Source organism: Trifolium pratense, linkage group LG5, assembly GCF_020283565.1.
Source record: "Trifolium pratense cultivar HEN17-A07 linkage group LG5, ARS_RC_1.1, whole genome shotgun sequence".
Lineage (NCBI taxonomy): Eukaryota > Viridiplantae > Streptophyta > Magnoliopsida > Fabales > Fabaceae > Trifolium > Trifolium pratense.
Window position 1 is genome coordinate 36,547,587 of NC_060063.1, and position 63,574 is coordinate 36,611,160.

The 63,574-nt window shown below is 36.8% G+C and overlaps 4 protein-coding genes across 4 annotated transcripts in view; 3 read left to right on the forward strand and 1 right to left on the reverse strand.

The window, feature by feature from the left end:
• The window catches only part of LOC123886553, a 1,762-nt gene extending 887 nt beyond the window's left edge, over positions 1-875 (forward strand). Inside the window, exon 3 of the mRNA XM_045935860.1 lies at positions 264-875. Coding sequence (XP_045791816.1) covers positions 264-677 — 414 coding nt within the window. The 3' untranslated portion in view covers positions 678-875. The remainder of the gene's footprint in view (positions 1-263) is intronic.
• Positions 876-10,778: 9,903 nt separating this feature from the next.
• On the forward strand, positions 10,779-11,483 carry LOC123886554 (serine/arginine-rich splicing factor SR45a-like). The gene has a single exon (XM_045935861.1). It carries the CDS (start codon positions 10,779-10,781, stop codon positions 11,481-11,483), a length of 705 nt encoding a protein of 234 aa, XP_045791817.1.
• Positions 11,484-28,605: 17,122 nt separating this feature from the next.
• Positions 28,606-29,301, forward strand: LOC123885081 (flowering-promoting factor 1-like protein 1). The gene has a single exon (XM_045934302.1). The coding sequence runs from the start codon at positions 28,702-28,704 to the stop codon at positions 29,035-29,037; it is 336 nt and encodes a 111-aa protein (XP_045790258.1). The 5' UTR covers positions 28,606-28,701; the 3' UTR covers positions 29,038-29,301.
• Positions 29,302-31,645: 2,344 nt separating this feature from the next.
• LOC123885303 (flowering-promoting factor 1-like protein 1) lies at positions 31,646-32,281 on the reverse strand. Its single transcript, XM_045934581.1, has one exon. It carries the CDS (start codon positions 32,179-32,181, stop codon positions 31,840-31,842), a length of 342 nt encoding a protein of 113 aa, XP_045790537.1. The 5' UTR covers positions 32,182-32,281; the 3' UTR covers positions 31,646-31,839.
• Positions 32,282-63,574: the final 31,293 nt, after the last annotated feature.

Here is a 63,574-nt window from a genome sequence, read left to right on the forward strand (position 1 = left end):
TCATTAATAAAATGGATTGCTTTTGGTTCATATTTAGCTAGTAGGGTTCCTCCTTCTTTTAAAGCAGTTTTCCATGTTCTGCCAATCTTATCTGTTTGAATATATATGCAAGTATCTATCCAAATGGTCGATATCACAAGAAATTGACAGTGTTCTGTTTCCTTTAAAAATTAATATGCCACTGTCAATATTTTTGGATTGTTATCTGCAATGATTCTTTAATTGAAATCAGTTGGGCTCACTTCACATATTCTAATTTTCAGAATGAGTATGAAAAAAGGATTGTTGAGAGAGACTCACAGGAGCCACTAGGGGATGATGTTTCCATTCAACAAGCTGACGACATCATCTTCTTGGATGTTGTTGGAGGAGTGGACAAGAAGGGACGCATATATGGTTTGGGTCCAGAAGCAGAGAGGTACAAGCGATCTAGATCTTCCACTTATGACGGTATCTCATCATCTGAATATCAACACATGAGGACTATAATTTCTGATTTGTCTGCTGAAAATATGACTCTTAAAGAGAAATTGAAGACTCATGAGGAGTTGATTCATCAATCCCAGGAAGATTCGCATTTGCTTAGGGAGCAATTATTTCAATTTATGGAGAAGTTATCTTTGAGTCATCTACCTCCACGTTCGGATCCACCTCCGCCTCCACCACCCACTACTTGATACATATATTTAGTTATGGTTGTTTTGAGTGTTTGGTCGTATACACTTAATTTCAAGAACAATGCTTTTTTGATAAAAAAAAACAATGTTAGTAGTATTAGTTTCAAGAACAATGTTATATTAGTTATGGCTTCCATGTATTTTGGTGATTGTGTATAAATACTTATGAACACAATTTAAAAAGTATTTCTTATTAAATATTGTGTATTGATGATTTTAATTTTATTTATTTAATATAGTAAATGCAATTGCTATATCATGAGTGAAATTAGGCAAGAAGTTTGCTATATTAACCATAAATTTAACATAGCAGTTTCCTTCATAATTAGTGAGGGAAACATAAACCTCACAAATGCAATATCAGTGACGGAAATATATTCAGTCACAAATTTGTGATATAATGAATCCCTCAAAATTAGAAAATATTCCCTCATTAATCAGTGATGGAAATAAAATTGGTCTAAGATCCCTCATTAATCAGTGACGGAAAAATTGGTCTATGATTCCCTCATTAATCAGTGACGGAAATAAAATTGGTCATGTTTGTAATTTAGTGACGGAATTTAACTTTAGTAGCGGATATATTCCGTACCAGTTTGTGACGGAATTGAAATTCCCTCGCTAATAATTTGCGACGTTGAAATTGTTTACGGATTTAGGGCCGCAACAAATTCCGTCATTAAATTGCTTTGTGACGGAAATTTAGTGTTTAGTGATGGAATACTTCCCTCGCTAATTAGAATTTTTCTAGTAGTGTGATGAACCTTGTGAAATTTTTATTTATTGTACAACAGTCCTTCGTTTAGTTAATAGTAATTTACAAACTTAGAACTAACTATATATATATTATAATTTTAATAGCAAAGTTACATGGAAGATTCTAGTTTTCCTTTCCCCACCAACAAAATCACAGCATAACCATTCAAGCATTTCTGTAAAAAAAACCAATTCCAGCTCATATGAATGGATCCAAATGTAACGACCCATTTTTTCGTATTCGTATATTTTATTAAATGTATTTTATTTATTAATTGGCTTTTATTATTTTAGTGAGCGACGAATAATTATTTAGCCGATCGTAAGTTATTAGGCGCGAGAACCATTGTTTTGGGCTTATGGGCGTGAGAGGCAATGGGCCTAAGCCATTTGGGCTTGGTTCATGATAATGGGAAGTAGTATAAGTAGCAAGTCAAACATATGAATAGTTTCACAATTCATTTCTTGAGTTTTGAGTGAGTAGAGCAAGAGCAAAACCATAGAGCAAGGGCTAGGGTTTGGATCAAGAGAGAAAGCTTGAGCAAGAGAAGGCTTGGATCATCACCAAACTTAAGGTAAGAGATTAGAATTCATGATTCTTGAGTGACAAGGAGGGGGGAGATTGTCTATGTCTCCGTTCCCGAACTCTCCCACTCAATTTCTTTTAGACTTTTGATTAAGCTTTTGTATGTGAGTGTGATGTTCTTCATCATCACTTTGTATGTGTTAATCACTAGCTTGATTTCATGATAAATATGTATGTGTTTGGATCATTTTTGGAAAGTTTATGAAAGTTACTTAAAACCGAAGAAATTGGCATGATTTTGATTATTAGAGGTATTTGGATGTTTGGAAGGGATGATTAATGTTCCTTGATACCATATATGTTTGGAATGGCTGTTTATATGAATTTATAACATGTTTGGATGAATTTTTGAGTTGATTTAAGGTTAAACCGCCTTAGATAACTCAAGAACAGATATTCTGTTCTGGTGTGGTTCGCTGGAGCTCGCCGAAGCTCGCTATGAGTGGGTGATCCCCTGGTGAGGTTCGCGTAGGCTCGCTAAGCCTTCGCTCAGCGAATAATTCGCTGAAGCTCGCCAATGCTCGCCATGAGCAGGTGACTTCCTGGTGTGGTTCGCCATGTCTCGCTAAGCCCTCGCTTAGCGAAGGCCTCTGTGACAGCAATTCTTGTTGATGTTTGTAAGTGTGATTAGGCACTTGTAACATGGTTTAAGAGTATCCTTACATGATTGTTGATACATGTTGATACTGTTAATGCTTATTGTTAATCGTTATATGATTGATAAACGTGTATGCAATAAGTTGTAGCTTAATGTGAGCAATGTTATGTTTTGGCATTAATTTGCAATGTTAAGTGAATGTGTTAGGATTGTGTTCCCACATTCATAAAAGAATAGCTTCGAGCTAGAGAATATCATATGGTTGATATGTGTATGCATACATGCATTCATGATTGTATGTGAACATTGGAAACTTGGGTTCCAATAACGAAAATGGATTATGTGTCCATAATGAAGCCGAGGATCGGATTAGATGAATCCATGAGTCCAGAGCTGCTATCCAACAGGATATAAAACTGTTTTGGCTTATCCAAGGGAGATAAGATGGTTCGGTAAGTTCCGACATATCCAGCATGATATAAAACTGTTCTTGGTCCACCGTTGGTGAGACATCTTGGTACCACATGCATTTAGTTATGTCTAGGGATGGCATGACAGTGAATTAATTGGCATTAGATACCTTAGGGTAAATGCGCATATGTTTGATAAATGGTATGTGACATTTATTTGGTTGTATTGTGTTGAACTCTATTAATTGATAAATGTTTAGTGCGATGTTTTGACGTGAGTTAGAATATGTATGATAGCTCGAAAGTGTAAGGCCTTTCTTATACTCGTATGATATGCGATTATGTTTTCTAACTCTCTGCTTTGTGTTATTTGCTGGACCTTTGGGGGTTCAGATATTCAGGCTGAGGACTGTGCCGACGTTTAGACTGCGGTATTAGCTGGGTGTTGAAGATACCTTTTGGTGAGGAGACTTAGCATAGATTACTCCTCTTAGTACTAGCTTTTGACTAGAGTTTGTAAATAGTGAATGCTCTGGTAATGTAACATCGAGTCGGGGTTACGCTTGGATTTCATCGTATATCGGTGTTACCTTTTTGATACGCTAGTTCTTGTATAAGTGACATCCTTAGGGATGAATTTGGCTTATGTATATATATATGTATATATATGCATGCTTGGTTTGTTATGATTCCGCTGTTGCTTTTCATGTTAAACTCCATGACGCTCTGTGTGTATGCATTGTGTTTTAATTACCGCGTGGCACTCTGCCTTTACACTTGTTGAAAAGTTTTTAAAATTACGTTTTTAAGGGTAGTATGGGTTAGGGTGTTACAATAGTGGTATCAGAGCAGGTCGGTTCGTGTGAACCAATTAGGACTTTTCTTTTCCCCGTATGAGCATGTGTAGGGAACACTGTTAGTACTTTCTAACGTCTAGTTGTGATTCGTTCAGGAATCATGGCTGCTGCAAGAACGAATGCTCAGATTGCGGAGGCTTTGACCGCACTCACCAACATTGTGGTTAGAGATCATCAACCTGGAAGAGAGGTAGAGATGAGGTTGGAAAGGTTCATGAAGCAGAAACCGCCAACATTTACCGGAGGTTACAACCCGGATGGAGCTCACAAGTGGCTGGAGGAACTTGAAATAATTTTTGAAGCAATGGATTGTTCCGAGGAAGGGAAGACAACCCTTGGAACATATGTGTTGCGTGAGGAAGCGAATGTGTGGTGGAAGAATGCCAAGTTGAGGCTAGGACCCGGTGGTATGGCTATACCATGGGCAATGTTTAAAAGGGAATTTTTGGTTAAGTATTTTCCTGTGGATGTGAAGAATAAGAAAGTGGTGGAATTCATGGAGTTGAAACAGGGAAATATGACGGTAGCTGACTATGCCGTCAAGTTTGAGACTTTGTGTGCGTTTAGCCCGCATTACAACACTTTGGAAGCGGAGAACGACAAGTGTGTGAAGTTTGAAAGTGGTCTACGTCCAGACATCAAGCATATGATTGGATTTTCGCAGATAAGGGATTTTGCGACCCTTGTGAACAAAAGTAGGATTTGTGATGAAGATGGTAGGGCAAAGGTGAACTACTACAAGGCTGTGAATGACCGAAAAGGGAAAGGACAAGAGCGCGGAAAACCTTATGACAACCGCGGTAAGGGGAATACAAGTGGTGGTAAGAAGCCGGTGAATGGAAGTTGTTACAACTGTGGAGAAAGGGGTCATATGTCTTATGATTGCCCGAAGAAAGGAGATAGGTGTAAGAATTGTGGAAAGCTGGGCCACAAGACCGAGGTTTGTAGAGGAAAAGTGGTGTGTTTCAACTGTGGTGAAGAAGGCCACAAGAGTCCGACTTGTAAGAAGCCCAAGAAGGTGATGGGCAAGGTGTTTGCTTTAAGTGGAGAGGATGCTAGCCTTGAGGACAATCTCATTAGAGGTACGTGTTTCATCTATGACACTCCTTTAATTGCGATTATAGATACGGGAGCGACGCATTCTTTTATTTCTTTGGATTGTGCGAAGCGTCTTAGTATTCCTTTAACGGATATGATGGGTAGGATGGAAATAGAAACTCCTGCTAATGGTTCAGTGATTACTCGACAAGTATGTCGTAACTGCCCCGTAACCATTTTTGGTAGGCATTTTGGTATGGATTTAGTGTGTATTCCACTTAGTGGTATGGATGTAATTTTTGGTATGAATTGGTTAATCTTCAACCGAATTCATATCAACTGTCGTGAGAAGGCCGTTGTTTTTCCGAAGCCGGGGGAGAACTTGCATTTGATGAGCGGGAAGGAAGTATCAGAAGCGTTGAAAGAACATGCCGAGATGTTCATGATGTTTGCATCATTGAAACTCGAAGGAGGAGTTAAGATAGAAGAGTTACCGATCGTTTGTGAATTCCCAGATGTGTTTCCGGATGATATATCTGACGTGCCTCCGAAGCGAGAGGTAGAGTTTTCTATCGACCTAGTACCTGGAACTAGTCCGATATCGATGGCGCCGTATCGAATGTCAGCGTCAGAGTTGAATGAATTGAAGAAGCAACTTGAAGAGCTGCTTGAGAAGAGGTTTGTTCGACCGAGTGTTTCGCCATGGGGAGCGCCGGTATTGCTTGTGAAGAAGAAAGATGGAAGCATGAGATTATGTATAGACTATCGTCAGTTGAACAAAGTGACGATCAAGAATAAATATCCACTTCCGAGGATAGATGATTTGATGGATCAACTAGTTGGAGCTTGTGTGTTTAGTAAGATCGATTTGAGATCTGGATACCATCAGATTAGAGTGAAGACGGAAGACATACCTAAGACTGCATTTAGGACGAGGTATGGGCACTACGAGTATTCAGTTATGCCGTTTGGTGTGACCAATGCACCTGGAGTTTTCATGGAGTATATGAACAGAATTTTCCATTCATTTTTGGATAGATTCGTGGTGGTGTTCATCGACGACATTTTGATTTACTCAAAATCCGAGGAAGAGCACGAAGAGCACTTGAGGATTGTTTTGCAAGTCTTGAAGGAGAAGAAGTTGTATGCCAAGTTGTCGAAGTGTGAATTTTGGATGAAAGAGGTGAGTTTCTTAGGGCATATAATTTCAAGTGGAGGAATCGCGGTAGATCCTGCGAAGGTTGACGCTGTGTCACAGTGGGGAACGCCGGAATCTGTTTTAGAGATTAGAAGTTTTCTTGGTTTGGCCGGTTATTATAGAAGATTCATCGAAGGTTTTTCGAAGTTGGCTTTGCCGTTAACCAAGTTGACGAGGAAAGATCAAGCGTTTGTTTGGGATGGTATTTGTGAGAAGAGTTTCCAAGAGCTCAAGAGAAGATTAACTACTGCACCCGTGTTGATTTTACCTGATGCCAAAGAGTCGTTCGTCGTGTATTGCGATGCTTCGAAGTTAGGACTTGGTGGAGTGCTTATGCAAGGGGGTAATGTGGTAGCATATGCTTCAAGGCAACTGAAGGTTCACGAGAGGAACTATCCAACGCATGATTTGGAGTTAGCCGCAGTAGTGTTTGCTTTGAAAGTGTGGAGACACTACTTGTATGGATCGAGGTTCGAAGTGTTTAGTGATCACAAGAGTCTGAGATACTTATTCGACCAGAAGGAGTTGAATATGAGGCAACGAAGATGGCTCGAATTCTTAAAGGACTACGATTTTGAATTGAGTTATCACCCCGGGAAAGCCAATGTGGTGGCCGATGCATTAAGTAGGAAAACTTTGCATATGTCATCATTGATGGTGAGAGAGTTAGAGTTGATTGAAGAATTCCGAGACTTGAGTCTTGTGTGCGAGGTTACTTCTACAAGTGTGAAGCTAGGAATGTTAAAGTTGACGAATCCTTTTCTCGAGGATATTAAAGAACGTCAGAAATCGGATAAGAGATTGATGGAGAAGATGGTACTCATCAATGAAGGTAAGGAGACCAATATCAAGATTGACGAAAGTGGAGTCATGAGATTTCACGGAAGAATTTGTGTACCGGATGTACCCGAATTGAAGAGAATGATCATGGAAGAAGGTCACAGAAGTGGTTTGAGTATTCATCCTGGAGTAACCAAGATGTATCAGGATTTGAGGAAGTTGTTTTGGTGGCCGGGAATGAAGAGGCAAATTTCTGAATTTGTTTATTCCTGCTTAACTTGTCAGAAATCGAAGATCGAACATCAGAAGCCGTTTGGTTTGTTGCAACCAATGTTTATACCCGAATGGAAATGGGATAGCATTGCAATGGATTTTGTGGGAGGTTTACCGAAGACCAAGAAAAGTAACGAGGTGATTTGGGTAGTGGTAGATCGTCTGACGAAGTGTGCTCACTTCATTGCTATCAGGAAAGGTACTTTGGTGCCTAAGTTGGCCGAGATTTATGTGGAGCAGATTGTGAAGCTACATGGTATTCCAACAAGTATTATTTCGGATAGAGATCCGAGATTTACTTCCAGATTTTGGGAAAGCTTGCAAGAAGCTTTAGGAACGAAGTTGAGGTTGAGTTCAGCGTATCACCCTCAGACAGATGGTCAGTCGGAGAGGACGATACAATCCTTAGAGGATTTGTTGAGGGCTTGTGTTTTGGAGCAAAACGTGAGTTGGGATTCTTGTTTGCCGTTGGTAGAGTTTACATACAACAACAGTTACCATTCTAGTATCGGAATGGCACCGTTTGAGGCTTTGTATGGGAGAAGGTGTAGGACACCTCTGTGTTGGTATGAAACTGGAGAAGGTGCAATTCTTGGACCAGAGATTATACAAGAAACAACAGAGAAGATTCGGATGATTCGTGAGAAGATGAAAGCGTCTCAGAGTCGACAGAAGAGTTATCATGATAAGAGGAGGAAGGACATTGAATTCCAAGAGGGGGATCATGTATTCCTACGAGTTAAATCGACTACTGGAGTAGGACGTGCGTTGAAGTCAAGGAAATTGACGTCAAGGTTTATTGGACCGTTTGAGATTTTGAAGCGAGTTGGGAAAGTTGCGTATAGGATTGCATTACCGCCATCATTGGCGAATTTGCACGATGTTTTTCATGTATCACAGTTGCGCAAGTATGTGTCTGATCCGACACACGTGATTGAATCGGACGATGTTCAAGTGAGGGATGACTTGACCATCGAGACTGTGCCTTTGAGAATCGAAGGAAGAGAAGTGAAGAGGTTGAGAAACAAAGAGATTGCATCCGTGAAAGTCGTGTGGGGAGGACCGGCTGGTGAGAATGCAACGTGGGAGTTGGAAAGCAAGATGAGAGATTCTTATCCCGATCTGTTTCTAGGTAATTTCGAGGGCGAAATTCTTTTAAGGGGGGTAGGATTGTAACGACCCATTTTTTCGTATTCGTATATTTTATTAAATGTATTTTATTTATTAATTGGCTTTTATTATTTTAGTGAGCGACGAATAATTATTTAGCCGATCGTAAGTTATTAGGCGCGAGAACCATTGTTTTGGGCTTATGGGCGTGAGAGGCAATGGGCCTAAGCCATTTGGGCTTGGTTCATGATAATGGGAAGTAGTATAAGTAGCAAGTCAAACATATGAATAGTTTCACAATTCATTTCTTGAGTTTTGAGTGAGTAGAGCAAGAGCAAAACCATAGAGCAAGGGCTAGGGTTTGGATCAAGAGAGAAAGCTTGAGCAAGAGAAGGCTTGGATCATCACCAAACTTAAGGTAAGAGATTAGAATTCATGATTCTTGAGTGACAAGGAGGGGGGAGATTGTCTATGTCTCCGTTCCCGAACTCTCCCACTCAATTTCTTTTAGACTTTTGATTAAGCTTTTGTATGTGAGTGTGATGTTCTTCATCATCACTTTGTATGTGTTAATCACTAGCTTGATTTCATGATAAATATGTATGTGTTTGGATCATTTTTGGAAAGTTTATGAAAGTTACTTAAAACCGAAGAAATTGGCATGATTTTGATTATTAGAGGTATTTGGATGTTTGGAAGGGATGATTAATGTTCCTTGATACCATATATGTTTGGAATGGCTGTTTATATGAATTTATAACATGTTTGGATGAATTTTTGAGTTGATTTAAGGTTAAACCGCCTTAGATAACTCAAGAACAGATATTCTGTTCTGGTGTGATTCGCTAAGCGACCAGGAGTTCGCTGTAGCGAACAGGTTCGCTGGAGCTCGCCGAAGCTCGCTATGAGTGGGTGATCCCCTGGTGAGGTTCGCGTAGGCTCGCTAAGCCTTCGCTCAGCGAATAATTCGCTGAAGCTCGCCAATGCTCGCCATGAGCAGGTGACTTCCTGGTGTGGTTCGCCATGTCTCGCTAAGCCCTCGCTTAGCGAAGGCCTCTGTGACAGCAATTCTTGTTGATGTTTGTAAGTGTGATTAGGCACTTGTAACATGGTTTAAGAGTATCCTTACATGATTGTTGATACATGTTGATACTGTTAATGCTTATTGTTAATCGTTATATGATTGATAAACGTGTATGCAATAAGTTGTAGCTTAATGTGAGCAATGTTATGTTTTGGCATTAATTTGCAATGTTAAGTGAATGTGTTAGGATTGTGTTCCCACATTCATAAAAGAATAGCTTCGAGCTAGAGAATATCATATGGTTGATATGTGTATGCATACATGCATTCATGATTGTATGTGAACATTGGAAACTTGGGTTCCAATAACGAAAATGGATTATATGTCCATAATGAAGCCGAGGATCGGATTAGATGAATCCATGAGTCCAGAGCTGCTATCCAACAGGATATAAAACTGTTTTGGCTTATCCAAGGGAGATAAGATGGTTCGGTAAGTTCCGACATATCCAGCATGATATAAAACTGTTCTTGGTCCACCGTTGGTGAGACATCTTGGTACCACATGCATTTAGTTATGTCTAGGGATGGCATGACAGTGAATTAATTGGCATTAGATACCTTAGGGTAAATGCGCATATGTTTGATAAATGGTATGTGACATTTATTTGGTTGTATTGTGTTGAACTCTATTAATTGATAAATGTTTAGTGCGATGTTTTGACGTGAGTTAGAATATGTATGATAGCTCGAAAGTGTAAGGCCTTTCTTATACTCGTATGATATGCGATTATGTTTTCTAACTCTCTGCTTTGTGTTATTTGCTGGACCTTTGGGGGTTCAGATATTCAGGCTGAGGACTGTGCTGACGTTTAGACTGCGGTATTAGCTGGGTGTTGAAGATACCTTTTGGTGAGGAGACTTAGCATAGATTACTCCTCTTAGTACTAGCTTTTGACTAGAGTTTGTAAATAGTGAATGCTCTGGTAATGTAACATCGAGTCGGGGTTACGCTTGGATTTCATCGTATATCGGTGTTACCTTTTTGATACGCTAGTTCTTGTATAAGTGACATCCTTAGGGATGAATTTGGCTTATGTATATATATATGTATATATATGCATGCTTGGTTTGTTATGATTCCGCTGTTGCTTTTCATGTTAAACTCCATGACGCTCTGTGTGTATGCATTGTGTTTTAATTACCGCGTGGCACTCTGCCTTTACACTTGTTGAAAAGTTTTTAAAATTACGTTTTTAAGGGTAGTATGGGTTAGGGTGTTACACCAAATACTTCCCAATACAGCTATCTCCTTATTTTAATAAAAAATAAAAACGAGAGAAGAAAGGATCGGTTCATGTCATGTTCGTCCAAAAAATCTTAATCTCGTAAGATTTCAAACTCAAGATCATCCCTTGCTTTACGAAATTTTTATTTATATATAAGATTTCAAACAAATCGATTAATAGCAAATGAGAGAGAGAGGTAGAGAGAGAGAGAGAAGCGCTGTGCCTAGGGCTCACCTAGGGCATCCGTCACGGTCATCGCCTTCACCGGAAGTAAGGCAGAAAAGGGGGGGTGCTTCGATTGTCAGCGGAGGATGGACGGAGGTGAGACGGCGACGTCGGAATGGGTTTAGAGGGGAAGATGGAGGCAAAGACAGACCACGACAGAGCAGATATCACCATTATTCACGTTCGATTTCTCCATCTGGTAATCGACGCTTTGACGATCGATACTACAGCCCTGAATTTCGCGTGCGTGATCGCAGCCATACTGGGAGAAACCAGTCACGTTACAGCAAGGAGGGACGTTACATTTCGCGTGATCGTTCTCAAGAATACGGCCACTTCGTGCGATCAGGCAAGGCAAGGTCTCGTTCTGCGTTTAAGCGGCAGCAGCAGGTCCATGGAGGAGCTCGACGGCGTCAGGAGCTGGAAGAGGAACGGCGGCGCTCGGATGATGTTAATTATGGTGAAAGAGTTAGGAACAATCAAGAGAGTTTAAGGGATGGACACGATAGCAGGTTGGTTGGCGGTGGAGATTTGTGTGATGATCACAAACTTGTTAATGGAAACAAGCATGATGGGGTTGTCAGTAAGCACGGTGAAGAGAGCATATTGGGTTCTGACCTTAAGCGGTACGTTTCCTTTTATTTTACAAATTTTCCAGCATAGATGTCAAAATTTTATCTTCGTAAGGGTTTCGAGGTTTGTGGTATACTTGAGGACGTGTACGTCGCAAAAAAAAGAAATAAGTTCGGTCAACCCTATGGCTTCGTCAAATTCTCAAATGTTAGAAATGTCTCTAAAATGACGAGAGCCTTAAACGACGTTTGGTTTGGGCATTTCCGTGTTAGAGCCAGTGTGGCTATGTTTGAACGTAACGACTCAGGGGCGGGGAGGAGAAGGGAGAAGAAAAAGGTAGTCTCGGAAAAAGCTAACGCCCCATTGCCGAAGGATGGGAAGCAAGACTCCAATCGGCATGTAGTGCCCAAGGGAGGCGAGGAAATAATTAATTTACCGGGACAACAATCACCAAGAGCGAAGAAGGAAGAAAGTAATATTGCGGATGGAGTGCGGGTGGGGGATATAGTAGTCAAGCTAGGGGAGCGAATTGCAAAGTTAACTCAAAAGAAAGACCAAATAGAAGAGGGAGTGAAGAACCCTAAAGAGGCAGAGCAGCGTGTGGATACGGCTAAGGTTAATCCAGCCTTAATGCGGAGTTATCGTTCAACACCAGATGATGTAGATTGGGCTCACAATGGAATAGTGGCTACAATTTTTAATGGTGAGGCGATTCCGGTGGTGCAGAACAGAATAATGGACGCGGGTTTTAACGACGTGGTTCTCATTCCAATGGGAGCCGATAAGGTATTCGTGCGTAGCTCAGAGGGGGTTGATGTAATGTCAACGGTTCTTAACGCCAAGGAGTTCTTTCAACTAGTATTCTCGAACTGGACGCGATGGGAAAAGGATGTGGAGCCTTATCGGAGAGGTGCGTGGGTTCGACTGTACGGGATTCCACTTAAAGCCTGGAATGAGCAATTCTTCAAGCTTTGTGTGTTCGAATGTGGACGTTACCTTCAAACGGATGGATGTTCTGTAGATAAGGATAGACTTGACTTTGCTCGGGTCCTGATAACCACGACCGATTTGGACATCATTAACAGAGTTGAGTCCGTTTTGGTGGATGGTAATCAGGTGGAGGTTAAGATTGTTGAGGAGTGGGGGTACGCATTGGGAGAGGATATGTGTCTTCTCGAGGACGAGATTGAATCGGAGGCGGCTCAATCCGTCTGTGTAGAGGGCCAAATTGATCCGGAAGCGCGTCGTAATGTTGACATGATGGTCAACCATTTCTCAGATAGGCTGAGGGATGAAGGGTTTGAGGATATTCAAGGTATGGATGTTGAAGAGCCTTTAGATAAGCCGGATGATGCCCTCTCTTATGAGGGAAAGACTGAAGTGGAGGAGGACCGGGGACCCGAGATCCTGAGACCGGGCCCTCTTGGAGCGTTTGGAAATCCGGGAGTTCATTCAGATCTAATTCCCTTAAAGACGACATCTCAGGTTCGTCATTCTATTCAGCCGCTTCGTAGTAAACGTACGAATTCTTGTCCTCCGGCGGCGAAACGTTCAGTTATTTCAGGGCCTTGGAGTTTGGAATGGTTACATGACCAGAATCACGGGGAGGCAGGGGTGATTTTTTCAGCTCGTAAGAAGGGTATGAAGGGGAACCATCAGGGGATGAGACTTAATAAGATTGAGCAACAGGATCCTCGGAGGAGGAAAGTTGGGGGGTTGCTTCGTCACCCGATTCATAGCCTTAAAAAAGTTGCTAGGATGCCTAGTAAAGATCGTCGTGAGGTGTTAAAAGTCCTAAAGAAGAGTGTTCGTCGTCGCAGGGGCGGGGATGCTTTTAACAGGTCTTGTTCTGTGAGCCGCCAAGATTCAGGTGGAGATTCTAATTCCTCGGGTTCTATTAACAATGATTGGAAAAACTGGGTGGCTGTTCAAGGTAATGAACAAATGATGATGGATGATGTGTGGGGGATAGGGAAAGCCATTGGGGTCAAGTTTAAAGGAGATAATGTGAACATGTTCAATATTCTCTCTCGGGCGGGCAAGGGTAAGAAGGAGATCTCAGGTCAGAGGTCGGGGGGGGGGGGACCCGACAAGGGAATGATTGCTAGTTTGTGTGTTTCTTCTGTTTGTAGGGGGAGTGTGTTCTGATGAAGATAGTTTCTTGGAATGTTAGAGGGCTGGGTGGTTTAGAAAAGAGGAAGGAAGTTCGAAAGTTGGTGGAGGATTTGAAACCTTTTGTATTCTGCATTCAGGAGACGAAGCTGCAAATCTGTGATGTTTTTCTTGGTACGAATCTTTGGGGAAACTCATCTCACGGGTTCTCTTATCGACCATCGATTGGGGCGTCAGGGGGGCTTTTAACTTTATGGGACACTTCTGAGGTGGAGGTGTGGTCGACAGAGAGCCATGAGTCAGTTTTGTGGTGTCATGGTCGGTTTTCTAAGACTGGAGAAGAGTTTTCTGTGGCAAATGTTTACGCGCCTTGTGATGATGGGGCAAAGCAAGGTTTGTGGGATTCCCTCTCGGTGAGGCTTCTATCGCTGGCGGGTAAGAGGGTGTGTGTTTGTGGAGATTTTAACGCGGTTAAACTTGTTGATGAAAGGCGTTCGTCTAGAGGTGGTCATCGTTCTTTGGATCATGTTCCTTTCGCTCGTTTCATTGATGATAATACCCTTATTGATCTTCCATTAATAGGTCGTAAGTTTACTTGGTTTAAAGGGGATGGTTCTTCGATGAGTCGTCTTGATAGGTTCCTTCTTTCTGAGGAGTGGTGTTTGGCCTGGCCTAATTGTAGGCAGGAGGCTAGGCTGAGAGGGTTATCTGATCATTGTCCCCTGGTTTTGTCGGCGAATGAGGAAGATTGGGGCCCTCGCCCGTCGAGAATGCTTAAGTGTTGGAAGGATATTCCCGGCTATAACCAGTTCGTAAGAGATAAGTGGATTTCATTCGAGGTTGATGGTTGGGGAGGATATGTACTCAAGGAAAAACTTAAGATGATTAAGGCAGGTCTAAAAGAGTGGCATAAGACTCATACTCAAAATCTTCCTGGCCGCATCGAGACCCTGAAAGGTAGGCTTTCGGTTCTTGACGAGAAGGGGGAGGAAGAAGATCTGTCTGAGGAGGAGTTGGTGGAATTTCACGGGGTTTCGTCTAATATTCACTCGTTGTCGAGGTTACACGCCAGCATCAGTTGGCAACAATCTCGTTCGCTGTGGCTTAAGGAAGGTGATGCCAACTCGAAGTTTTTCCATTCGGTTCTAGCGAGGCGTCGTCGTAGGAATGTTATGTCCGTTATTAAGGTGAATGGAGTTAATATAGAGGGTGTGATCCCTATCAGACAGGCCGTGTTTTCACATTTTGAGTCGCACTTCAAGGCACCTATTGTGGAGAGGCCTAGGGTTGATGACCTTCAGTTTAAAAGGTTGACCCAGACGGAGAGCGCTGGTTTAACCAAACCTTTCACTGAGGCTGAGGTGAAATCAGCTGTGTGGGATTGCGACAGTTATAAAAGTCCTGGCCCAGACGAGATTAATTTTGGATTTATTAAAGATTTCTGGGCTGAGCTTCGGGGTGACATTATGCGATTTCTTGCTGATTTTCATCGTAATGGCAAGTTGACTAAGGGTTTGAATTCTACTTTCATTGCTTTGATCCCTAAAATTGATAGCCCCCAAGAGTTAAACGATTTTCGACCTATTTCGCTTGTGGGAAGCTTGTATAAAATTCTGGCGAAGGTTTTAGCGAATAGGTTACGTATAGTGATAGGTAGTGTCATTTCTGAATCTCAGTCGGCGTTCGTGAAGGATAGACAAATCCTCGACGGCATACTCATTGCAAATGAGGTGGTGGATGAGGCGCGGAAGTTTAAGAAGGATCTAATGCTGTTTAAGGTAGATTTTGAGAAGGCTTATGATTCCGTGGACTTGGGCTATCTGGATGATGTAATGGGGAGAATGTCTTTTCCAGTCCTGTGGAGGAAGTGGATTCGAGAGTGTGTTTGTACGGCGTCGGCGTCTGTGTTAGTCAACGGCAGTCCGACTGATGAATTCCCTCTTCAGCGTGGGCTTCGGCAAGGTGACCCGTTATCCCCTTTTCTTTTTTTACTGGCTGCTGAGGGACTGAATGTGCTTATGGAGGCGATGATAGCCAATAATTTGTTTAAGGGATATAGTATTGGTGAGGAGGGATCGATGACGGTGTCACACCTTCAGTTTGCAGATGACACTCTTTTGTTGGGAGTTAAAAGTTGGGCTAATGTCCGGGCTTTGCGAGCTGTCCTTGTGCTTTTTGAGACTATGTCGGGCTTGAAAGTTAACTTTAATAAAAGCATGTTGGTTGGGGTTAATATTCCTGATTCCTGGTTAGGCGAAGCTGCGTCTGCTGTGTGTTGTAGAGTGGGAAAGATTCCTTTCCTTTATCTGGGTCTTCAGATTGGGGGTGATCCGAGACGTTTGAGTTTTTGGGAACCGATGTTGCTTCGTATAAAGAATAGATTAGCTGGATGGAAGAGTCGTTTCTTGTCTTTTGGTGGTCGTCTGGTTCTGCTAAAGTCTGTCTTGACCTCTCTACCTGTCTACACTCTTTCCTTCTTCAAAGCTCCCTCAGGTACTATTTCCTCTATTGAATCTATTTTCATTAAATTCTTTTGGGGGGTTGTGAGGATTCTAGGAAAATTTCTTGGGTTAGTTGGAACTCTATTTGCTTAAGTAAGGAGAGTGGAGGTTTGGGGGTTAGGCGGTTGAGGGAGTTTAACCAGGCTCTGTTAGGTAAGTGGTGTTGGAGGATGTTAGTGGATCGAGAGGGGTTGTGGTTTAGAGTGCTGGCAGCTCGTTATGGGATTGAGGGAGGTAGACTTCGAGATGGTGGCAGGAGAGGGTCGTTGTGGTGGAGGGAGATATCGCATATTATGGATGGAGGGAGTGAGTTAGGGGGCAGGTGGTTTCAGGAGCAGGTTGTGAAGAGGGTGGGGGACGGGTCAAATACTTTTTTCTGGACCGATCCCTGGGTGGATGAGATTACTTTGTGTCAGCGGTTTGGGCGCCTGTTTGAGTTGGCTGAGACCAAATCGCGTACGGTGGCAGAGATGTTTGCTTCAGGGTGGGGTGAGGGAGGAGAGGCGTGGGTGTGGCGGCGGCAGCTGAGGGCATGGGAGGAGGAGATGCTGAGGGAGTGTCAGTCTTTATTTCTTAACATGTTATTGCAGGCTCATTCTATTGATAGGTGGCAGTGGCGCCCTGATCCGGCCACGGGTTACTCTGTTAGAGGAGCATATCAGCTTCTCACCTCTCATCTTTCGGTTACTATGGACGATGCGGATAACCTCATTTGGCACCCTCAGGTTCCTCTGAAGGTTTCCATCTTCGCTTGGCGTTTATTGCGTGACAGGTTGCCCACGAGAGTAAACCTGGTTACTCGAGGTGTTTTATCTTCTACAGCTCACTCATGCATTTTTGGATGTGGAGAGGCTGAGTCAGCCCATCACTTATTCATCTCTTGCAGTACTGTTGGTTCTCTTTGGGATTTAGTGCGTTCGTGGATTGGTATTCCTTTGGCGGGTTTCACTACTCTGCGTGACCATTTTGTTCAGTTTGTATCTTCAGCAGGTGGCTCTCGCGCGCGTCGCTCTTTTTTACAGCTCATTTGGCTTGCTTGCGTTTGGGTTGTATGGACGGAGCGAAACCATCGATTGTTCACAGGATCAGCAGATACACCCCATATTTTGTTGGACAAGATCAAGCTTTTCTCTTTTAGGTGGTTGAAGACGACGAGTGTCACGTTATCTTATAACTACCATAGCTGGTGGTCTAGTCCTATGATTTGTTTGGGCTTTGTATGATTTGTTTTTGATTTTGTTTCTATGACTCTTTGTAAACTTTTGTAGTCTATCTTGGCACGTCTTGTGCTGGGAAGGCTGATGTGGTAATATATCTCATTTTAGCTTTTTCAAAAAAAAACAAATCGATTAATATTAACTGTGGATATGGTGAAATCAGTCATCGTCAGTTGTGACATATGTGGCGGTGGCAAGATCTCGTTTTCAAGTTTTAGAAATTTTAATTTTAGGTTTTTTGTTTTAGACAATTTAAATCAAAATTAAAATCATAATTGTATTGCAAATGGTTTTTATGATGTTTCTGGGTAATTAATTGTTACTTCCGACGCCTAAATGGAGCTGAAAATGTCGAGTCTAACGCTGAAGCTCCGGATCTGAAACGGGTCGAAGTGACCCGGCCAAAGGTTGAAGATGAAAATTTATTTAATTTAATATATTTTTTGTTGGTGATAAACAGAAGTTCATAAGTTGAAAACAATGATGTTTGCTTCAAACATGATTTTGTGAGGTTGTTGTTTTTTATTTAATTTTAGTTGTAATTGATTTACAATCATAATTAAAATTAAAAATAATTTAAACATTGGAGTAATTTTGTAACTTTTAATATGTTAGAGACTTAGTTGAAATATTAATAGCTGTAAAGATACATGATAAGTATCACATAAGTGATTTGTACCATATAATTTAAAGTTAGTCAACACTGCGTTCTCATTGGCCAGATTAGGAATGTATTAAAATAGTCCAAATAAAAAATGCATCATAGAATTTTCCTATATTCTTATGTCTAAACTGTTAGCTATCTATCATTAGGTAAAATTAAATAGGTGGAATTCCTCTTTTGAGGGCAACGTACTAAAACTAATTAGTGGTAGAAGAATTAGTTTACTAATTAATGGATTATTTTATATATCATGTTTAGAGAATTTGAGATTTTGTAAAAGATTTTAACTTGATTATTTAAAGTATGAGGATTCTAATTCCAAAAGATTGATTGAATATAGTAGTGACAAGGCATCATATGTGACAGATCCTAGGCTAAAACATGCACTTATCTTTTTTAAAATGAGATAATGGTAATATGTAAGCATAACTAAACCCATCTCTTTAATTAAAAATTATTTGTACAAAAAGTACGAGAATAATAACTAAATTAAATATGGATGCTAATCTATACTCTACAGAAATATGTAGTAGTTCATAAGAAAAGTTCAATTGACAGCTGCCATGAACATAAATGTAAAATTGAGGGGATATAATTCTAATCAGTGAGTCCGTACAAAAGTGCCTATGACAATAAGATAAACAAATTTCTAGTTAATCTTAAGATAAAATAGAAATCCTAAAATTTGATGCGAATGAACCGAACTTCAATACGGAAAAGTCCACGCACCCACTACTCTCTGTAGCAAGCAGCAAGCGATGATGGCTTTTTCAAGCTAAAAACTCCAAAATCAAAGAATTATACAGATATTGAGGTAGACCCAGCAAAATAAGACACCACATACTATTAACTTCTGACTAATCAAATCTTGTTAGAGCAAACCAGAACCATTCGAAAGTCAAATCGAGAGATGATCAGTCAACGGGGTCAAGCCCCACGAGCACAGAAGTTACCAAAATCACCAGCAGCTAGTACTGTCAACACGGAGTATCCACGCAACTAGCCCTTTCGAGCAAATCAGGCCAAATTGGGTCTTGATGAGTCCAACTTGTGGGTAGTTTAAAAAAAAACGCGCTAAGATATATGAATCGACTACCAACACAGAAACAATCCAATTAAAACTTCTTGTAAAACAGCAGTACGAAACGGTGACGGAGGCGACCTCCTTTTCAAGTCCAGAACAACCTGCAAAGGATGTAAAGAAACCAACAGTAAACAAAATATATCATGAAAACCATTGTCTTACAAAATACCCTCACGGGTAAGACAATTAACATCATGTCGCGCACGTAGCAGAAACACGACAACCATCTGCGGCAACCATACAAAAATCTGTGGCAGCAAAACAACCATCAACCATTTGTGGCAGAGCCAATATGTAACAGAAGAGAAACCACGCTTTGTGGTGGCGGCACGCCATTGAAAACCGACCCAATCATTTTATTTTATTTTTTGTTATCAACCCCAGAACAACAAACACAAAGTAGCAAAACTACTATAATGGAGAGAGAAGATCCGCGGTGAACAATTGACCACCGTCGTGTTGTGCGATTGGGAAAAAATATGATGCGAAGAATCAGAGAGGACTCTCATCGAGAAATCGGAGATTGGAGTTGAAAGCGAGGTTGAACGGGAAAAGAAGTGGTGCAGTGGTTAGTGGTAAAGAAGAGAGAAGGTAAAGCGTTTAGGGTGTGGTGGTTTTCGAAGAAGAGAGAAAGTATATCGTCTCTTCAATTAGTACAATAATCCCTACATTTTACATACAATGTCTCTACCAATTAAACTATGCTTACATTAACTTAATCTAAAATGTTTTTGTTTACTACTTTCGCTAAATTTTATTTTAGACCTCAATTAGTGTCGAGCCGACCATGTAACTTAATTATCCCATGTATTCAGAGGAGGCTCGCATGCATGTGCGAGGTGTGCGACGGCATAGGGCCTCAAAATTTTGAGGGCCTCAACTCAAAATTTTAAGGTCCTATAATATTAGTTATATATTATTTATACCTATAAAATATCAGATGTATATTAATAGATTAATTTTTAGGCCCTAAAATAATAGTTATATATTGTTAATGTTCATAAATATCATGAGTATATATCAATATATTAGTTATCTATACTCGTAAATATAGTTCTAGTCCATTTTAATCTTTGCATAAAATTTAATCTTAGATTATGATGTTCCTTTTTGACATTGTATTCAAAGATAATTATTTTGTATTTCTTGTTCCATTTAATTTAATGTAAGATTTAATATTGATAATTTATATGTTTACAAGAATGTTTTTTTTATATTATATGCAATTTAAATCGATAATTTTTTTAATTTTTTTTTATTAAGGGGCCACTTTTATATTTTGCACAGAGCCTCCTAAAACTCGGAGACGCCCCTGCATGTATTTATCTTATTCAGATCATCAAAGATACTCTTGATGAGCTAAAGGGATTGCAGACTTTCTTTTCAAAAGGAGAGGCTAATATAGAAAGATTGTAGGGATGCTTATACGGGAGAAAGTAGATTTGTTTTGTTAAATAAATATAGGATATAGGACTAGGATTTTGGATTTTCTATGGGATATAGTCACATGGGACTTGTTGTATACATGTGATGCTGGATGAGGTTTTCCATATATCCTCTATGTGGAGCCAACACAATACATATACGATTCTCAATATTACACAAAAAGATTTTAAAGAAGCATGGAATTGGAAAGGTTGCCATTTTCAGCCTAAGCATATGTTCTATAAATAACTTTATTTGAATTGAACAAATAAATATGGGCAAAATCCTAATAGTGATGGGTAGGTGTTCACATGGCATATCAAGAAAGCTCAATATGGGATATTTTCTTTTGGATATAGAGAATTTAAATTTTGAGAAGGACGGATGGGTATAGTTGAATTTTTCAAAATATAAGTTATGGTGCCACTTAGGTCATTGTATACGTCACTAGTCTTAATTACCTCTCATTTTGATTAACTTAATTAATTGCTAGTTTTGATAGACTTTGTGAGAAAAATGCCATTCAAGACACATAGAAGTTGATATTGATTTATATTTGAGTTGTAAAGTAGAAATGGTTTTTAGAGTTTTTTTTTTCTTAAAAGAAAAACCGGTTAGAAATCAAACCGATCTTAAAAGTGTCATCCTAATTAGATTGACATCACTTCCATTAAAACAATTATTAACTACATATAGTACTACACTCAGAGCTTCGTTAAAATTTATTGCTTTTCTTGACAAGCGATACTAATACGAGGAATAATTCAAGATGGGGCGACGACTTTGTGTTTGGACCATAAATAGTTTAGTTTGTCTACGGCGTTGCCGGACTCCATTCTGTCTTTATTGAAAGGCTTCAAGGCGTTTTGTTGGTTTCACATTCAGTTATTTGGGTACTTTGTCATACGCGAAATGAAAGGATTTTTGAGGCGAAGGTTCGAAGGTCGGAAGACATTTTTGAAAAGATACAATCAGTAGAAATGGTTATTATCGAAAAGACTAATTCACCTTATTTATTTTATGAACGATGTGTTTACCATTTTAACTGTATATAATTAGGTAATGCCATTTTTGGTGGGGATAAAAATTATTAGCACATTAGATTTTCTTGTATTGATTGGATGTGGGTTAAGTACATCTTGTAATTATGTTACCTTTTAACATTAATATATACTCTTTTTGCTGTTAAAAAATACCTCCATTAAAACAAAATTATTTAAAAATAAAATTAGGCAACATATTTGTTATTGCGAATGAACATGAAAACATTATTCCACCAAGAAAAATATTAGACCAAATGCAGCTACTTTCTGAAGAAGAAAAAGAAAACTTTTTTTTTTTTTTGGTTTACGACGTGGACAACGAAGATCGAACCTATGATCTCATGCGTACTATCTAATAAACTTCTCACCACTAGACCAAAACTAGTGACTGAAAACTTTTTAATTTAAGGGTCATGCTAACTAATTTATAAAGGATTAAAGTATAGAGTACGTTGTTGAGATTTGCCTTCAAATTGAACAGAAAATTGATGCAGGAAGAGAGTACCACACGGGACGTGATTGTTGTAGCAGGAAATTGATTTTCTGCTGGTGACCATGCGGGGCGTGGCACTGTTCACGCTGGGGGCGTGACACTGTTCATGCTGCTATATAATTGCAGATCTGTTTTTTGCAGCAGTGGTAAGAGGGAGAAAAATGTGATTTTTAGGGTTTTGGTTTCAACATGAAGGCTAGAGTGTTAGAGGGTTTCTCTTGGGTAATCTCTAGGGATGGGGAAGCGATTGTAACGCCTTAGAAACACTTATCGATTGAATCTCTTGGTCACGGGAAGAGATTCGGGAAAAGGATAGATTTAGAAAATCTCTAAATCTTGTAACTTTTTGTGGTTGAATATTTTGTAATCAAGTTTTCATTGATAGTGGAACCGAGAGCTCTTTCTCCCCCAGACTAGGTTGTTATAACCGAACTGAGTAAACAAATTATTCGTATTATTTATCGCTTTCGGTAGTTTTAACTTGTTTGTTTAAATTGCTTATCCATGTTTGATTTGGTTGTTTCAATCCATTTGTCCCACACACTATAAATAGTTAGTTCTACTATTGATTATTGGTGTGGTTTTCGCCAAGAATTCACAAAATACGTTATCATCAATAATTGAGGGTGTGCATTATTATGAATTAAAGAGAGTGACTTAATTGGTCCCATGGGCAACAAAAGGAATTTAAGCTAGATTGACTCAATTATTAGGCAAATTATGATGAGTATTATTCAATCATATTCATAGGACCATATGTAGCACGAGGAGGAGATGGGAAATTGAAGTAGAGTCACAACCATGGTGTTGTGTCAAAGAGAATAATATGTGTGCCCTAAAGCCCTACATTTTTTATGACTCAATTAACTTCTTTTTTTAAACTCAAAAAATAAATATAAAACTTTGTTTTGATTGGGTGATTTGGAATCTACATCTATTTTTTATTCTCTCCCAAGTTGTTGTTGTGTGATTGACATTTTCTAAATCTACTAGAAATTCTATTAGTAACCTAGAACTCTCCAAACATTTAATTGATTGACATCCTCATTAGACAAATTCATAATTTAATTGTAACCACAAAAAATAAAGTTAATGAAAATATATTATTTGTCCATTTATAAGGAAAAGACACTTAAGATAATATATATATAATACACTTATCATGCACAGATGAAAAATATTATAATGTTGCTCATACCATGAGGAGTGCATGGTACTATACAAAAAGTGCTTTATTTTTTTTTTGATGTTATACAAAAGTCATCTTGCATGGCTATATAAAAGAAGGTAAGAGAAAAAAAATGCAGAATTGTAATAGAGAATTGAAAAAAAAAAAAAAAAACTTTTATATATTAATCATGTTTTCTAAAGAAGTTCAAATTAAAGATTTGAGGGACATGCTTACAAAAAGAAAAGGAAAACAAAAGAGAGAGATTTGAGGGAAACTGATTATACCGGATCAAACCTATGCGTTATAAAACGTAATTGAGTAAGAATACATAGAGGGTAAAATTTTCTCTCAAGGATTCTATATTTTATTCTTATTGTTCGAATTCAAGACTTGTAATTTAACTATATAAAAAATTTGTGTCATCTTATTTAAATGCATTATTTATCCAAGTGCTTGATATATAGGTGTTACTAGTCTAAACCCTTTACGAAAAGATTAGTTAATTTACTATCAAATCATCAAATCATCAAATCACAAGGGATTTGTGTACTGTGTAGTTGTTATAATTACCAAAAATCTTAAATTGCGGCAGGGTTTTGATTCTACTTTACAGGAAGGGAGTTGAATTTTTTTTCTTCTTCTTTTGGTTCTCTTGTTAAATCCAACAAAGGTATGACTGTACGAGGGTTAGATAATTTGATTTGGTTAACAATATATCGGTGTTTATGTCGTATAAAAATAATATTTCGTTTAGAGGTGAGATTGCTGATTTTTCTGCTGTGCTTGATCAAATTAAATTCATCTTTTGGCTATGGAATTTAGCGATAGAATAAGGTGCAAATCAGAATACTTGTTTTTCAATTGGTGTAACAATCTTCTATGTTGTTTACAAAGCAATTCTGGCTTTACCATTTCTTTTTTGTTCCGTAAGGATTAAGTACTTATTTTACTCTTTATTAATACATTAATATTTTTGTTAAAAAAAACGTGGGTTACCTAATTACCAAAAATCTTTTCCGTACTAGTTTAATGACTCGTGCATTCGCATGGGTCATTAAATTTTTCTTTATAAGAACACAATAATTTATTTTTATTCGATATTTAAATTTTTCATTATATTATGGTAGAAAATTGATTTAGAATAAAATATTTAAAAATTTATTACATAATACTGTTAAAATATAAGTGAAACTATTGTGCTATTTCTTGTCAAACTTATTAAATAAATAAATTTGATTAGAATTATCAATGATAAATTATACAATTTTTTATATATCTCTCATAAATAATGGTTTCGTGTATTTTTTAATAAAAAAAATTAGAAGTTTGATTATGAATATTTTTGATAATTTAGTAAATTTGATAGTAATTAAATTTATTGTATTATTATATTATTATATTATTATTATTATTATTATTATTATTATTATTATTATTAGTTAATAGTATATTGTTTATGTTTTTTTATGAAAAATATTGTTTATGTTTCAATTTTTATATTCTTATAAAGTTATAATTGACGGTGGTTCTGCAAGTGTACATAATCACTACCGAGTAATAAAGTAGTAAGTTATCGTCTCCACATGAATTATGCCAAAGTTACTAGTTTGATTAAGAATTAATGCTCTTTTAAGTGGGAAGTTTTGTATTCGCTTTGTTTGTTTAGAAAGGGAGTTGACAAGTAATATTAAATAGCAATTAAAGTAAAGAGCAATTGAGAGTAAAGGTTTGAGTTTCATATGAGAACAAGTGGTTAAGTACTTTTCGAATTCCTCACCTAGTCCTGCTTGGTAACTGGCGTTATATCTGCTTACTATTGACGTATTATCTGGAGATTAATTTCTATTAAAGTAAGCTTAGTTTAACTATACTTACTTCTATTGTAATCTGCTTAGGGTGAATCAATCAAACTAAGTTTAGCCTTTGTTACTTCTTGTCCTTACCTTAACGAGTTCAGCCTTTTAACGGGCAGACTTACCTTTAGAGGTTCTCTAGTTTGACTGGTTCCCTACTAACAGTACAAAATTTAACTATGTGTGATTCTTAATCTCTAACCTCACCGCAAATACTGAATTTAATGGTCTCATGTAAGTGGGTTATAATATCCCTTTGTTTACGAAGCCTTAGATGTGTCACAGTATCCACTTCGGCCCTAGTTACTAACAGTGTACAAAATGATAAATACAAATACTGACAGATAATAAATGAATAGCAACTTATATATAAACTTGGAAGTAACCAGATTACATGTTCTCAAGCATTCATAGGAGAATTCATCTACTTGACCTAACCTTGATGGGGTTTAGCTACTAAACACCATAATAAAACAATAATGAAAAGAAAGTATAAAGATTACCCTTATGCCCTTGGAGCACCTGAGCCTCCTTGTCTCTTCCTTAGAGTTCTCCTAACTCTCTTGTGAATATTGAATTGTTCTCAATATTTTTGAATAAGTAATAGTGGAGGAGAAAGACTCTATTTATAGTTTTTCAGCTGGGTTTGAACTTTTTCTGCGCATCCATCCTACCCATCGTGGCCACGATGGCGTGTATTTTCGCCTCATCGTGGCCACGATGGATCATATCGTGGTGCGATGGAAGATTTCCTCAGATTCTCTGCGTGTTTTTCAAGTCTTCATCATGCCACGATGGCAAGCCATCGTGGTACGATGAAGAAGATTTTCTTCAATTTTAACCGCCTTCTCATCGCGTCACGCCGGATCTCATCGTGAGTACGATGAGCTGCGCTGTTTATTATGTTTTTGCCCTTTTTTGATGTTTTTTCCACTTTTCTTACTTCCGGGCAAAGTATCTTCACTTTTTCAGGTATTTGCTTGCTTCCGAGCTTCAATTGATATTAAAACTATACTAATTTACTACTAAAAATACCATCTAATTGACTGTCATCAATAATCTATTTTATTTTTATTTTAAAGTATATAATAATTTTATTTTATTTATCTTTTATTTTATTTTATTTTATTTTCAATTTTTTTTAGTGAAATTGTTGAGTTCATCGTATTCATCTCTTTTGTTGTTATTTTTATGAGTATAGATTGTTTTGTTTTGATCCAATCTATAATCTGTTTTGTTTCTATTTTTAAGCAACGTGGTTAAAAGCAATAAGGATAAATAAGTAATTTTGGTGGTAATCAATTTTAATATATTAGTAATAGATGGGATGCGGGTTAGAAAGCTATCGCTTCTATGTTGCATAACTTGATAGGGACATCACATTATATATGCAGCAGTCCTAATTCGAACACTGAATACCTCACTTATTTATCTTAAAAGTAGAATTTCTGACTATTAGGCTACTTGACAAAAAAAAAAGAAGGAACTACTACTATAATTAAGGCTTAATTAGTAAAATGACCCCCCCTTAAAGACATTTTTGGTTTCAGATTGGTCCCTTAAAGAAAAAAAGGTCCGAATAAGTCCCTTAAAGAAAAAAAAGGTCACAGGTCCCTTAAAGACATCTCTGTTAATCAGTTTGGTCCTACAAAAAAGTCCGAATAGGACCAAACTGATTAACGGGTATGTCTTTAAGGGACCTATTCAGACTTTTTTTTCTTTAAGGGACCTATTCGGACTTTTTTTTTCTTTAAGGGACCAATATGAAACCAAAAATGTCTTTAAGAATCATTTTACTAATTAAGCCTATAATTAATCATACAAAAACCTTTTTTTTATTATTATTAAAATAACAATTAGCATACTCAAGTCAACGTCGTCCTTGAGATTTTCGGTGCGTATTTTTTTTTTTTTCACCAAATTTATTATATATATACATACGGATCGGAGTACGTCATTTGTGGTTCAATCTAAGCTTACTTTTTTTTTTCTAATGGTTTAAGCTTATACAAAAAAATATTAATATTAATTGTATAATTTTTAGATTACATATATAGAGTAAAAAAAATAAAATTTGATGCCTAACATCTGTTGTCCTGTACTATCACTCCTCTCTTGAGTATCTGCATAACCCCTTTGACTAAGTTAGTTAGGCACCATAAGCAAAAACAATTGCTTGAATAGCGTCTCCATACACCGATACACATGTATGTCGACCTAATGACAATTAAGAACATTGTTATTTTTCACACCAAATTAACGACCAAAATTAATTGAGATATGTTCCTCTCATCTTTGGTCCCCACCCACACAATATATCCATTCTTGATAATTAATATCCAATTCCCCACAAACCATAAAATAACTTTTTTAAAAGAGCATATTATTCATTTATTATATACAATGCATGAGCATCCTCCTTTCTACATAAACAAATTTATTCCTCACCACATCCAAATACAAATTATATTTCTGCACATTCTTTCAAACTTATATTTTTATTAACCAATAGCATAAATATATATTGCTAGGATAGATTAAAGATTGCCTACCTCATTATTCTCTTGCCAAGCAATTACCTAAATTTTTTTCCAGGAAAATAAATGAAATGATAAGCCATTGAAAACTTACATACATAAAGTAGAGGGACCGAAGTTCGAACTCCAATCATGAAATCCGACACAAACAATTTCGATATTTCTGATACTTAAGCTAGAATTTAGGAACATTATCTTAATTTACTACACACAAATATACTGTATATTGCTAGGATAGATTAAAGGTTGCCTACCTCATTATTCTCTAGCTAATCAATTACCTTAATTTACTATACAAGAAATTCGTTTTGCACGGGTTAATAATATTGTAACTCTCTAGCTTTCTTCTAGAATAATTTTTCTCCTCAAAACAAAACAAAGATTCTCAAAAGTGGGGTAGCAACTAGCAATACTTTGGACTACACAAATTGTTAATGGAATACTCCCCCATCTCACTCCCCATTCCAACTAAGACCAAGGCACATGAAATTTAACACCCACAACATCCTTTCAAATGTACACATACTTTGCTCATAACTCTTCCCAACTATATATTCTTCTTACTTGTATTTTAAAGGTGTACTACTTCGTCCCAAAATATAAGCAAAAATGAGTCAAAGAAACTTGATGTATTTGGTTAAAGATTTGGACCAAATACATTCACTTTTGTTGACTAATTTTTGCTTATATTTTGGGACGGAGGGAGTATGTATTATAAATCTCAAAAAAATAGTTTTACAGTAGATTTTTACTTTTGTTAAAAAAAAGTAGTTTTTTACTCTCATTTTTTAACAAACTATAATTATTTTTAGTAAATACTATTAAAATATAATATTTTTTTGCACTTTTTACGTAATTTATTTTTTATTTAAAGTAGTAATAATCTACTTTTAAATTTCAAAGATATAAGAAATGTACGTTAAAATTGATACTTACATATTATTTATCAACAAACTCTTTCCTTCGCCGACAGTGAATTTTGAACTACACTAGTGGAGAGTATCAATTATATCCTTATAATTGGAACAATTTTGGTTATAAAAAAAATTAAAATTGAGAGCATTCTCACCCATCATTTCATTTATAAATACCCCATTCACCCATCCCCCAACTATCATTGCACACTCACCTCAACACCTTAAGAAACAAACAACACAAACTTTGTTCTTCTTTCTTCTCTCTTGCTCATCTTGAATACTTATCCAAGAATGTCTGGGGTTTGGGTGTTCAAGAATGGCGTGGTACGACTAGTGGACGGTGCGGAGGCCATGGAGGGTGGCCGAGGGTCAGGTGGACGGCGCAAGGTGCTTGTTCACACCGCAAGCAATGAGATCATTACATCTTATGCGGTCTTAGAGCGAAAGCTTTATTCGCTAGGATGGGAGCGTTACTATGATGACCCTGACTTGCTTCAATACCACAAACGCTCCACCGTTCATCTTATCTCCCTCCCTATGGATTTCAATAGGTTCAAATCCATGCACATGTATGACATAGTTGTGAAGAACAAGAACTCCTTTGAAGTTAGGGACATGATGATGTAGGCCAAGAAATTAAAAACAACTAATCTCTATGCATGACCTTGTAATTTGGATTCTTGGTTTTGCTTCTAAGTCGTATGTGTGTTGGTTTGATTTTTGATTAGTGTGACTTAACATGATTTAGTCACATTAATTTGTGTATTTTGTGCACAGGTTTGGGTTTTGATTACTATATTTTGTAACATAGAGGCACGTTTTGTTTGTGTTTTCGAGTGGCTGTGATTTGTGTTGGGGTGCTGTAGATATAAAGTTTGGAGTTTTTCACAATTTAACTTGTGTTTGCGGGTGCCATCCTTCAAAAAAAAAAAAAAAAAAACTTGTGTGTCAATATTTTACATTTTTGCACTTTTTACTTGTGTGTGCCAATATTCACATTTTTGCACTTTTACTTAAGACGTTTTATTTGAAAGATAGAAGTATGAGAGAAGTTTTAAAAAAAATTCAAAGAGAGAATAATTGTGTAGAAATGAATGGAAAGTGATGAATATATGAAGTTGGAGAAATTTTTTATTTTTTTTTAACCACAAAAGAATTGGATGGGTAAATAAGAACAAATAGTACTATCACCACAATTTGGGATTACGTACAAGAGGTACTAGACCCAAGCCACACTAGCCACACTAGTGAAAACTAGAATTAAAACTCTAATGATAACAAATGAGACTATCTCAAAAAGCAATCCAATGGGTTAATGTTCAATTCATAAGTGTTGGGCGAAAAAATTGTTGGCAGCTCAATTCGCCAAGAACAGATTCGTCAACTTTTTTCCTTCCAACTTCTTTTTTTTTTTTTTTTTATAAAAAAATCGTTTAACTTGTTGGGCGGTCCAACCGCCAAGTAGAGTTGTTGTCAATGTTTTTTTCCTAAACCAGATCCATTTGTTGGCGGCTCAAATCGTCTAGAAATTTTATTTCATTTATTTTCTAATTAGAATATATATGTTGAGGAATATTCTTACTTGTTGAAGGCTTAAACCCTCAACAATTTATTAAGGACTTTAGTGCTCAACAAGTTTTGTTAGAAAATTAGGTTTTTCTTGTAGTGATAGTTTTGTTGTTGTTGTTGTTGTTAGTAATAATATATTAAATTTTTCACTTTAGATTTAATTTGTAATATTTTAGTAGAATTTAGGTAGAATTACCTGGTTCTACGAAAATTAGTTCAATTGAAGACAAGTCAAAAGTTTGAAGAAAAAAAAAATAAAACCAGGTGACAATTGCTGAAAAAACCTAAGGGGCGCTTTTGTCGATATCGCCTGACGATATACCTTCATCGCCCCACGATTTGGGCCTATCAAGGATCCGTCACATTTGCAAACATATTTAAGGGAAACCAGGCCACAAGGATTGAGATATTGAATTTTAGAGATCATAAACGGCAAGGAACATCTCAAAGGTCAATGAACTCAGTTGTCATCATATGAAGCACTAATGATCTGCTATTCATGTATAATTCTCAAAACTCTGTCGTTATGATTGTTATGGGCAAGGGCGGATCTTCTCAGAAGCAGAAAGGTGCCGCGGCATCCCTCAAATTTATTTTTTATTTCATAAATATATGTATTTTTATATAGTAGGAACATTAAAATCTGTATATAGACTATTTGATTCCAATATCTTTTAGATTGCGTGGGACAGCCTAGTGGTAGAGAGAGTGTTATCACAATAAACCCTAGATCACCAGTACAACACCCTGTGGTCCCATTGTTAATTTTTATTATTTTTTTTAGGGTCATGCTAACCGGTGCCCCCGGGGCACTGGTTAAGGAAACCAAAAAAAGAAATTTTAAAATTAAAAATAACACTTTTTAGACTTTCGAGGCGTTGACTGCACAAATTTCAATATGATATTACTATATTTGGTTCCTTAAACAGTGCCCCGGGAGCACTGTTTAGCATTTTCCTTTTTTTTTTATTATTTTCATATAATTTATTTTCATATAATATTTTAAGCAAGATCCGTCATTGTAGATAGTTGAATTCCCTCACTTAATAGAAAATGATAGTTGAATTTTTTTGACACAGTTCTTATTTTGTGAAACCTATATTATTCCTTAATAATTTTGAGATATTTATTTAATAACTAACAAGAACAAGTCAGATAAGTAAATTTATATTGACAACTCATTTTTAACAAACTTTTACTTTATATTCATGTGATTTGTTCTCATTGGTTGTTGCATAAATTTTCCAAAATTATCTAGGGGTAAAAAAACTTTTTTTTATGGTGATACGGATTTGGTAACGAATTTAGACATATTACAATTCATTTCCAAATTAAAATTTAAATCTATAACATTTTATTTAGAGTAGAATATGTAAATGTATTTTCCTTAGTGAACCAAATTATTTACGATTCTTGGTTTTAGTTTATAGGTTGCATAGGGAGCAATGCTAGTTTTGTTTTTTCTGATTGGTGTAACAATCCCCTAGTTTGCTTCCAACGCATCTAAGTTGATTTTCTTTGAATGGTAAAGGTTGAGTACCTCTTGTACTCCTTATCATTCAAATATTTGCTAATTTAAAAAAACAATAAAAAAATAAAAACCATATTATTAAAGGGAACATAAAACTAACAACAAAAATGTTAATATTTAGAATCCTAACACAAATGACAGCCACTGAAGCACAAACTCTATATTACATACTATATATAGTAATAAAAACACAAATCTATGCACAAAATACACAGATTAATGCATGCGACTGTATCATGCTAAGTCACACTACTAAAAAAGAAAAAGAAAAAACACTACCAAACATAGAATCCAAATTACAAGGTCATGCATAGGGATAATTTGTTGGCCTACATCATCATGTCCCTAACTTCAAAGGAGTGCTTGTTCTTCACAACTATGTCATACATGTGCATGGATTTGAACCTATTGAAATCCATAGGAAGGGAGATAAGATCAATGGTGGAGTGTTTGTGGAACTGAAGGAGGTCAGGGTCATCGTAGTAACGTTCCCATCCTAGCGAATAAAGCTTTCGCTCTAAAACCACGTAAGAAGTGATGATCTCGTTGCTTGCGGTGTGAACAAGCACCTTGCGCCGTCCACCTGACCCTTGGCGACAACCTTCCATTGCCTCCACGCCATCTACTAGCCTCATTACGCCATTCGGATTGAAAACCCAAACCCCGGACATTCTTAGATTATAGTACAATATGAAGCAAGCAAGAAAGAAAGAAACAAGAACAAAATGTGTGTTGTGGTTTAAGGTTTTGTGAGGTGGTTATAGATGAGTGTGCAATGATAGTTGGGGATGGGTGAATGGGGTATTTATATAATGAAATGATGATTGAGAATACTCTCAATTTTAATATTTTTATTTACATAATATAGTCAAAATTGTTCCCATTGATAAGGATTTAGCATTTGGATGTGAGTACAGCTAAAGTGGGCCTTAGATGGGGTTATGAGCATGTACATTTGAAGAAAGGATGCCCTGATGTTAAATTTCATGTGCATTGGTCTTAATCAGAATGGAGGAGGGAGATGGGGAGGGTGAGGGGTTCTTGATTCCAAAGTATTGTTAGCCCACTTTAGAGAATCTTTGTTTTGTTTTGTTTTGAGGAGAGAATAACTTATTCTAAAACAAAAGATTGAGACAACTTTATATATCTTTCCATTTAATTATGGTTTAGATTTAAATTTAAATTTGAAAAAATTGGTAGTTATAACTTAAGTGTAAATTTATACCAAAACCTTTAACAAAAATGTGAATATATATTTAGCACACACTAGTTAAATTGAAAAAAAAATTATTCACTTAGATGAGATGGCACAGGCTCCTTCTAGCATAACTAAGGCCACAAGCTTGATCTTTAGCTTAGACATGTAACAGCATTAAAAAATTTCGGGAGAGTTTTTTCCACCATATTTGGATCCTACATGACTCGAGAGATTGATCTCTGTACAATATACTTGGTTTATGATAAAAAAATATTGCACCTTGAAATTGATTGCTAGTATTAAGCTCCTTCAATTATAGTATACATTCAAAAATGCTTGTTCAAAAAAAACATTCAAAAAAAATTGTCAAGCAATCTAGAGACTAGATTTTTTAAAGTGAATAAGTAGGGGTACTAGGGTTCGAACCCTGCTCCCTACATATTACATAACATGTCCATGCCAACTGAGTTATACTCATGGAGACTATTTAAATATAAATTTTAAGAAACATAAACTGTGCTGGAAAAATATAAGTTTGTCCAGCATAAAATCCAACCAAAATTTGTGAAAATTATAATTATGCTATGATATACTCCCTCCGTCCCATTTTATAAGACCTCATTTGACTAAATGCACTATTTCTATGTCATGTTTTGACCGTATTTTTCTAAAAATATATAAATGTAAATATTATCATATAAGATCTTGTTTAATTTGTTTTGACGAGTATTTTCAAAATATCAAATTTCTATAATTTTTACTAATATACAATTAAAGATATTCGTAATCAAAATTAAGTATTGGTGTGCGTACAGTGGTCAAATAATCCTTATATTTTGGGACGGAGGGAGTAATATAAATGTACATATAAAATTCGATAATGTCTCATCAAAGTCCAACTCAACTAATAATACTAATATTATTAGGTTGAACATTTTTACGTGGATTCAAATCCAAAATTTGACGGTTGTGTTTCAGCATGATTCTAAACACTATTTCTACTAAAAACAATCAATGGATGTTGAAAATTTTGGGTCCCAAAAGCTTGATATGGAGGCTTTCTTTATGTGATTTTTGCACAAAGTGCCAACATTATCAAACTTTGCAAATTGATACCTATAAATTTTAGAAAAAAATTGCAAATTAGTCCCTAGTTCTCATATTTTGAAATTGGTCCTTTGCACAATTGAAGCATTTGAATTGTCATGATCCTAAGCTTAGGGGTCAATTTTTCATCTTAAAATCACATTGAAATCATGGTCATTATAAGGCATATTATGTGGGTATTGTTCAACATCATTGGTGTTGGGTTAAAGAGAATGTGCGTCCTAAAGCCCTACCTTTTCGGCTCAATATCTAACTTTGTTTTGATTAGGTTGGAATTTACCTCTACTTCCTATTTCCTCTCAAGTTTTTGTGTCTGACTTTTCTTAAATCTTCTAAAATTGTACGCATATAAAAATAGGCTATGTATCCGATCAAACTCTGATTTTGAATTCACCTAAGACATAGGAGTATTATTATTAGGGTAAATTGAATCAGATGAGTTCTCCTTCCCTCAAAGTTTTCATGCTCTGAAGTCTGAATCTAAAAAAGTTAATATGAAATCAAATTTAATTTCACTACAAATCTCATCGAAACAATCTTCTCTGACTGAGGTGGATCTAGATAACATCTGCAAAATGTAAAAAAACATTGAATCAGATGCTTTCTTTCACTAGTTTCACCCCCTTTCTCATTATGCAATTATTTTTTAGATCTTCATCATCTTTTCTCTTTCATAACTTTACAACCCCTTTAACTAGATTGATTATTTGTAAAACAATTTAATATTTTTTCCTTCTTTTTTGCATGCACGATGGATAAAATTTCAATTTTTAATATTTGTATGATATTTTTATCTTTTATGATTGTTTAAAGGGGTTGTGCTGTTTCGTGATTTTTGAACTTAGGTTGCTCTACAATGAGATTTAGCATTGATTTGTTTTTTTGGGGTCAAATGGGTGCTTTTGGAGAATGAATATCAACAGAGTGCATAGGGGAATGAAACCTCTCCAATGTGATTTTCACGGGAGGGATTAATGTCTTTATCTTGACCTTCCATTCCTTTTTTTACATCATAGTCAATTTACAACAAAAAAAAAACATGTGGTTAGGATTTCACTTGATTCACTTTCCAATGGTGAGGATCCTCTCCCGAGTGCACAGGGAGTTAACGGAGAGATTGAACAGTATTAAAGTGTAAGGGAGTATTTGTCAATTTAATAACAAAATAAGGGAGGTTAGTGTTTAGTTAAAAACTAGAGGAAGAGGGGGTGTTTGTGTTATTTAAGAAGATCTCAGGGAAGGTTAGTGTAATTTGCCATTATTATTATTATTATTATTTTTTTTTTTTTTTTTGAAAACTTGATATCCGGCTCTAAGACCGACTAATCCAAGAGGACCAATCCCACCACCCATTTGCGGGGGCCCATTTAAAGCCAGAATTTTTTTGCTCTGTATGGACTTAGCCCACCGAAATTGGCAACAGGGGGAATCGAACCTAAAACCTTGAGAGGAGCATACTCCAAGGGCTCAAGCCAACACCACTAGACCAACCCCAAGTGGGTTTACCCTTATTATTATTGAAACTGGTCTTAACTATTTTGTTAGTTCATCGTAATATTGGGAAAACAACTTTAATTTAATACCGCATTTACGAAATTGTGACAGGAAAGAGATTTGAATTATGACCTCATCCACTTTAATCAATTGACATCCACCAATTTACTTTATTGTTTGATAAACTCAAATATATGTTCAGCATATCCCTGCTAAAATGTTATGTTAAACTGTAAGAATTAAAATTAGGGATCGATGTATTATATGAATTAGAACACGCTTACTTGATGAGATGAGAATCATAATCAACAATAGTTGTCGTTACCGGAATCACCGATGTATTAGACAAGGTCTACCTTTGACTGATCACATGCTCCAGGATTTGAGATTCTCAATGGGGCAAACCACAAACGAGCGTACAGTCAGAATGACAATGTATTGTTTGCGTGATAACGTGATGAAAAAGGGGACATAGCCTATTTATTTGTAAGATAACAACCCTAGCCATACCACCTATCATGTACACTAGAAGTTGGGCTTACATTTTGTTTCTACAGAAATCAGAATTTGTGTCAAAATCCCAGTATTCTTGATCACAATTATCTGTCTAAGCATCATGAAATGGATCACAACAACAACAATCCGTTTTTATTAAAATCAAAACCTACAATATATTGCAGCCCAAAAAATATTCGAAAATATTCTAACATGTAAAATGAAACAGACTGTGTGTAATTGTATATTCGAAAAGTCATGCATAACAATGTGATGTCTCATAGGTATCATGATGTGTTGGAACATGATGAAGAATTGGAGGAAACTTGGTATTGAAGTAAACACATTGTGTTAGAACCATGTATAGTGTGAATTGAAAAAAGACTCTTTGAGTCCCACATTGGAAAGATCACACTACTTGGTAGTGTTTATATACCACAAAGTGGCAACCAAGGGTGTGCCCTTGGGGTACCCACTTTTGTAAGAAAGGGAGACCACACACAATGTCGAATATCACACACGCGCGCGCGCGCCGCCGCCGTCCGTCCGTTCGGGCCGGGCCGGGCTTGGGTGATATATTAATTTTTTAATACTGAGACAAAGAAATATTTGAATTTAAATTTCTTTAATTCGTCTCCCTTAAGTCGCACATGTTAAATGTGCTTAGACCAAGTCTGAAACAGATTTTCAAATCTGTTAACGGTCAAATACGTGGCCTATTTTTTCTCCCACGTTTTTTCATTTGACTGAGCAATTTCAGCTCCTGAAAATCCTCTGATTCCAGCTCCCTACTTGCCTATAAATACCTCTTCATTTCTTCAGTTTTTACTCACTTTTCTTTTTCTCTGCATTCTGAGAAACTGCTTTCTTTCTTCTCTATTTTTTCTTCTTCGTTAAATTTTTGTTGTTTCAATATTTGAACGGTTGTAAACCGTAGAATTGATATTCGTATATCAATTAGAGTGGCTCGAATTTTCGAACCATATTTGGTGTAATTCTGTTCGATCACTGCAGTGCAGTAGTGCTTCGGTATTTTCATTGAAAACGGCTGTTTTATTCTGGGGACTTCGCGGTTGATATACTACAGTGCACTTCTTCGAGTAGTTCCGCGAAACGTCTTAAAGAAAGCGACCTAGTACACGACTCAGCCAATAATTTGTTTCGTTGCCAATTTTAGAAAAAAAATCGTTTTTCTGTTTTTAAAAGTCAGTAAACCGTTTTACAACAATTTTAAGACGTTTCGAAAATATCATGGCAAACGAAGAGATTATTGGTAATTCATCTGTCGGTGCTACCGAAAGGCCGTTTAAGTTTGAGGGTAACCATTTCAAACGTTGGCAGCAAAAAATGTTTTTCTTCCTAACTCTTAAAAAATGTGCCTACGTTTTGAAACAGCCCATTCCTGTGGTTCCTGCTGATGCTTCGACTTCAGGAACTAATGAACAGACCGTTCAGACCGTTAACACCAACGATGATGCTGTATCTGCCGAAAAAGACAAAGGCAAGGCCACGGCAGAACAACTTAAAGAGAAAGCGCTGCAACTAGAAATAGATAGGCAGCTCTGGATTGATAATGATTATGTTTGCAAAAACTATATCATTATTGGAAGATGATCTGTATGATTATTACAGAACTTATAATACAACCAGTGATGTGTGGGAGGCTCTGAGTAAGAAGTATGATACTGAGGAAGCTGGTGTGAAGAAGTATGCTGTGAGCAGGTATTTGAAATACCAGATGGTTGATGAGAGGTCGGTGGAAGTGCAGTCACATGAACTGCAAAAGATTGCTCATGAGATAATAACCGAAGGTATGCCTTTACATGAGCAGTTTCAGATTTCTGTTATTATTGATAAGCTTCCCCCTAGTTGGAAAGACTTTAAGAATCAGCTCCGTCATAAGACAAAGGAGTTTTCCATCGAAGGTCTGATTACCCGTCTTCGTATAGAAGAAGAATCTCGGAAACAAGATATGAAAGAGGAAGAAAAGATATTGGTTGTTTCTAACACCAATAAAAAGAAATTCGGTGCAGCTCTGAAGCCTACGGGCAAACCTTTGAAAAATCAGAATCAGAGCCGCATTCAAAACCGAGTTAAGAATGGTAACCCGATTAGGGGCCATATTGCTAAGCAACAGCAGCAACAACCACCTCCTAGAAATGACGCTGTTGAGCCATTTTATTGCTTCAATTGCTGGAAAACATGTCATATGTCAAAGAAGTGCAGAAATCCAAAGAGGCCTAAACCGGCTAATCTTGCACATATTAATGTGAATGTGGCTGATGAGCCATATGCTGCTATGATCACCGAGATTAATATGGTCGGTGGTACTGATGGATGGTGGATAGATACTGGTGCTACCCGCCATGTCTGTTATGATCGTGCTATGTTTAAAACATACACGAATGCTGAAAATAAGAAGGTGCAGATGGGTAATGCTCACACCTCTGATGTTGCTGGTATTGGAGATGTTGTTCTGAAGTTCACCTCTGGAAAGACTCTTATCTTGAAGGAAGTCCTTCATGTTCCTGAGATGAAGAAGAATCTTGTTTCTGGTTTCCTCTTGAATAAGGATGGGTTTAATCAAACTATTGGGGCTGATATGTACACCATCACTAAGAATGGTATTTTTATTGGGAAAGGGTACGCCTCTGATGGCATGTTTAAACTCAATGTTGAATTTAATGTTATGAATAAAATTTCTCCTTCTGTTTACTCTTTGTGTGATTTTAATATTTGACATTCTAGACTTTGTCATGTTAATAAACGCTCAATTTTGAATATTAGTAACTTAGGATTAATTCCTAAATTTAGTTTTAATGACATAGAAAAATGTGAATTTTGTAGTCAAGCAAAAATAACAAAGAGCAAACATAAATCAGTAATACGAGAATCTGAACCAATGGACCTTATACATTATGATATATGTGAACTAGATGGAACCATGACTAGAAATAACAAACGCTATTTTATCACTTTTATTGATGATTGTTCAGATTATACTTTTGTTTATTTAATGAAAAATAAAAGTGATGCTTTTGATATGTTCAAAAATTTTGTGAAAGAAATAGAAAATCAATTTAATACGAAAATCAAGAGACTTCGTAGTGATAGGGGAACCGAATATAATTCTAGTTTATTTAATGATTTTTATAAACAACACGGAATTATACATGAAACGACTGCACCATATTCCCCTGAAATGAATGGTAAAGCAGAAAGAAAGAATAGAACTCTTACTGAATTAGTTGTTGCTATTATGTTAAATTCTGGTGCCGCTAAACATTGGTGGGGGGAAATAATTTTGACTGTCTGCTTTGTTTTGAATAGAATTCCCAAATCTAAAAGAAGCGAATCGGCTTATGAAATATTAAAGAAAAGACAACCAAACTTGTCTTATTTAAGAACTTGGGGATGTCTAGCCTATGTCCGTAAACCGGACCCGAAGCGAGTTAAACTCGCTAGTAGAGCCTATGAATGTGTATTCATTGGTTACGCAGCAAACAGTAAAGCATATAGGTTCTACGACCTAAATGAAAAAGTGATCATAGAATCTAATGATGCAGATTTCTATGAAAATAAATTTCCCTTTAAATCAAGAAATAGTGGGGGCACTGAACAGGATAATATTCCTGAGTCGAGTCACGTACCAGTGATACCAAATGCGGATAGCAATGACGAAGTAGAAAATGAACTTCGTAGAAGCAAACGTGTAAGAGTTGCTAAAGACTATGGTCCGGATTATGCGACCTTTACATTGAATGAAGATCCAACAAATCTTCAAGAAGCCTTGTCATCGATGGATGCAGATCTTTGGCAAGAAGCTATTAATGATGAGATGAATTCTCTAGAATCTAACAAAACATGGCACTTAGTAGACTTACCTCCCGGCTGCAAACCAATTGGTTGCAAATGGATTTTGAAAAAGAAACTAAAACCCGACGGCACGGTTGAAAAATACAAGGCTCGCCTTGTAGCCAAAGGTTTTAGACAAAGAGAAAATATAGATTTCTTCGACACATTTTCACCGGTCACTAGAATAACGTCCATTCGAGTACTTATTTCAATAGCAGCTCTTTATAACTTAATTATACACCAAATGGACGTTAAAACTGCTTTCTTAAATGGTGACTTAGAAGAAGAAATCTATATGGAACAACCCGAAGGGTTTGTTATACATGGACAAGAAACTAAGGTTTGCAAGTTAGATAAATCTCTGTATGGTCTTAAACAAGCTCCGAAACAATGGCATGAAAAGTTTGATAACTTAATGATATTTGAATGGGTTCAGACTCAATGAGAGTGACAAATGCATTTACTATAAATGTGATGGCAACATTTGCACTATAATATGTCTCTATGTAGATGACATGTTGATATTTGGCTCAAACCTTTCTGCCATAAATAATGTGAAATCAATGTTGAGTAACAACTTTGATATGAAAGACCTCGGAGAAGCAAGTGTGATTCTTGGAATAAAAATCACTAGGTCTGAGAAGGGGATATCCCTAGATCAATCACATTATGTGGAAAAGATCCTAAAGAAATACGGTTACTTTAACTGTAAACCTGCCTGCACACCTTATGATCCTAGTGTAAAACTGTTTAAGAACACTGGTGATAGCGTAAGACAAACAGAATATGCGAGCATCATTGGTAGTCTTAGGTATGTCACTGATTGTACTAGACCCGACATCGCCTATGTCGTGGGACTCTTGTGTAGGTTTACCAACAGACCCAGTAATGAGCATTGGCACGCTATAGAGAGAGTCATGAGATACCTGAAAAGGACCATGAATCTCGGATTACACTATCAGAGATTTCCAGCTGTACTTGAAGGGTACAGTGATGCTGATTGGAACACCTTGTCAGATGATTCCAAAGCAACTAGTGGCTTTATATTTAGTATAGCCGGTGGAGCTGTATCATGGAAGTCTAAGAAACAGACCATTTTGGCACAGTCCACTATGGAATCTGAAATGATAGCACTAGCAACTGCTAGTGAAGAAGCAAGCTGGTTGAGATGCTTGTTATCTGAGATTCCCTTATGGGAAAAACCTATGCCTGCTGTCTTGATCCATTGTGATAGTACTGCAGTTATCGCTAAAATTGAGAATCGTTTTTATAACGGTAAAAGACGTCAAATTAGAAGAAAGCACAGCACAGTGAGAGAGCTCATCACTACAGGTGCTGTGAGAGTGGATCATGTACGCACTAATGATAACCTAGCAGATCCTTTGACGAAAGGACTGGCTAGAGAGAAAGTCCAAAATACATCTGTCAAGATGGGACTAATGCCTATGAAGTGAATTACTTATGATGGTAACCCAACCTAAAAGACTGGAGATCCCAAGAATTAGGTTCCAATGGGTAAACAACAAGTTGTGAGTAATATGAGATGAACATGCAAGTTAAGAGGCATGAATCCTGAAATGAGAAAGGTTGAGTTATCAAAACTCTTAATGAAATCTATACTCTATAGGAGTGGAGTACATCAGGAGTACTCTTGATAGAATCACCTATATGAATGTGGAACTGAGGCCGGTTCCTCTGGAGTTTCGAGGCGAATTCCTAGAGCATTCATGAAACTGGGATAGTCGTGCAGGGCCATTAATGCACGGGCCTTAGAATACACCTTAAGAAAGGTTGTGTGCTGGTTTGTGGAAAATCTGAGATAGAGTACCAAGACTAAATGTTACTCTTACTTAATCAGGCTCTTACTGGCTACGTGAAGGTTCCAAGACTTAGCTCACCTTCGCTTATGCACAATCTTACTGAAACGTTTAACGTTATGACTGAAACAACTTTTTTAAATTCAAGTGGGGGATTTTTGGAACATGATGAAGAATTGGAGGAAACTTGGTATTGAAGTAAACACATTGTGTTAGAACCATGTATAGTGTGAATTGAAAAAAGACTCTTTGAGTCCCACATTGGAAAGATCACACTACTTGGTAGTGTTTATATACCACAAAGTGGCAACCAAGGGTGTGCCCTTGGGGTACCCACTTTTGTAAGAAAGGGAGACCACACACAATGTCGAATATCACACACGCGCGCGCGCGCGCCGCCGCCGTCCGTCCGTTCGGTTCGGGCCGGGCCGGGCTTGGGCTTGGGTGATATATTAATTTTTTAATACTGAGAAAAAGAAATATTTGAATTTAAATTTCTTTAATTCGTCTCCCTTAAGTCGCACATGTTAAATGTGCTTAGACCAAGTCTGAAACAGATTTTCAAATCTGTTAACGGTCAAATACGTGGCCTATTTTTTCTCCCACGTTTTTTCATTTGACTGAGCAATTTCAGCTCCTGAAAATCCTCTGATTCCAGCTCCCTACTTGCCTATAAATACCTCTTCATTTCTTTAGTTTTTACTCACTTTTCTTTTTCTCTGCATTCTGAGAAACTGCTTTCTTTCTTCTCTATTTTTTCTTCTTCGTTAAATTTTTGTTGTTTCAATATTTGAACGGTTGTAAACCGTAGAATTGATATTCGTATATCAATTAGAGTGGTTCGAATTTTCGAACCATATTTGGTGTAATTCTGTCCGATCACTGCAGTGCAGTAGTGCTTCGGTATTTTCATTGAAAACGGCTGTTTTATCTTGGGGACTTCGCGGTTGATATACTACAGTGCACTTCTTCGAGTAGTTCCGCGAAACGTCTTAAAGAAAGCGACCTAGTACGCGGCTCAGCCAATAATTTGTTTCGTTGCCAATTTTAGAAAAAAAATCGTTTTTCTATTTTTAAAAGTCATTAAACCGTTTTACAACATGATGTAGTGTTTAAGAGGGTTGGTTTTGCCATCCAACAAAGTCGTTTATCTTTCATTAAAGTGTAATTATCTTAAATATTATTACTAAATTTTTCACCATAAAACAAGTTCAAATTGCACCACATACAAATCTACCTTAAAAGTAGGCTAACAATTAAACTGAAATAGGTCATACGAACGCTTTAGTTGTTGGAGATACATCTTTAGCCGTATGTGGGGGTATATTTCGAGGGCTGCTACTAATGCACTTCAATGTACCTCCATAGTCCCTTGGGGATTTATGAAACTGAGGGCACAATTGCTTCTCATATATATCGCGAAGGCAACCCTTGCACGGACAAGTTAGCTAAACACGGTCGTTCGATGGGTAACTTTGTTTGGTCGGATGATTTACCCTCTATCATTGGAGCTGATTTCATTAGAAATAAGCACGGGCTACCTTGCTATCGTTTTGATTAATTTTCATGTAACTTTCTTTTATGGGGTAAGGCCTAGTCCCCATATTTGTAAATATTTTTTTCTTTTTTATATATATTATGAGATATAAGTATAGGATGAAAATATTTCTCTACAAAAAAAAAAAAAAAGAGGATGAGAATATTTGGGAGTGCCAACATAGTTTGAATGTCCATTATTATTTCCTTAATACTTAGAAGCTCCTAACTTATAAAAAAAACAAAAATCACATCTCTTTGTATAATAAAAAAATAGCTTAATTACATATTTGGTCCCTTATGTTTATTTTAGGTTTTAATTTGGTCCCCTATCTTTAAAAAGTTTCAATTTGGTCCTTTTCGTCAATTTTTTTTTTAAAACGTCGACATATCTAATGAATTTGCGTACATGAACCACTTAGAAGAAATTAACTCAAAATTTAACAAAAAGTTCGAAAAAATTAACTCAAAATTTAACGAAAATGATCAACTTATGTTGAGATCAATAAAGGACCAAATTGAAACCTAAAATAAACATAAGGGACTAAATATGCAGTTAAGTCTAAAAAAAACCTAACATATCTCATACCAACTTTTTGTTGGAGAAATTTACCGTTTTGCGAAATTGCGGCGAACCTGCTGTTGTTATAAGGTGTCGGTAGTTGTTATAAGGATTTTTTCACGCAAGTAGATGTTTTTCTGCTACTGTATCAGTGTACCAAAACCTGCAATGAAAGAAAACAACGATTTGATCTGAGACGTGCTGAACGCACTGTCCTTAAGGATTTATCCGCGGTTATGCGCAAATACCCCAGGATTTAACAGACCCTTCTCAATGAGGTAACAGAACTAGCAAGAAATAATTTGAAACAGGTTGATGTTAAAACTCACAGTGAGACAATATGTGAGAGAAGTAAATAATAATAATAATAATAATAATAATAATAATAATAATAATAATAATAATAATAATAATAATAATAATAATAATAATAATAATAATAATAATAATATCACAACAATCCCCCACATATTTCAAAAGTTAAATGATAAAAAAAAAATTTCTCTGAGTTAACATCGTAGATGCAATGCGTCAAACTGGTGTAGCAAGCTATATGAACCAGTGCTAGACTGACAGTACTTAACACACAGTAACATTGGTGTAGCAAGCTATATGAACCAATGATACTTGGTGTATGTTAGTGGTCTACCAATCGCATTACACCCCCACAGTTCTTGCTGTTGCCGCTGTGTTGCGCGAATAGGCCGTGTGCGTGCCTGGATTCTTTCATGAGTGCTCTAGAGATTTCGCCAAGATCTCATACAAGCAGCCCCACTTGACACTCAAATAGGTGATTTCATCAAGTGTATGCTGCAAATCATACACCACTCATAAGGGATATGAAAATCATTAAAAGCTTTATAGTAAGCTTAACCTCTCAATAATGCAGTGTCTAGCACTTTCTCACTCACATCATAGGAAAAGGACTAAAACAAAAATTAATTAATTAATTTTTGGTGCTAGCAGATCTAACAAGTAACTTGTTCTTACCCATATGAACCTTATTCATGGGATCTCCAATCACAAAGGTTGAGTTCCTATCACTTGTTGATTTCAATTGGCTTAAGTCCCATTCACCTCGATGTGTCACAAATAATTTTCCTCGCCAGGGGCTTTGTCAGAGGATCAGCTAAGTTCACTTCTGACTTCACATAATCGATCGATATTGTTCCATCCTTTAACAGCTGTTTTACCACATTATGTCTCAATTGAATATGTCTATTTTTACCATTGAACAATTTGTTATTTGCAACGGCTATCGCCGATTGGCAATCACAATGCATTAAACACTGATGGAGTTGGTTTTATTCCTAAAGGAATACTAGCTAAGACGTTTCTTAACCACTCAGCCTCACTACCAGCCAATTCCAGAGCTATAAACTCTTATTCCATAGTTGATCTAGCAATTATAGATTGTTTGACTGATCTCCATGCAACAACACCTCCACCGAGTTTAAATACATAACCACTTGTAGATTTTGTCTCGTCTGAATCAGAGATCCAGTTAGCATCACTATATCCTTCTAATACAGCAGGAAATCCACTATACTCAATACCATAATTCATGGTACCTCTCAAATATTTCAAAACTCTAACAAGTGCCTCCCAATGATCCTGAATAGGATTATGTGTATATCTGCTCAATCTACCTACTGCACATGCAATATCAGGTCGCGAGAAATTCATCAAATGCAGTAAGCTCCCTATAATTTGGGCATATTGAGTTTGATCTACAGAGTTACCTCTATTCTTTTTTAATTGAGAGTTAACATCATAAGGGGTACTCACAGACTTGCAGTCATAATAATTAAACTTCTTTAGAAGTTTCTCAACATAATGTTCTTGAGATAGTATTATACTATCATCCTTCCTTATGATTTTAACTCCCAAAATTACACTCGCATCTTCCATGTCTTTCATAACAAATTTAGAAGCAAGAAAAGACTTGGTTCTAGTCACAATATCAATACAAGTACCAAAGATAAGCATGTCATCAACATATAAGCATATAATGACACATTCATTATTCACAGATTTAGTGTATACACATTTATCAACTTCAATGGATAAAAAAACATCACTAATTAAAACTTGATTAAATTTCTCATGTCATTGCTTTGGTGCTTTTTCAAACCATATAATGATTTAAGAAGTTTACACACTTTATTTTCTTGGCCAGAAACTACACATCCTTCGGGTTGTAACATATAAATTTCTTCTTCTAAATCACCATTTAAAAAAGCTGTTTTGACATCCATCTGATGAATAACTAGTTTATAAATTGAAGCAAGAGCTATTAAAACACGAATTGATGCAATTCTAGTTACCGGAGCAAAAGTATCAAAATAATCAATATTTTGTTTTTGAGTAAAACCTTTAGCTACTAATCTAGCTTTATATTTTTCAATAGAACCATCATGTAAATTCTAGAAATTGAATCCATTTCAATTTTAATAGCTTCTTTCCAAAATTTTGCATCAGGAGAAGAAATTGCTTCATAAAAATTTTTAGGTTCATCTTCAACAAGATATGTATAAAAATCACTTCCGAAGGATGTCTCTTTTCTTTGTCTTTTACTTCTTCTTAAATCATTACATGGATTTTCACTTGAAATTTCTAATGAAGGTTGCTGAACAACACTTTCAGTTTTAAGAGGAAAAATATTTTCCAAAAATTCTGCATTTTTAGTTTCAATAATAATGTTACAAGAAAGCACATCACTTTTGAGAACAAGAAATCTATATGCAGCACTATGTTCAGCATAACCAATAAATAAACAATCAGAGGTCTTAGAACCTATTTTTCTCTTTTTAGGATCAGGTAACATCACTTTAGCTAAGCACCCCCACACTTTCAAATATCTAAGGTTTGGTTTATAACCTTTCCACAATTCATAAGGTGTTTTTCCAGTTTTCTTATGAGGAGTTCTATTTTGAACAAAACATGCAGTTAACAAAGCTTCACCCCAAAGGTTGTTTGGTGCAGAGGAACTAACTAGCATAGCATTCATCATTTCTTTTAATGTCCTATTTTTTTCTTTCGGCTACTCCATTTGATTCGGGAGAATAAGGGGGAGTTAATTCATGAATTATTCCTTCTTTCTCACAAAAATCATTAAAAGAAATGTACTCTAGACATGGTTTGTTTCAAATCTCCTAGATCAGAATGAATTAAACTAAGGGGTTCAGATTCACGTGGGACAGATTTGCATATCTTCTTAGTTAATTTTGATTCTAAACAAATGTCACATTAATCAAATTGCTTATTTTTTAAAGTGATCAATCCAAGAGTATGCAATTTCATAACATAGGAAGAACTAATATGTCCTAATCTAGCATGCCATATATCATAAGAGTCAATCAAATAAGCAGAAGAAGAAACATTATTATTAATAACTTCAGAAATGTTGAGTACAAAGAGGCCCTTGTTCAATAGAGCCACAGAAATTACGTTGGTTCTGATCTCAGGCACATGCAGCACCTCAGTTAAAGTCAAAGTTTTTCCTGATGTGAGTTTGAGCATAACTTTTCCTTTTCCGTGAACAGCCACGGTACGAGAGTCGCCAAGATAAACTTGTTCTTCTCCATCCCCCATAGCAGTGTAGGAGGTGAACGCATCTTTGTTAGCACAAATAAGTCTGGTAGCTCCAGAGTCTATCACCCACTTACTCACATCAGTCACAATATTCGCTTGAGAAATGACCGCAACAATAACATCATAATTTTTATCATCTCCTTCAGCCAGGTTTGCCCTTGGCTTGGGAGGATTGTCATTTCCCTTGCGATATCTACATTGAGGTGCATGATGGCCTGGCCTGCCACAAACATAACAGTCTCCTTTTCTCTTAAAGGTGGGTTTAGTAACACAAACATATCTATTATTGTGATCAGGTTTACTCTCAGACTTTTGATCATACCTTGATTTTTGAGACTTATGACGAGTTTTGTTCTGGACCAGATTCGCTTTTGCAGCTAATGCTTTTGCCTTTGCAGCCTTGCTCTCTTTTCTGTTGGTATCCTCAATGATGATGTGAGTGATTAAATCAGCCAGAGGTAACTACTTTTGTTTGTGTTTGAGCTGATTTTTGTAATCTTTCCACGATTTCAGAAGTTTTTCTATGAGGATCCCAGCAATAAACGCATCTGGAAGAGTGATGTTTTCAGTTTTCAAATCATCCACTAGATTGTGATATTCATTAATCTGCGTCTTGATGTCCTTCTCTTCGACCATTTCCCACCGATAATAATTACCGATGACAAATTTCTGATTTCCAGCATCTTCAGCAGTATACTTGGTAGCCATGGAATCCCATATCTCCTTTGCTTCATCAAATTCTTCAATTTTTGTAACGTCGGGAAACTGTTTTGCGTAGTTGACGGTTGGAACGAGAACGACGTGTTGATTTGAAGCGCCGCCATTGTTGTTGTTGTTGTTGTTAGTTTCTTCAGCCATCATAAATCCTTGAGATTGTTGGAGAAATTTACCATTTTGCGAACTTGCGGCGAACCTGCTGTTGTTATAAGGTGTCAGTAGTTGTTATAAGGATTTTTTCACGCAAGTAGATGTTGTTCTGCTACTGTATCAGTGTACCAAAACCTGCAATGAAAGAAAACAACGATTTGATCTGAGACGTGCTGAACGCACTGTCCTCAAGGATTTATCCGCTGTTATGCGCAAATCCCCTAGGATTTAACAGACCCTTCTCAATGAGGTAACAAAACTAGCAAGAAATAATTTGAAACAGGTTGATGTTAAAACTCAGAGTGAGACAATATGTGAGGGAAGTAAATAATGAAACAAAGAAATCTGGTTTTGAGAAAGAGTGAATTTTGCTTCTGTCTCAAAGTTTTTTCTCTGTATCTTCTCATGCTCTACTGATACATATTTATACAAGGTCAAGAGCTTCTTTTCCTTTTGAATGTTGTAGACTCCTTAAGTGGCTATTAAGATTAGGATTTGTTTGTTACAAAACAATGAAAATAATAATTTATGTAAAAAAAAAAATGAAAATAATAATTATTAGGATGAGCAGCTGTTACTTATCAAAAGGAAAAGAAACCTACAATTACTTTTGAAATAAATCATTATTATTATTATTATTATGAAACAATAATAATAATAATAATAATAATAATAATAATAATAATAATAATAATAATAATAATAATGTCGGTAATCAATGATCCATACTATTCATTCATTCACAAATGCCTCGTATATAGGCTTATAAAGTTGGGCCATAAGTAGCCAAGCCCAATCAATCTAGGCCCAATAGCAAATGCTTCCTAACAAACCCTCCCTTAAGCTGATCATTGCAAACTGATCAACTTAAACTCCTACTTAAAACTTCCAAAACATTACAAGTAAAAAGAGTACAAATTGCAAAAAAACACAAATTGCAGAACCACAAGTTGCAGGCGCGCCTATGAGCACTGTAACACCCAAACCCCTTAACGCGTATTCATTAAATATAAATAAATAAAACACTTAAGAAAATTCAGGCGTCACATGTTATAATACAAAACTACGGCATAATTAAAAATCATGCTAGCACAGCGGAATTAAATGCGAGTAATTATCATAATGTATATCATACAATGATCATAATTGTTCACACAATATCCCTAGGCTCTAGGCCATATCAACAAAGGATATTATGTTTACAACCCAAAAGATAGGATTAGCAAAGTTAAATATGCCATCACGGGCTTAGATACAAATCAAGCGAATATCCCATCACGGTATTACACCTAATCAGAGCAACTCTATACAACCCGTCAAAAGAGATATACAAATATATCTAAAGGAGTAGTCTAAGCTAAACTCCTCACCAAAAAGCGCACTACACGAGCACGAGCAACCTCTAACTTTGATCGGGATCCTCAACCTGAGAATCTGAACCCCCAACGGTCCAGCACATAACACAAAGCATGAGAGTTAGATCACATAATCAAAATATAAGTGTAAGCAAAAGGTACTTAAACACTCCTTCAACAACAACAAGCATATTCATAATTTATAAACATGCATCACCATTAACTACTCAATTACAAGTTCTAAACATGTATAATCAAGTACCAAATAATCAATCTACAATTCATTACACTTAGCCAAATTATATGTCACATATCACTTATCAAGTAATGCACACACATATAACCTAATGCAACTCTAATGCTTCAACTTCATGAATGTCAATCCTAGACATTACTAATGCATGTGGTATCATCTTCTTTATTAGAGTATCTCACCTCTAATATCCTTCTTTATCGGATAAATATAATCCGATATACTTCTTTATTGGAATATCCAATATCCTATTTAATTCATGAATGCATGTATATGTGTTCATGAATTCACTCACAGTTATATAGCATAAAGCTCTTCATTTACTATGTGGAACACTATCCAACATACTTCATCATTAAGATTTAACAAAACCTTAATATTCTTCATTTATACTTCATACATGATTAACAATCATTATAAGCATCAACAAGCATCAACAAGCATCAACAAGCATCAACAATCATCAACAATCATGTAAGAATAAGACACTGATTCGAAACTACATGCAAAGGAAGATCGCAGATGAAAAACTGGTGCAATCTGCAGTATTTCCGCCTGGGGCGGAAATTTTTACGTTTGAGGCGGAAGTTTACGCCTGAGGCGCAAAAGTTTACGTTTGAGGCGCAGAAAAATCTGAAAGGTTGGCTGCTCACTGCTCTTCCGTTTCAGGCGGAAATTATTGCGCCTGAGGCGGAAAAACATGCGTTTTCTACACAAAAACGCCCAAAAATCCCATTTTTCATGTTATAAATCCCAAAAGAGTTTGTATTCAAGCAAAACAAACATATCTAAACACAAAAGGACGGTTCATTTCTCAGATCTACGCCATAAACATCGAAAAAGTAAAGATTGACACTTTTTCATCAAAACTCTCAAGAACACAAAGTTCTTGAGTTTAATCCATTAGAAAGCTCGTTTTAACCATTATTTCCGTTCATTAATCATGTTACAAGCATGTTAAACATATTAAGAACCTTAGGAACGATTTCCATCAAGAAAATCCATTCCAATCTAAAACGGAAATGGGGTGGAGGAAGTTCGGGTAAGGAGAAATCGACATTCTCCCCTTCCTCGAATCACCCACGACTATGGAACCTACTCTCATACCTGGATTCGAAGAAAACTCGAAGATTTGATCTTGATTCTCCTCACTTTCCCTTGCCCTAGCTCTCGAGCTCTCTTCTCTCTCCAACTTGTCAAGAACAAGAACAAATGAAATGTTCTCTCTTGACTTGGCCATATGGCCGCCCCACTCATGCTCACAAGGCCCATTGGGCCTCAAGCCCAATTGGCTTGGCCCAATAACACGATACTCTCACTATCGCTTAATAACTAAAGTACTCGATAAATAACTCTAGTTATTAACTTAATTAAAATTTCTACGTTAATAAAATACTTTAACACATAAAAATTATTAATTTGAAAATTGGGTCGTTACAACTCTACCCTCCTTAAAGAATTTTCGCCCTCGAAAATTACCTGGAAATAACTCTGGATACGAACTCATCATCTTGCTCTCCAATTCCCAAGTCGCATTCTCACCAGCGGGTCCTCCCCATACCACCTTCACCGAGGCGATATCCTTGTTTCTCAACCTCTTCACTTCTCTACCTTCGATCCTCAAAGGTACAACCTCGACCGTTAAGTCATCCCTCACTTGAACATCATCCGATTCAATCACATGTGACGGGTCTCTAACATATTTCCTCAATTGTGACACGTGAAACACATCGTGCAAATTCGCCAATGATGGCGGCAAAGCAATCCTATACGCCACTTTCCCCACTCTTTTCAAAATCTGATAAGGACCAATAAACTTCGACGTCAACTTCCTCGACTTCAAAGCACGTCCAATTCCGGTAGTCGATGTAACTCTTAAGAAAACATGATCACCTTCTTGAAATTCAATGTCTTTCCTCCTCTTGTCATGATAACTCTTTTGACGACTCTGAGACGCTTTCATCTTCTCTCTAATCATTCTAATCTTTTCCGTAGTCTCTTGCACAATCTCTGGACCAAGAATCATACTCTCTCCGGATTCAAACCAACAAAGCGGTGTTCTACACCTCCTTCCATACAAAGCCTCAAAAGGTGCCATTCCAATACTCGAATGAAAACTATTGTTGTACGTGAACTCGATCAACGGCAAACACGAATCCCAACTTACTCCTTGCTCCAAAACACAAGCTCTCAACAAATCTTCCAAAGATTGTATCGTCCTTTCCGATTGGCCATCCGTTTGAGGATGATAAGCCGAACTCAACCTCAACTTAGTCCCTAAAGCCTCTTGCAAACTTTCCCAAAATCTCGAAGTAAACCTCGGATCTCGATCCGAAACAATACTCGACGGAATACCATGCAACTTCACAATTTGCTCCACATAGATCTCGGCCAACTTAGGCACCAAGGTACCTTTCTTAATAGCAATAAAATGCGCACACTTCGTCAAACGATCCACTACCACCCAAATCACTTCATAACCTTTCGTAGTCTTGGGTAAACCTCCCACAAAATCCATCGCAATACTATCCCATTTCCATTCCGGGATAAACAAAGGTTGCAATAAACCAGACGGTTTCTGATGCTCAATTTTCGACTTCTGGCAAACTAGACAAGCATAAACAAACTCAGAAATTTGCCTCTTCATTGCTGGCCACCAAAATAACTTCTTCAAATCTTGATACATCTTGGTTACTCCAGGGTGAATACTCATTCCACTCCTATGACCTTCTTCCAAAATCATCTTCTTCATCTCGGGCACATCGGGCACGCACACTCTTCCATGAAATCTCACAATTCCATTCTCGTCAACTTTGAAATTAGCTTCTTTTCCTTCCTCAACTACTATTGCCAACTTCTCCATTAACTTCTTATCCGTCTTTTGACATTCTTTGATATTCTCCAGAAAAGGATTCGTCAACTTCAACATTCCCAATTTAACACTCTTAGGAGTCACTTCACATACTAGACTCAAGTCTCGAAATTCTTCAATCAACTCTAACTCTTTCACCATTAGTGATGACATGTGCAACGATTTCCTACTCAACGCATCGGCCACCACATTAGCTTTTCCGGGGTGATAACTCAAATCAAAGTCATAGTCCTTCAAAAATTCGAGCCATCTTCTTTGTCTCATATTCAACTCCTTCTGATCGAATAGATACTTCAAACTCTTGTGATCACTAACGACTTCAAACTTCGATCCATACAAGTAATGCCTCCATACCTTCAATGAAAACACAACTGCGGCTAACTCAAGATCGTGTGTCGGATAGTTCCTCTCGTGAACCTTCAGTTGTCTCGACGCATACGCTACCACTTGACCTTTTTGCATAAGCACACCTCCTAGTCCCATCTTCGAAGCATCACAATACACGACGAAAGATTCCTTAGCATCCGGTAAAATCAACACAGGCGCGGTAGTCAACCTCTTCTTAAGCTCTTGAAAACTTTCTTCACACTTCACATCCCAAACAAACGCTTGATCCTTCCGAGTCAACTGCGTCAAAGGCAAAGCCAACTTCGAAAATCCTTCAATGAACCTTCTATAATAACCGGCCAATCCAAGAAAACTTCTTATCTCAGAAACAGACTCCGGCGTTCCCCATTGCAATACGGCATCAACTTTCGCTGGGTCAACCGCTATTCCTCCACTTGAAATCACATGACCAAGAAAACTTACTTCTTTCAACCAAAATTCACACTTAGACAATTTGGCATACAACTTCTTCTCTTTCAAAATTTGCAAAACAATCCGCAAATGCTCCTTATGTTCCTCTTCGGACTTTGAGTAAACTAAAATATCATCGATGAATACCACTACAAACTTATCCAAGAATGAATGGAAAATCCTATTCATGTACTCCATAAAAACACCAGGTGCATTGGTCACACCAAAAGGCATCACCGAATATTCATAATGACCATACCTCGTCCTAAAAGCAGTCTTTGGTATATCCTCCGTTTTCACTCTAATCTGATGGTATCCGGATCTCAAATCAATCTTACTAAAAACGCAAGCTCCAACCAATTGATCCATTAAATCATCTATCCTCGGAAGTGGATATTTATTCTTGATCGTCACTTTGTTCAACTGTCGGTAGTCAATACACAACCACATATTCCCTTCTTTCTTCTTAACCAACAACACAGGTGCACCCCACGGCGATACACTAGGTCGAATAAACTTCTTCTCAAGTAGTTCCTCTAGTTGCTTCTTCAACTCATTCAACTCTGACGCTGACATTCTATACGGTGCCATAGATATTGGGCTAGTACCAGGTACCAAATCGATCGTGAACTCTACTTCTCTTTTCGGCGGTACATCTGACACGTCTTCCGGAAATACATCGGGAAATTCACAAACAACCGGTAATTCTTCCACCTTAACTTCACCTTCCATCTTCAAGGATGCAAACAACGCATACACCTCTACAGGTTCCTTCAACGACTCTACTACTTCCTTCTTACTCATCAAATGCAAACTCTCCTTCGGTTTAGGAAATACAACGGTCTTCTCACAACAATTGATATGGACTCGATTAAATATCAACCAGTTCATACCAAAGATAACATCTATTCCACTAAGTTGGATACACACTAGGTCCATTCCAAAGTGTCTACCAAACACGGTTACGGGACAGTCACGACATACGAGACGCGTAGTTACAGAACCATTAGCAGGAGTTTCTATTTCCATACGACCAGACATTTTAGACACAGGTATACTAAGACGCTTCATGCAATCAACGGATATAAAAGAATGTGTTGCTCCCGTATCAATAATCGCAATTAAAGGAGTGTTATAGATGAAACACGTACCTCTAATGAGATTATCTCCCTGATCCGCATCATCTCCACTCAAGGCAAACACCTTTCCCATAGTCTTCTTCGGCTTCTTGCACATAGGACTCTTGTGACCCTCTTCGCCACAATTGAAACAAGTCACTTTCACTTGACAAACATCCGACTTATGTCCTAGCCTCCCACAGTTGAAACACTTGTCCACCTTCTTTGGGCACTCATAAGACTTATGACCCAACTCACCACACTTGTAGCATTGTCCACCACCTCTCTTCTTTCCACCACTAGACTCAACAACCTTCTTCCCCTTGTCACCATAAGGCTTCCCACGGTCTTGACCTTTTCCTCTCTTGTCACTCATGGCCTTGTAGTAATTAGTTTTGGCCTTTCCATCATCATCACAAATACGGCACTTATCCACCAAAGTTGCAAAGTCTCGGATTTGAGAAAATCTGATAAGATGCTTGATGTCCGGGCGCAACCCACTTTCAAACTTGACACACTTAGCCTCCTCAGCGTCCACGGTGTTGTAGTGTGGACTAAACGCACAAAGTTCTTCAAACTTCACGGAATATTCCGCTACAGACATGTTCCCTTGCTTGAGCTCCATGAACTCTGATGACAGTCAGTCATTTGAGTATTTTTAATTATTATTTTATAGTATTTTAGTGATTTTTAGGAGTAACACATGGTCAAAAAGGAGATTATTTGAAGAAATTACAATAGCAAGAAGTTTGAAGACAAAAGGCAAAATGGAGGAAAAAAAGGTACTTAGAAAAAATTCCAAGTTTGAAGCTCAAACAAGCCTCCATTGTCTGTATTTCTCGCAACGCGATACATGCTCCATAGTGGCGCGATTTGCCACTTACAAGATCATGACATCAGCCACGTTGACAACAAAACATGCTGAGCTTGGCCTTTCCACTGGAATGATGTGTCACACAATCTTTGGAGGAAAATAGGAGTAACACGTTGGAGGAAGCAAAGCATACAAATAGCAACTTTCTTTTAACCTAAACATTTCACGCAGAACTTTGCAGACCGGAAAAATAGGAGTACGGCTGTGACGAATTCTTCCATAGGAGCATTATTTTAAGGTGCTCTCACATGTACTATTATTTAATTGTTATGTCAATTATTATTATGAGTAACTAATCTCATCAGATTAGGGATTTTAGATGATTCTCTGTAGAACTATTTGAACCATGTAACTACGTGTTCTTATTTATGCAATCAAAATTAATAGTTATTCAGTTAATTTCGTGTTTAATGCTTTTCTTTATTTGGCCAATATCGAATTGATTTCAAGAAATAATTCACTACTGACCCTAGGTTTTATTACTAGAACTAAATTAACTGTTTGTCAATCGTAATTGCTTTAGGAATAAAGAATTAGTTGGTATGATTGAGAATTTAACGTTCAATAACGCTTTTGATAATATTAGTTTCGCCTAAGGAATTAGGGTACTTTATTAGATAAAAGGGATCATGAGCCAAGGAATTGGACTTAATCTATTTTGTTAAATTATCGTAACTATTAGAGTTTGGTTGTTGAGAATTAGAACCTAGAGTACCAAATAGGGATACAGAGAGGATTCAAAACAATCCCTAATCGCTCCGCTCCATTAAAAAGTCTTCGTCAATTTATTGCAATCTTTATTTTAATTGTCTTATAAACCAAATATATGCCAAGCATACCCCTTATATTTACGTCCTAAATACGATTCAATTGTTTTGTCGAGATTGAACAATCCCTGCGGATACGAACTTTATAAATATTATTACTTAACGATAAGTTAGTACACTTGCTAATTTTGTCATCAAGTTTTTGGCGCCGTTGCCGGGGATTGTTGATTAATTTTGACAAGACAATTTATTTTACTTAGGATTTTTATTTTATTTTTCTTGTTATTTTCATTTTATTCTTGTATATATAAAATCTTCTCTTTATGTCTTCTTTAGTTTGATTTGCTACTAAAAAATTTCTCCAAGTTTTGTAGCAATGAAATTGATTGATAATAGTTTGGTTGATTCCGAAGAAATAGCTATCATTTGTTATCAACTATGTTTACTATCTTATGAGCAAGAGAGGTTGGATGCAAAGATTTCAAGATTGAAGGTGAGAAGTGACTTTCGCGGGGAGAATAATCACAATGACTATTGTGAGAAAACTTGTTTAAAGGAAAAAGAACATCAAGAGATTAAGGTTGATTTCAACTCTCAACTTGAAAAGATTTTGGATGAATTTTTGAGGTCAAATCAAGGTTCATTTGATGGATTTGAAGTTGAATGTGGTAATCTTGTTGAAAAGGCAAATAAGTGTGAGAAGTTGGTTGAGATGGAGATGAAACATCATGCCATTGTGGTAGAAGAAGAAAATTCGAAAAACAAAAATAATGGCATGAAAGAGAATTCAAGAGTGAAGAATGTTGATCTCTATGCGACATATGAGTCTCCACCAATGGAAAGTAAAAAGAAATGTCACTTGAAAAAGGAGCATTATTCTTCTCTAAAGTGGAATAGCACATATTACCATGGCTTGGCTGTTAGAGGATGGGAGCACTTGACTCTTTATGTCAAGTTCATGGAATTCCTACCAACCAAGAGGAAGAAGAAGGATGATGTGTTCTTTTTGTCATATATGTCACCCTAACGATTGGTGATGAGTCAAGCTAATGACTGTAAAGAAGCGCTTAATGGGAGGCAACCCATCAGATATGTTTTTATTTTTTTCAGTCTTTAATTTTTCAAAAAAAAAAAAAAAAAAGTCAGTCATGGTTGTTGTTTGCTGACAATCCCCTATGTTTCATCCTTATGTTACTTTGTTTATTATCAAGTTGAATGTTTTTATATCTTTTCAGAATTGTTAGTGTGTTAACACTTGAATTTGCATGATGAGAATCTCTTAGACTTGCACATAAAAGAATAACTGACGTGTGACTGCTCATGAAAGCGCGATGGTTCAAGAGACAAAGAGATGAATAAGAAAGATGGAGTTTTGCACGGTGTACTAGTTCAATTTTCAGATACCTCAGCTGGTGAGCATATTGAGCCAAATAAATTTCACGGTATACTATTTCTTTCACATCTTATGAGTGTATCCATGCTTTGTATATTTTCTAGAACTTGCGATTATTCTCTACTGTTGATTGGTTTTACATTTTCACACGTGGAGGCACATTTGTTTGGTACTCTGAGCCTTTTCAAGCTACCCTATTTATTAATTATCCGTTGCTAAACCATTTTGAGCCTAAAAAAAATATTCCCCGTTCTTTCGGTGACATACCAAATTATAAGCCTTTAAGACCTGAAAATTTTTATCTGTTTGCCCTCCTTGGAGTTAGGTAGAAGCTTTAAATTTTCTTGTCATGACAACATTTTAAGTTTGGGGTTGCTTTTGGAATTAGCAACATCTTAAGTTTGGGGTAGGGTACTAGAGAACTTGAAAAAAAAAAAGAAAAAAAAAAAGAGAATAATAGAGACTCACAAAAATAATGGAGTTTCTTAAAAAAAAAAATAATAAAGAGCCATTAAGCATGAAAAATATTGGCATCTTCAAAAAGAAAGAAAAAAAAAATTGAAGGATAAGTTCTCTAAGTACCTAATTAACAATGAAGTGAGCCCCGATAATGGTAATTTTTCAATAAGGAATAATAGTGGATACCTAACTCCAATTTAGCCTACTTTTCCCAAAATTATCCCACCATTTACCTAAGCCAAGTTATAACCCTCAAGACCTCAAAAATGTGTGCAATGTATTTACTTTGATTGACGTTCAGAATTGTTTCAAGCTTATGGTAAAATAACATTTGCATGTTGATGGAGTGAATACCCTGTCAAAAATTGAGTGAATTAGTGAGTGAGAGATAAGGTTGAACTTTGTACATCGTGTGGAACAGTCATTGGACTAAATCTGATTGAAGTCTTGGAAGCCAGAGTGCTAATTGAGCAGAATCACTGAAGTTAAGACCGGTGGTTCTATTGCCGGATGAAGAGAATAAGGTTTATGAGATTTTTATCATTCAAATTAATTTGTTAATTCCCTGACAGTTTTGTTTTGACAGGCATGTCACTTGAGGACAAGTAACAGTTCAAGTTTGGGGTTGTGATGACAGTCAGTCATTTGAGTATTTTTAATTATTATTTTATAGTATTTTAGTGATTTTTAGGAGTAACACATGGTCAAAAAGGAGATTATTTGAAGAAATTACAATAGCAAGAAGTTTGAAGACAAAAGGCAAAATGGAGGAAAAAAAGGTACTTAGAAAAAATTCCAAGTTTGAAGCTCAAACAAGCCTCCATTGTCTGTATTTCTCGCAACGCGATACATGCTCCATAGTGGCGCGATTTGCCACTTACAAGATCATGACATCAGCCACGTTGACAACAAAACATGCTGAGCTTGGCCTTTCCACTGGAATGATGTGTCACACAATCTTTGGAGGAAAATAGGAGTAACACGTTGGAGGAAGCAAAGCATACAAATAGCAACTTTCTTTTAACCTAAACATTTCACGCAGAACTTTGCAGACCGGAAAAATAGGAGTACGGCTGTGACGAATTCTTCCATAGGAGCATTATTTTAAGGTGCTCTCACATGTACTATTATTTAATTGTTATGTCAATTATTATTATGAGTAACTAATCTCATCAGATTAGGGATTTTAGATGATTCTCTGTAGAACTATTTGAACCATGTAACTACGTGTTCTTATTTATGCAATCAAAATTAATAGTTATTCAGTTAATTTCGTGTTTAATGCTTTTCTTTATTTGGCCAATATCGAATTGATTTCAAGAAATAATTCACTACTGACCCTAGGTTTTATTACTAGAACTAAATTAACTGTTTGTCAATCGTAATTGCTTTAGGAATAAAGAATTAGTTGGTATGATTGAGAATTTAACGTTCAATAACGCTTTTGATAATATTAGTTTCGCCTAAGGAATTAGGGTACTTTATTAGATAAAAGGGATCATGAGCCAAGGAATTGGACTTAATCTATTTTGTTAAATTATCGTAACTATTAGAGTTTGGTTGTTGAGAATTAGAACCTAGAGTACCAAATAGGGATACAGAGAGGATTCAAAACAATCCCTAATCGCTCCGCTCCATTAAAAAGTCTTCGTCAATTTATTGCAATCTTTATTTTAATTGTCTTATAAACCAAATATATGCCAAGCATACCCCTTATATTTACGTCCTAAATACGATTCAATTGTTTTGTCGAGATTGAACAATCCCTGCGGATACGAACTTTATAAATATTATTACTTAACGATAAGTTAGTACACTTGCTAATTTTGTCATCAAACTCCACCACTTTCTTGTTCCTAATATCAGCCGGAAAGTACTTCCTCAAGAACTCTCCCTTGAACATCTCCCAAGTGATTACCACACCACCAATTCCCATCCTCAGCTTAGCATTCTTCCACCACTTGTTAGCTTCCTCACGAAGTACATAAGTACCCAAGGTCAACTTACTCTCCTCGGTATACCTCATAGCCTCAAAGACAATCTCAACTTCCTCTACCCACTTGACAGCAGCATCTGGAGCATAGCCTCCAGTGAAAAGTGTCGGATTATGCTTCATAAACCTCTCTAACCTCATCTCATCTTCCTTCCCGGGTTGATGATCTCTAGCCACGATGTTGGTCAAAGTAGCTATCGCACCTGCCATCTTATTGTTAGCCCTTCCAGCCATGATCCTGAACAACCAACCAATCCAAGAACAGACTTAGAAAGGTAATATCAACAGTGTTATCTCTACACAAGTTGAATATATGGGCAACTAATCCTAATTGGTTCCACATGAACCGACCTTGCTCTGATACCACTATTGTAACACCCAAACCCCTTAACGCGTATTCATTAAATATAAATAAATAAAACACTTAAGAAAATTCAGGCGTCACATGTTATAATACAAAACCACGGCATAATTAAAAATCATGCTAGCACAGCGGAATTAAATGCGAGTAATTATCATAATGTATATCATACAATGATCATAATTGTTCACACAATATCCCTAGGCTCTAGGCCATATCAACAAAGGATATTATGTTTACAACCCAAAAGATAGGATTAGCAAAGTTAAATATGCCATCACGGGCTTAGATACAAATCAAGCGAATATCCCATCACGGTATTACGCCTAATCAGAGCAACTCTATACAACCCGTCAAAAGAGATATACAAATATATCTAAAGGAGTAGTCTAAGCTAAACTCCTCACCAAAAAGCGCACTACACGAGCACGAGCAACCTCTAACTTTGATCGGGATCCTCAACCTGAGAATCTGAACCCCCAACGGTCCAGCACATAACACAAAGCATGAGAGTTAGATCACATAATCAAAATATAAGTGTAAGCAAAAGGTACTTAAACACTCCTTCAACAACAACAAGCATATTCATAATTTATAAACATGCATCACCATTAACTACTCAATTACAAGTTCTAAACATGTATAATCAAGTACCAAATAATCAATCTACAATTCATTACACTTAGCCAAATTATATGTCACATATCACTTATCAAGTAATGCACACACATATAACCTAATGCAACTCTAATGCTTCAACTTCATGAATGTCAATCCTAGACATTACTAATGCATGTGGTACCATCTTCTTTATTAGAGTATCTCACCTCTAATATCCTTCTTTATTGGATAAATATAATCCGATATACTTCTTTATTGGAATATCCAATATCCTATTTAATTCATGAATGCATGTATATGTGTTCATGAATTCACTCACAGTTATATAGCATAAAGCTCTTCATTTACTATGTGGAACACTATCCAACATACTTCATCATTAAGATTTAACAAAACCTTAATATTCTTCATTTATACTTCATACATGATTAACAATCATTATAAGCATCAACAAGCATCAACAATCATCAACAATCATCAACAATCATGTAAGAATAAGACACTGATTCGAAACTACATGCAAAGGAAGATCGCAGATGAAAAACTAGTGCAATCTGCAGTATTTCCGCCTGGGGCGGAAATTTTTACGTTTGAGGCGGAAGTTTACGCCTGAGGCGCAAAAGTTTACGTTTGAGGCGCAGAAAAATCTGAAAGGTTGGCTGCTCACTGCTCTTCCGTTTCAGGCGGAAATTATTGCGCCTGAGGCGGAAAAACATGCGTTTTCTACACAAAAACGCCCAAAAATCCCATTTTTCATGTTATAAATCCCAAAAGAGTTTGTATTCAAGCAAAACAAACATATCTAAACACAAAAGGACGGTTCATTTCTCAGATCTACGCCATAAACATCGAAAAAGTAAAGATTGACACTTTTTCATCAAAACTCTCAAGAACACAAAGTTCTTGAGTTTAATCCATTAGAAAGCTCGTTTTAACCATTATTTCCGTTCATTAATCATGTTACAAGCATGTTAAACATATTAAGAACCTTAGGAACGATTTCCATCAAGAAAATCCATTCCAATCTAAAACGGAAATGGGGTGGAGGAAGTTCGGGTAAGGAGAAATCGACATTCTCCCCTTCCTCGAATCACCCACGACTATGGAACCTACTCTCATACCTGGATTCGAAGAAAACTTGAAGATTTGATCTTGATTCTCCTCACTTTCCCTTGCCCTAGCTCTTGAGCTCTCTTCTCTCTCCAACTTGTCAAGAACAAGAACAAATGAAATGTTCTCTCTTGACTTGGCCATATGGCCGACCCACTCATGCTCACAAGGCCCATTGGGCCTCAAGCCCAATTGGCTTGGCCCAATAACACGATACTCTTACTATCGCTTAATAACTAAAGTACTCGATAAATAACTCTAGTTATTAACTTAATTAAAATTTCTACGTTAATAAAATACTTTAACACATAAAAATTATTAATTTGAAAATTGGGTCGTTACAAGCACAAGCAGTGCACCAAATCAAGCAAACCAAACTGCAAAACGAAACAGGCAAGACAAACATAACCACATTCCTGATGATGCAGCACACTAAATCTGTTTTGAAGCTCACACATTCTAATTCCCTCCCTTAATTTGCAGAAACTATCAAGTTTAAGGGGCTTAGTCATGATATCTGCCAGTTGCTCCTGTTACTTGTAATATTGCAATTCAACTACTCCATCTTTGCTTAGATCCCTTACGAAATGAAACATTACATCTATGTGCTTTCTCTTGCCGTGCATAATAGAGTTTTTAGATAGCTTGATAGTGGAACTATTATCACAGTTAACAATAATGCAGCCATTTTGCTCAATGTGCAAGTGATCTAACACATTCTTCAACCACAGGCATTGACAAGCACATGAGGCTGCAGATACAAACTCAGCCTCAGTTGTTGATAGAGTGACTATAGGTTGCTTCTTTGATGACCAACAAATTGCACTTCCCCCTAATGTAAACACATATCCAGAGGTACTCTTTCTGTCATCATGATCTCCAGCATAGTCTGAATCACTCCAACCTTGTAAAGTTAACTCAGTGTTGTTCTTACATTTGTACAACATACCAAACTTCAGTGTTCCTTTCAAGTATCTCATTATTCTTTTGACCACTGCAACGTGCATTTCAGTTGGTCTCTCCATGTATCTAGCAGCCAAACACACTGCAAAAGTCATGTCAGGTCTAGTGGCTAAGAGATACATAAGACATCCAATCATCTTCTTGTATATAGTAGCATCAGTAGCACTCCCATTTTCATCCTTCACTAGCTTGCATCCAGTGACAATTGGGCTACATACTTTGTTGCAGTCCATCATTCCAAACCTTTTTAGAATTTCAGTACTATATTTGTGCTGATGTATGAAGATTCCTTGTTCACTCTGACTTACTTCAACTCCTAAGAAATACTTCATTTTCCCAAGGTCTGTCATTGCAAACTTATCTTTCATTGATGCTTTGAATTCATCCATCATTAAAGCATCATTACCAGTGTAGATAAGATCATCCACATATATGCTAACTATCAGAATCTTCTGATGATTACTGCCCTGCTTGACAAACAAGGTATGTTCATGAGTGCATTTCTCAAATTTTTCTGCTATGAAGTGGGATTCTATTTTACTGTACCAAGCTCTAGGAGCCTGCTTCAAACCATATAGGGCCTTTTTGAGCTTGTACACTTC

Bases quoted from the DNA above. Each gene is read 5' to 3' on its own strand.
- LOC123885081 (XM_045934302.1), top strand. From the start codon at position 28,702: ATGTCTGGGGTTTGGGTGTTCAAGAATGGCGTGGTACGACTAGTGGAC.
- LOC123886554 (XM_045935861.1), top strand. From the start codon at position 10,779: ATGAGAGAGAGAGGTAGAGAGAGAGAGAGAAGCGCTGTGCCTAGGGCT.
- LOC123885303 (XM_045934581.1), bottom strand. From the start codon at position 32,181: ATGTCCGGGGTTTGGGTTTTCAATCCGAATGGCGTAATGAGGCTAGTA.